The sequence below is a fragment of the Rutidosis leptorrhynchoides genome, chromosome 7, assembly GCF_046630445.1.
Source record: "Rutidosis leptorrhynchoides isolate AG116_Rl617_1_P2 chromosome 7, CSIRO_AGI_Rlap_v1, whole genome shotgun sequence".
NCBI lineage: Eukaryota > Viridiplantae > Streptophyta > Magnoliopsida > Asterales > Asteraceae > Rutidosis > Rutidosis leptorrhynchoides.
The window spans coordinates 7,726,692-7,798,780 of NC_092339.1; the positions used below are offsets into that span (position 1 = coordinate 7,726,692).

The 72,089-nt window shown below is 34.4% G+C and overlaps 1 protein-coding gene across 2 annotated transcripts; it reads right to left on the bottom strand.

Moving 5' to 3' along the window:
* Window positions 1-22,336: 22,336 nt before the first annotated feature.
* Window positions 22,337-28,251, bottom strand: LOC139857144 (uncharacterized). Of its 2 annotated transcripts, none has more exons than XM_071845872.1 (11): window positions 28,130-28,251; window positions 27,863-27,976; window positions 27,246-27,357; window positions 27,021-27,102; window positions 26,683-26,904; window positions 26,138-26,573; window positions 25,874-25,987; window positions 24,126-24,237; window positions 23,901-24,015; window positions 23,563-23,784; window positions 22,337-23,403 (listed from the first exon to the last, which is right to left on the bottom strand). In XM_071845872.1, exons 1-11 carry the CDS (start codon window positions 28,142-28,144, stop codon window positions 22,671-22,673), a joined length of 2,277 nt encoding a protein of 758 aa, XP_071701973.1. In that variant the 5' UTR covers window positions 28,145-28,251; the 3' UTR covers window positions 22,337-22,670. The 2 variants fall into 2 exon arrangements, with proteins under 2 accessions (XP_071701973.1, XP_071701972.1); XM_071845871.1 differs by having other exon boundaries at window positions 27,021-27,135.
* Window positions 28,252-72,089: the final 43,838 nt, after the last annotated feature.

The window sequence follows — 72,089 nt, forward strand, 5'->3', positions numbered from 1 at the left end:
GTTCATTACCTTCTCCTAAAGAACATTCTCCTGTTCCTTGTAATTCTGGAAATTCTTCTAATAATTCTGCATGTGCATCTATAGTTTGAATATAATAACATGTATCATCTGCAGATTGTGGTTGTTGCATTGCTCTATCAACTGAAAAGGTAACACTCTCATCCTCTATACTTAGGGTCAGTTTCTTACCGAACACGACTATCATTGCTTTAGCCGTGTTTAAGAATGGTCTTCCTAATATGAGAGGAACTTGAGAATCTTCTTCCATGTCCAAAATAACAAAATCTACTGGAAATACTAAAGTACTAACTTTAACTAGCATGTTCTCCATTATCCCTCTAGGATATTTTATTGATCTATCGGCTAGTTGTATGCTTATTCTTGTTGGTTTCAATTCTCCAAGGTCTAGTTTAGCGTATAGTGAATACGGCATTAAATTTATACTAGCACCTAAGTCTGCCAATGCTTCTATTGAACTAAGACTACCCAGAAAACATGGAATTGTGAAACTTCCTGGATCAGATAATTTTTCTGGTATCTTATTCAACAGCACTGCTGAACAATTAGCATTCATAGTAACAGCCGAGAGTTCTTCCATTTTCTTTCTATTTGAGATTAGATCTTTCAAGAATTTAGCATATCTAGGCATTCCTGAAATCACATCAATGAAAGGAAGATTTACATTTATCTGTTTAAACATATCCAAAAATTTGGATTGCTCGGCTTCAAGTTTCTCTTTCTTCATTTTACTCGGGTAAGGAAGTGGTGGTTGGTATGGTTTAACATAAGGTTTATCCTTAACTGTGTTATCTTCATTAACCTTTTCAACTACCGGTTCTTTTTCCTTATCTTGATCAGGTTGTGGTTCTTGTGGAGTAGGAATAGCTTCATCAGAAGTTACAGGTATTTCAGGTGGTTTAAGTGTTGTACCACTTCTTGTGGTAATGGCTTTAGCTGTTTCATTCCGGGGGTTAGCATTTGTATCACTAGGTAGACTTCCCGGTTTTCTTTCACCTATTAACCTTGCTAGGTTACTTACTTCTTGTTCCAGATTTTGAATAGAAGCTTGTTGATTTCTAAATGCTTGAGCATTTTGTTCATTAGTTTGTTTTTGAGATGTGAAAAACTGCGTTTGAGTTTCAACTAGCTTCGTCATCATATCTTCTAAATTCGGCTTTTTATCATCGGTTTGTTATGGTGGTTTGTTTTGAAAATTCGGTCTTTGCTGATTGTAATTATTATTAGATACTTGTTGATTGCTAGGACCTTGTTGGTTGTTGTATGGAATATTTCGGTTATAATTCTGGTTTTGATTGTAAATCGGTCTTGGCGGTTGATAATTATTCTGATAATTATTTCCAAGCCTTTGGTTTATGTATGAAATATTCTCTCTTTGTTCCATTGTTAATTCAATACTGAGACAATCTTTTGTCAAATGTGGTCCTCCACACTGCTCACAACTAATTCGTATTGAGTGAATATCCTTAGTCATCTTTTCCATTCGTCTTTCCACAGCATCTATCTTTGCGGAAACGGAATCTAAGTCATGGCTAGAATCGGCTCTAGCTGCTTTAGATGATCTAACGATGTCTTTTTCTTGGTGCCACTCATGTGAGTGGGAAGCAGTGTTATCAATAATTTTGTAAGCATCAGTTTCGGTTTTCTTCATAATAGAACCACCAGCTGCTATATCTATGTCTTTTCTTGTAGTGATGTCGCATCCTTGGTAGAATATTTGTACTATTTGACAGGTGTCTAAACCATGTTGCGGACATCCTCTTAATAATTTTCCATATCTTGTCCACGCCTCATATAGAGTTTCATTTGGTTTCTGTGTGAACGTAACAATTTCTGCTTGAAGTCTTACGGCTTTAGATGCAGGAAAGAATTGTTTAAGAAATTTGTCAACTAAAACATCCCATGTATCAATCGCCCCTTCAGGTAACGATTTCAACCAATCTTTGGCTTCTCCCTTTAAAGTCCAGGGAAATAACATGAGATATATCTGTTCATCCTCCACTTCTCGGATTTTAAATAGTGTGCAGATCCTATTAAAGGTACGTAGATGTTCATCTGGATCTTCCTTCGGCGCACCACTAAATTGGCATTGATTAGTCACCATGTGTAGAATTTGTCCTTTGATTTCATAATCTGGCGCATTAATGTCTGGATGAGTAATTGCGTGACCTTGGCCAGTGCGTTTGGCTTTCATTCGGTCTTCCATACTTAAAGGTTCCAGATTCTCCATAATTGAATTTGTTGAATCGGAATCACTAGAGGATTCTGATTTAATGGTTCGTTCCTCAACAATCTCTGTTTGAATGATTGGTGGTACCGGGGGAAAGTTTAGTGGTTCAGGATCTACGAACCGTTCCTGAATATTCTCCGGATTCTCAATTGTGAGGTCGGGTTCAAAAAATGGATTATCGGAAATTTGAACTGAAGTACTTGGTCGACTGGATGACGATTCTAAAGAAAAATCAACGGCGGTTATATTTGCTAAATGTCTTGATCTAGTTACAGGTGGTGAACGTACAAAAGGTGATGAACGTCTTGCTCGGTGCATTCACTGAATATCCTATTAGTTTTTAAAAGGAAAGAAAAATTATAATAAGTTATCCAATCAATAGACTTTTCTGATTTTGCCCACGTTTCGAATAGCCAAAAGATGCAGCAGAGGGGCAGGATTCGTTTGGTCTCAATATAATTGAGGACTGTTTGGCTCCAATAACCCGGTCCACGTACAAATCCAACTATTACTACGAACCAGAAAATTTTGATGTCTATCAATTTAACCACTTAAAATAAATTTTCGTAATTTTAAGAAATTTAGATAAGAAGTAGAATAAAAATCTATGTCCTAAAAACTAGAATAGCGAGAAATAAGAAAGAAAAAGAGTTCGTCGAAAAAGGTCGAAAAAGAAAAATGGTTGAAAAATAAAAGGTGACGGAAAAATAAAAGAAACTTATAAAAATTAAAAATACTTGACTAACCTAACCTTATTACTACAACTAACTTAAAATTATAATCGCATATTGAGATTACTAATTGGAATGATAATTGATACATAGGTAAAAGGTGTCTAAAAATATTAAAGTTTACAGGAAAAACTATATCCCAAATGGAAATATCTTAAAAAGAAACTAAAACTTAAAAAGGCGTCGCAAAATTCTAAAGCACTTAAATCTTAGTTTAAAGAAAAAGCACTTAAGGAATTCTACGGCAAAGCATAAAAATCTAGAAGTAAAAATAATTATGGCAAAAACTATGAATTAAAACTAAATATGAGCGAAAAATACAAATATTACGCTAAAACGATTAAAAAGGGACAAAATATAAAAATATATAAAAAGTTGTAAAAAGTACAATTTTTATAAAAATATTATTTTTATATTATTTATTTTATAAAACTATTAATTTTACAATTTAAATAAACTAATTAAACTAAAACTACAAATTAAACTTAAACTAATAACTAATTAAATAATAAAACTTAATTAGGGTTAATAATAAAATTAATAATTAATTAAAACCCTAATCGTATTAATTGATGTACGATGATGGCTTGTCAGATACGCTCATGCGATCGCATGAGTTCTAAGTTACCCAGCCATGCGATCGCATGGGCTAGGGTTTCGGGCCAGAGTTGGGCTGCTACAGTACAGGCCGATTAAAATTTTATTATTATTTTTTTTTTTCTGTTTTAATATTTATAAAAAGTACTTATATAAATTAAATAAAACTTATCTAAAAAAAACTAAGATAAAAATAAAATACTTTATGATTTTATAAATAACAATCTAAAAAAATAGATTTATATATAATTAATTTTTTTTTTCGGTTTTAAAATATATTTATAAAATAAATTAAATAAAACTTATATTTTTACAAACTAAAGAAACTTTATAAAACTTAAATATTTATCAAACTCCTAAAAATATTTATATTTTTGTTTTTCTTTTTATATTTTCGAATATTTAAAACGTATTTTTTTTTTAAAAAATGAATTTTAATAAAAGTAAACTAAATTTTTTTTTTCTTTATATATATTAGCGTTGCGCTTCCGGCTTTTAAGCGAGTCCCCGGCAGCGGCGCCAAAAATACTTGATGTTTTAGCAGAGTGGTATAAAATAGTTATTAATTTTAGCAGGAAATACTATTAAATACGATACAATTTTACACAAGATATTTATTTATTTAGAGAATGGATATACTTAAACCTTGCTAAAACACTTATAGGCAGTGTACCTAATCGTAAAGTAGTGTAGTTTTTAGTAAGTCCGGTTCGTTCCACAGGGAATCTTTTTAAACAAAGCTTAACGATATATTAGTTTACTTTTATAAAAATACAAATATATATATATAAGTAAAATTATTATTATAAAGGGGGGTTTTTACCGTTTAATGACCGGTTTGTCGATTTTAAAACTTTAGTCGCAGTTAAAACCAAATGTAAAATATTAAATATAAATACAAGACTTAAATTAAAGCGTAAAGTAAATAACGATAATGAAATTGCGAATAATAAAAGTGCGATAAAATAAACTTGCGATAATTAAAAAGTACGATAATTAAAAGTGCAATTAAATAAAATAACAATAAAAATACGATAATTAGAAGTGCAATTAAATATAAAATAAAGGAAATTAAATATGAAATAAAAGAATTATGCTTATTTAAACTTCCGTAATCATGATGTTTGACGTGTTGATTTTAGTTTTATGCCCATGGGTTAATTGTCCTTTGTCCTGGATTATTTAATATGTCCGTCTGGTTTTTGTCCATAACAGTCCATCAGTCATAAATATAAAGTGCGAGTGTCCTCGTCAAATTATCCTTATACCCGAAGTTAAATATTCCAACTAATTGGGGACTTAAACTGTAACAAGATTTTAATACTTTGTTTAATAATTACACCAGGAGGTCGACTGAGTGTAACCCAAGGTTTTAATATTTTGTTATCAATTATACCAAGTGTCCTTGTACATAATTTCACCCCTGTTTTAATTATTCTAGTGGCTATTAATCCATTCCTGTGTCCGGTTAAATGAACGATTATTCGTTGGTATAAATACCCCGCCCATCGTGTCCGATCGAGTGTATATGGTAATTTATAGGGATGCCCAATTGTAAATCTTTATATTAACATTAACAAACTATCATTTAGTTAAACAAATATAAAGCCCATTAATAGCCCATAGTCTAATTTCCACAAGTGTCGTTCTTTTGTCCAAACCCCAATTATGGTACAAAGCCCAATTACCCAATTTTAGTAATTAGCCCAACATCATGATTACTTCGTTTTAAATAAGCATAATAATAACTTAGCTACGAGACATTAATGTAAAAAGGTTGAACATAACTTACAATGATTAAAAATAGCGTAGCGTTACACGGACAGAATTTCGACTTACACCCTTACAATATTCGCTAACATACCCTTATTATTAGAATTATAATTAAAATTAAAATTAAAATATAAATTATAAATATAAATATATCGTATGAATGAGAAAAGAGAAAGATAGATGGTTTATTTTGGTTCACCAAAGCTCGATTTTTATAGGCATGTGGGCTGGAACTGGGGCTCATGCGATCGCATGAATTTATGCCTTCCAGGCCATGCGATCGCATGGCCAGCTGGGGAGGCTCATTTTTGGTTGTTTTCTTCTGCCGACGGTTTTATAAATAATATAATATATTAAATAATTATAAGAATTATTTAAATATTATATTATATTTATGTGCATAGTTGACTTGTAATTTTTAGTCCGTTGCGTCGAGCGTTGAGAGTTGACTCTGGTCCCGGTTCCGGATTTTCGAACGTCCTTGCGTATAATTTAATATCTTGTACTTTGCGTTTTGAATCTTGTACTCTTGTAATTTCGAGACGTTTCTTATCAATAATTGGAACCTCTTTGATTGTATTTTGTACTTTTGAGCTTTTTGGTCGTTTGCGTCTTCAATTCGTCGAATCTGTCTTTTGTCTTCACCTTTTATTATTTAAACGAATATCACTTGTAAATAGAACAATTGCAACTAAAAGCTTGTCTTTCTTGAGGAATAATGCTATGAAATATATGTTCGTTTTTAGCATTATCAATAGGCGGGCCACCTGACTGGCATCGTAAGTTTTCACACACGGAACAAAATGTGCCATATTAGAGAAATGGTCGACAACCACCATTATTGAAATGTCCCGTTCATATTGATTATAAACGTTCCATATTAATTGATTTCGTTGCGAGGTTTTGACCTCTATATGAGACGTTTTTCAAAGACTGCATTCATTTTTAAAACAACCATAACCTTTATTTTATCAATAAAGGTTTTAAAAGCATTACGTAGATTATCAAATAATGATAATCTAAAATATACTGTTTACACACGATCATTACATAATGGTTTACAATAGAAATATATTACATTGACATATGTTTCTTGAATGCAGTTTTTACACAATATCATACAAACATGGACTCCAGATCTTGTCCTTTTAGTATGCAACAGCGGAAGCTCTTAGTATTCACCTGAGAATAAACATGCTTTAAACGTCAACAAAAATGTTGGTGAGTGATAGGTTTAACCTATATATATATATATATCAAATCGTAACAATAGACCACAAGATTTCATATTTCAATACACATCCCATACATAGAGATAAAAATCATTCATATGGTGAACACTTGGTAACCGACATTAACAAGATGCATATATAAGAATATCCCCATCATTCCGGGACACCCTTCGGATATGATATAAATTTCGAAGTACTAAAGCATCCTGTACTTTGGATAGGGTTTGTTAGGCCCAATAGATCTATCTTTAGGATTCGCGTCAATTAGGGTGTGTGTTCCCTAATTCTTAGATTACCAGACTTAATAAAAATGGGCATATTCGATTTCGATAATTCAACCATAGAATGTAGTTTCACGTACTTGTGTCTATTTTGTAAATCATTTATAAAACCTGCATGTATTCTCATCCCAAAAATATTAGATTTTAAAAGTGAGACTATAACTCACTTTCACAGATATTTCCTTCCTCGAAAATAAGACTTGGCCACGGATCGATTCACGAACCTATACAAATATGTACATATATATCAAAGTATGATCAAAATATAATTACAACCATTTTTATTATGTTTTAAAGATTTGAGTGTATTAAGTCAGCTGTCCTCGTTAGTAACCTACAACTAGTTGTCCACAGTTAGATGTACAGAAATAAATCGATATATATTATCTTGAATCAATCCACGACCCAGTGTATACACGTCTCAGGCTAGATCACAACTCAAAGTTTATATATTTTTGGAATCAAACTCAACCCTGTATAGCTAAATCCAACATTACTGCATATAGAGTGTCTATGGTTGTTCCAAATAATATATATACATGGGTCGATATGATATGTCAAAACATTTGCATACGTGTCTATGGTATCCCAAGATTACATAATATATTAGAATACATGTATAATACAATATAAGTTAGCTAGGATAGGATTTGTATAGATTTGTTAAACATTTCCCCTAGCTAAAAAGATCAAAAATATCCAATCTTGTTTTACCCATAACTTCTTCATTTTAAATCCCTTTTGAGTGAATCAAATTGATATGGTTTCATATTGAACTCTAATTTAAGAATCCAAACAGAAAAAGTATAGGTTTATAGTCGGAAATTTAAGTTACATGTCAATTACTAAAGAGGTAGTCATTTCCGTCGAAAGAACGACATCTTGATGACCATTTTGAAAAACATACTTTCACTTTGAGTTTAACTAAGATTTTTGGATATAGTTTCATGTTCATATGAAAAATCATTTTCCCAGAAGAAAAACTTTTAAATCAAAGTTTATCATAGTTTTTAATTATCCAAACCAAAACAGCCCCCGGTTTCACTACGACGGCGTATATCCGATTTTATGGTGTTCATCGTGTTTCCAGGTTTTAAATCATTAAGTTAGCATATCATATAGATATAAAACATGTGTTTAGTTGATTTTAAAAGTCAAGTTAGAAGGATTAACTTTTGTTTGCGAACAAGTTTAGAATTAACTAAACTATGTTCTAGTGATTACAAGTTTAAACCTTCGAATAAGATAGCTTTATATGTATGAATCGAATGATGTTATGAACATTATTACTACCTCAAGTTTTCTGGATAAAACTACTAAAAATGAGAAAAATGAATCTAGCTGCAAAGGATCCTTGGATGGCTTGAAAGTTCTTGAAGCAGAATCATGACACAAAAACAGTTCAAGTAAGATTTTTCACTCGAAATAAGATTGTTATAGTTGTAGAAATTGAATCAAAGTTTGAATATGAATATTACCTTGACTTAGAAAGATAACCTACTGTAAATAACAAAGGTTCCTTGATCTTAGATGATTACTTGGAATGGATTAGAAAGCTTGGAAGTAGACTTGCAAACTTGGAAGTATTCTTGATCTTTCTGAAACTATACTTATGGAATTTATGAAGAACACTTAGAACTTGAAGATGGAACTTGAGAGAGATCAATTAGATGAAGAAAATTGAAAAATGAAAGTATTTGTAGGTGTTTTTGGTCGTTGGTATATGGATTAGATATAAAGGATAGGTAATTTTGTTTTCATGTAAATAAGTCATGAATGATTACTAATATTTTTGTAATTTTATGAGATATTTCATGCTAGTTGCCAAATGATGGTTCCCACATGTGTTAGGTGACTCACATGGGCTACTAAGAGCTGATCATTGGAGTGTATATACCAATAGTACATACATCTAAAAGCTGTGTATTGTACGAGTACGAATACTGGTGCATACGAGTAGAATTGTTGATGAAACTGAACGAGGATGTAATTGTAAGCATTTTTGTTAAGTAGAAGTACTTTGATATGTGTCTTGAAGTCTTTCAAAAGTGTAAGAATACATATCAAAACACAACATGTATATACATTCTAATGGAGTCGTTAAGTCTTCGTTAGTCGTTAAATGTAAGTGTTGTTTTGAAACCTTTAAGTTAACGATCTCAATTAATGTGGTTAACCCAATGTTTATTATATCAAATGAGATGTTAAATTATTATATTATCATGATATTATGATGTATGAATATCTCTTAATATGATAATATACATTAAAATATCGTTACAACGATAATCGTTACATATAAGTCTCGTTTCGTAATTCTTGAGTTAGTAGTCTTGTTTTTACATATGTAGTTCATTGTTAACACACTTAATGATATATTTAAATATCATTTTATCATGTTAAATATAGTGTATCAATATCTTAATGTGATACATATGTAATTAGTAGACGTTATCATAACGATAATCGTTATATATATCATTTCGAGTTTCTTAACTTAGTAATCTCATTTCTTATGTATATCACACATTGTTAATATACTTAGTGAGATACTTACTCATCATAATCTCATGTCAACCATATATATATGTCTATATATACCACAACATGTAGTTTTTACAAATTTGTAACGTTCGTGAATCGCCGGTCAACTTGGGTGATCAATTGTCTATATGAAACTTATTTCATTTAATCAAGTCTTAACAAGTTTTATTGCTTAACACATTGAAAACATTTAGTCATGTAAATATCAATCTCAATTAATATATATAAACATGGAAAAGTTCGGGTCACTACAGTACCTACCCGTTAAATAAATTTCGTCCCGAAATTTTAAGCTGTTGAAGGTGTTGACGAATCTTCTAGAAATAGATGCGGGTATTTATTCTTCATCTAATCTTCATGCTCCCAGGTGAACTCGAGTCCTCTACGAGCATTTCATCGAACCTTAAATAATCGGTATCTTGTTTTGCTTAAGTCTCTTAACCTCACGATCCATTATTTCGACGGGTTCTTCAATGAATTGAAGTTTTTCATTGATTTGGATTTCGTCCAACAGAATAGTGAGATCTTCTTTAGCAAAATATTTCTTCAAATTCGAGATGTGGAAAGTGTTATGTACAGCCGCGAGTTGTTGAGGTAGCTCCAGTTGGTAAGCTACTGGTCCGACACGATCTATAATCTTGAATGGTCCAATGTACCTTGGATTTAGTTTCCCCGGTTTACCAAATCGAACAACGCCTTTCCAATGTGAAACCTTAAGCATGACCATTTCTCCAATTTCAAACTCTATATCTTTTCTTTTACTATCCGCGTAGCTCTTTTGTCGACTCTGGGCGGTTTTCAATCGTTGTTGAATTTGGATGATTTTCTCGGTAGTTTCTTGTATTATCTCCGGACCCGTAATCTGTCTATTCCCCACTTCATTCCCACAAATCGAAGACCTGCACTTTCTACCATTAAGTGCCTCAAACGGCGTCATCTCAATACTAGAATGATAACTGTTGTTGTAGGAAAATTCTGCTAACGGTAGGTGTCGATCCCAACTGTTTCCGAAATCAATAACACATGCTCGTAGCATGTCTTCAAGCATTTGTATCGTCCTTTCGCTCTGCCCATCAGTTTGTAGATGATAGGCAGTACTCATGTCTAGACGAGTCCCCAATGCTTGTTGCAACGTCTGCCAGAACCTTGAAACAAATCTATCATCCCTATCAGAGATAATGGTCATGCTTAAGGTTTCGAGTTTCTTAACTTAGTAATCTCATTTCTTATGTATATCACACATTGTTAATATACTTAGTGAGATACTTACTCATCATAATCTCATGTCAACCATATATATATGTCTATATATACCACAACATGTAGTTTTTACAAATTTGTAACGTTCGTGAATCGCCGGTCAACTTGGGTGATCAATTGTCTATATGAAACTTATTTCATTTAATCAAGTCTTAACAAGTTTTATTGCTTAACACATTGAAAACATTTAGTCATGTAAATATCAATCTCAATTAATATATATAAACATGGAAAAGTTCGGGTCACTACAGTACCTACCCGTTAAATAAATTTCGTCCCGAAATTTTAAGCTGTTGAAGGTGTTGACGAATCTTCTGGAAATAGATGCGGGTATTTATTCTTCATCTAATCTTCATGCTCCCAGGTGAACTCGAGTCCTCTACGAGCATTTCATCGAACCTTAAATAATCGGTATCTTGTTTTGCTTAAGTCTCTTAACCTCACGATCCATTATTTCGACGGGTTCTTCAATGAATTGAAGTTTTTCATTGATTTGGATTTCGTCCAACAGAATAGTGAGATCTTCTTTAGCAAAATATTTCTTCAAATTCGAGATGTGGAAAGTGTTATGTACAGCCGCGAGTTGTTGAGGTAGCTCCAGTTGGTAAGCTACTGGTCCGACACGATCTATAATCTTGAATGGTCCAATGTACCTTGGATTTAGTTTCCCCGGTTTACCAAATCGAACAACGCCTTTCCAATGTGAAACCTTAAGCATGACCATTTCTCCAATTTCAAACTCTATATCTTTTCTTTTACTATCCGCGTAGCTCTTTTGTCGACTCTGGGCGGTTTTCAATCGTTGTTGAATTTGGATGATTTTCTCGGTAGTTTCTTGTATTATCTCCGGACCCGTAATCTGTCTATTCCCCACTTCATTCCCACAAATCGGAGACCTGCACTTTCTACCATTAAGTGCCTCAAACGGCGTCATCTCAATACTAGAATGATAACTGTTGTTGTAGGAAAATTCTGCTAACGGTAGGTGTCGATCCCAACTGTTTCCGAAATCAATAACACATGCTCGTAGCATGTCTTCAAGCATTTGTATCGTCCTTTCACTCTGCCCATCAGTTTGTAGATGATAGGCAGTACTCATGTCTAGACGAGTCCCCAATGCTTGTTGCAACGTCTGCCAGAACCTTGAAACAAATCTATCATCCCTATCAGAGATAATAGAGACGGGTATTCCATGTCTGGAGACAACCTCCTTCAAATACAATCGCGCCAACTTCTCCATTTTGTCATCTTCTCTCATTGGCAGGAAGTGTGCTGACTTGGTGAGACGATCAACTATTACCCAAATAGTATCATAACCACTTGCAGTCCTTGGCAATTTAGTAATGAAATCCATGGTAATATTTTCCCATTTCCATTCCGGGATTTCAGGTTGTTGTAATAGACCTGATGGTTTCTGATGTTCAGTTTTGACCTTAGAACACGTTAAACATTCTCCTACATATTTAGCAATATCGGCTTTCATACCCGGCCACCAAAAGTGTTTCTTGAGATCTTTATACATCTTCCCCGCTCCGGGATGTATTGAATATCTGGTTTTATGTGCTTCCTTAAGTACCATTTCTCTCACATCTCCAAACCTTGGTACCCAAATTCTATCAGTCCTATGTCAGGTTCCGTCTTCCCGAATATTAAGATGTTTCTCTGATCCTTTGGGTATCTCATTCTTCAACTTTTCTTCTTTTACAACCCCCTGTTGCGCCTCCTTTATTTGAGTAGTAAGGTTAGTACGAATAATTATATTCATAGCTTTTACCCGTATAGGTTCTCTATCCTTTCTACTCAAAGCGTCAGCTACCACATTCGCTTTCCCCGGGTGGTATCGAATCTCAAAATCATAATCATTCAACAGTTCAATCCACCTGCGTTGTCTCATATTCATTTGCTTCTGATTAAATATATGTTGGAGACTTTTGTGGTCGGTATATATAATACTTTTGACCCCATATAAATAATGCCTCCAAGTCTTTAATGCAAAAACAACAGCACCCAATTCCAAATCGTGAGTCGTATAATTTTGCTCGTGAATCTTCAATTGTCTAGACGCATAAGCAATCACCTTCGTTCGTTGAATTAATACACAATCGAGACCTTGCTTTGATGCATCACAATAAATCACAAAATAATCATTCCCTTCAGGCAATGTCAATATAGGTGCCGTAGTTAGCTTTTTCTTCAATAACTGAAACGCCTTCTCTTGTTCATCCTTCCATTCAAATTTCTTCCCTTTATGCGTTAATGCAGTCAAGGGTTTTGCTATTTTGGAGAAATCTTGGATGAATCTTCTGTAGTAACCAGCCAATCCTAAAAATTGACGTATATGCTTCGGATTTTTTGGGGTTTCCCACTTTTCAACGGTTTCGATCTTTGCCGGGTCCACCTGGATACCTTCTTTGTTCACTATGTGACCGAGGAATTGAACTTCTTCCAACCAAAATGCACACTTTGAAAACTTAGCGTACAGTTTTTCTTTCCTCAATACTTCTAGCACTTTTCTCAAATGTTCTTCGTGCTCTTGATCATTTTTTGAGTAAATAAGTATGTCATCGATGAAAACAATGACAAACTTGTCAAGATATGGCCCACACATTCGGTTCATAAGGTCTATGAACACAGCTGTTGCGTTAGTCAATCCAAACGGCATAACCATAAACTCACCATAACGCGTCCTAAAAGCAGTTTTTGGAATATCATCCTCCTTTACTCGCATTTGATGATATCCAGAACGTAAATCGATTTTCGAATAAACCGACGAGGCTTGTAGTTGATCAAATAAGTCGTCAATTCTCGGCAGTAGATAACGGTTTTTGATGGTAAGTTTATTCAACTCTCTGTAGTCAATACACAACCTAAATGTACCATCCTTCTTCTTGACAAACAAAACAGGAGCTCCCCATGGTGATGTGCTTGGTCGAATGAAACCACGTTCTAATAGTTCTTGCAGTTGGCTTTGCAGTTCTTTCATCTCACTGGGTGCGAGTCTGTAAGGAGCACGAGCTATTGGTACAGCTCCTGGTACAAGATCTATTTGAAATTCAATAGATCGATGTGGAGGTAGTCCCGGTAATTCTTTCAGAAATACATCGGGAAATTCTTTTGCGACGGGAACATCATCGATGCTCTTTTCTTCAGTTTGTACTTTCTCGACGTGTGCTAGAACAGCATAGCAACCTTTTCTTATTAGTTTTTGTGCCTTCAAATTACTAATAAGATGTAGCTTCGTGTTGTCCTTTTCTCCGTACACCATTAAGGGTTCTCCCTCTTCTCGTACAATGCGAATTGCATTTTTGTAACATATGATCTCTTCTTTCATCTCCTTCAGCCAGTCCATGCCAACTATTACATCAAAACTCCCTAACTCTACTGGTATCAAATCAATCTTAAATATTTCTCTACCCAGTTTAATTTCTCGATTCCGGCATATATAATCTGCTGAAATTAATTTACCGTTTGCTAATTCGAGTAAAAATTTACTATCCAACGGTGTCAATGGACAACTTAATTTAGCACAAAAATCTCTACTCATATAGCTTCTATCCGCAACCGAATCAAATAAAACGTAAGCAGATTTATTGTCAATAAGAAACATACCCGTAACAAGCTCCGGGTCTTCCTGTGCCTCTGTCGCATTAATATTGAAAACTCTTTCGCGGCCTTGTCCATTCGTGTTCTCCTGGTTCGGGAAATTTCTAATAATGTGGCCCGGTTTTCCACATTTATAACAAACTACATTGGCATAACTTGCTCCGACACTACTTGCTCCGCCATTACTAGTTCCGACACCATTTGTTCCTTTCGTTCTGTTAACCCCTGGTCCGTAGACCTCACACTTCGCCGCGCTATGACCATTTCTTTTACACTTGTTGCAAAATTTGGTGCAGAACCCCGAGTGATACTTTTCACACCTTTGGCATAGCTGCTTCTGATTGTTGTTGTTGTTGCGGTTGTTATTGTTATTGGGATGATTGTTGTAGTTGTTGTTGTTGTGCCGTTTGTTGTTGTTGCGATTGTTGGGATAGTTGTTGTTGTATTGGTGACTCTTATCACCGTTTTCCTCCCACTTTCTTTTGACTAGCTTCACGTTGGTCTCTTCGGCCACCTGTTCTTTAATTCTTCCCTCAATCTGGTTCACTAGTTTGTGAGCCATTCTACATGCCTTTTGTATGGAGGCAGGCTCGTGTGAACTTATATCTTCTTGGATTCTCTCCGGTAACCCTTTCACAAACGCGTCGATCTTCTCTTCCTCATCTTCGAACGCTCTCGGACACAATAGGCACAATTATGTGAATCGTCTTTCGTACGAAGTAATATCGAATCCCTGTGTTCGTAACCCTCTAAGTTCTGACTTGAGCTTATTGACCTCGGTTCTGGGACGGTACTTCTCGTTCATCAAGTGCTTGAATGCTGACCACGGTAGCGCGTAAGCAGCATCTTGTCCCACTTGCTCTAGATATGTATTCCACCATGTTAACGCAATACCTGTGAAGGTATGCGTAGCGTACTTCACTTTGTCTCCTTCAGCACACTTACTTATGGCAAACACTGATTCAACTTTCTCGGTCCACCGTTTCAATCCGATTGGTCCTTCGGTCCCATCAAATTCTGAAGGTTTGCAGGCAGTGAATTCCTTGTAGGAGCATCCTACATGATTTCTTGAGCCGTTAGCGGTATTGCTAGATTCAGAGTTATTGTTGGTATGTAGCGCGGCCTGTACTGCGGCTATGTTTGAAGCAAGAAAGGCAAGAAATTCCTCTTCGCTCATATTCAAGGTGTGTCGAGTAGTCGGTGCCATTTCCTTCAAAATAGTCAAATGAAACAAGTTAATCATACAGAATATTAAGAGTAGTCAATAGTATCTCGTAGCATAATATGAACTCATTTATAAAAGTTTTTTCTTCATATTAGCGTTTTATAAGTTTAAATTCGGGTACTACCTACCCGTTAAGTTCATTCTTAGTAGCTAATATACAATTCAACTACTACAATTCCATATGAAAAACTGATTATAATAATATATCACATAATATTTACATGTTAATAATATATAGTTTTCAACAAAAATGTTAAGCAATCATTTTTAAAGAAAACACGGTCGAAGTCCAGACTCACTAATGTATCCTAACAAACTCGATAAGACACACTAATGCTAATTTTCTGGTTCTCTAAGACCGACGCTCTGATACCAACTGAAATGTCCCGTTCATATTGATTATAAACGTTCCATATTAATTGATTTCGTTGCGAGGTTTTGACCTCTATATGAGACGTTTTTCAAAGACTGCATTCATTTTTAAAACAACCATAACCTTTATTTTATCAATAAAGGTTTTAAAAGCATTACGTAGATTATTAAATAATGATAATCTAAAATATACTGTTTACACACGATCATTACATAATGGTTTACAATAGAAATATATTACATTGACATATGTTTCTTGAATGCATTTTTTACACAATATCATACAAACATGGACTCCAAATCTTATCCTTATTTTAGTTTGCAACAGCGGAAGCTCTTAGTATTCACCTGAGAATAAACATGCTTTAAACGTCAATAAAAATATTGGTGAGTTATAGGTTTAACCTATATATATCAAATCGTAACAATAGACCACAAGATTTCATATTTCAATACACATCTCATACATAGAGATAAAAACCATTCATATGGTGAACACCTGGTAACCGACATTAACAAGATGCATATATAAGAATATCCCCATCATTCCGGGACACCCTTCGGATATGATATAAATTTTGAAGTACTAAAGCATCCTGTACTTTGGATGGGGTTTGTTAGGCCCAATAGATCTATCTTTAGGATTCGCGTCAATTAGGGTGTGTGTTTCCTAATTCTTAGATTACCAGACTTAATAAAAAGGGGCATATTTGATTTCGATAATTCAACCATAGAATGTAGTTTCACGTACTTGTGTCTATTTTTTGAATCATTTATAAAACCTGCATGTATTCTCATCCCAAAAATATTAGATTTTAAAAGTGGGACTATAACTCACTTTCACAGATATTTCCTTCCTCGGAAATAAGACTTGGCCATGGATCGATTCACGAACCTATACAAATATGTACATGTATATCAAAGTATGATCAAAATATAATTACAACCATTTTTATTATGTTTTAAAGATTTGAGTGTATTAAGTCAGCTGTCCTCGTTAGTAACCTACAACTAGTTGTCCACAGTTAGATGTACAGAAATAAATCGATATATATATTATCTTGAATCAATCAACGACCCAATGTATACACGTCTTAGGCTAGATCACAACTTAAAGTATATATATTTTTGGAATCAACCTCAACCCTGTATAGTTAACTCCAACATTACTGCATATAGAGTGTCTATGGTTGTTCCAAATAATATATATACATGGGTCGATATGATATGTCAAAACATTTTAATACGTGTCTATGGTATCCCAAGATTACATAATATATTAGAATACATGTATAATACAATATAAGTTAGCTAGGATATGATTTGTATAGATTTGTTAAACATTTCTCGTAGCTAAAAAGATCAAAAATATCCAATCTTGTTTTACCCATAACTTCTTCATTTTAAATCCGTTTTGAGTGAATCAAATTGCTATGGTTTCATATTGAACTCTAATTTAAGAATCCAAACAGAAAAGTATAGGTTTATAGTCGGAAATTTAAGTTACATGTCAATTACTAAAGAGGTAGTCATTTCCGTCGAAAGAACGACATCTTGATGACCATTTTGAAAAACATACTTTCACTTTGAGTTTAACCAAGATTTTTGGATATAGTTTTATGTTCATATGAAAAATCATTTTCCCAGAAGAACAACTTTTAAATCAAAGTTTATCATAGTTTTTAATTATCCAAACCAAAACAGCCCCCCGGTTTCACTACGACGGCGTATATCCGATTTTATGGTGTTCATCGTGTTTCCAGATTTTAAATCATTAAGTTAGCATATAATATAGATATAAAACATGTGTTTAGTTGATTTTAAAAGTTAAGTTAGAAGGATTAACTTTTGTTTGCGAACAAGTTTAGAATTAACTAAACTATGTTCTAGTGATTACAAGTTTAAACCTTCGAATAAGATAGCTTTATATGTATGAATCGAATGATGTTATGAACATCATTACTACCTCAAGTTTTCTGGATAAAACTACTGGAAATGAGAAAAATGGATCTAGCTTCAAAGGATCCTTGGATGGCTTGAAAGTTCTTGAAGCAGAATCATGACACAAAAACAGTTCAAGTAAGATTTTTCACTCGAAATAAGATTGTTATAGTTGTAGAAATTGAATCAAAGTTTGAATATGAATATTACCTTGACTTAGAAAGATAACCTACTATAAATAACAAAGGTTCCTTGATCTTAGATGATTAATTAGAATGGATTAGAAAGCTTGGAAGTAGGCTTGCAAACTTGGAAGTATTCTTGATCTTTATGAAACTATACTTATGGAATTTATGAAGAACACTTAGAACTTGAAGATGGAACTTGAGAGAGATCAATTAGATGAAGAAAATTGAAGAAAGAAAGTATTTGTAGGTGTTTTTGGTCGTTGGTATATGGATTAGATATAAAGGATATGTAATTTTATTTTCATGTAAATAAGTCATGAATGATTACTAATATTTTTGTAATTTTATGAGATATTTCATGCTAGTTGCCAAATGATGGTTCTCACATGTGTTAGGTGACTCACATGGGCTGCTAAGAGCTGATCATTGGAGTGTATATACCAATAGTGCATACATCTAAAAGCTGTGTATTGTACGAGTACGAATACGGGTGCATACGAGTAGAATTGTTGATGAAACTGAACGAGGATGTAATTGTAAGCATTTTTGTTAAGTAGAAGTACTTTGATATGTGTCTTGAAGTCTTTCAAAAGTGTAAGAATACATATCAAAATACAACATGTATATACATTCTAATGGAGTCGTTAAGTCTTCGTTAGTCGTTACATGTAAGTGTTGTTTTGAAACTTTTAAGTTAACGATCTCAATTAATGTGGTTAACCCAATGTTTATTATATAAAATTAGATGTTAAATTATTATATTATCATGATATTATGATGTATGAATATCTCTTAATATGATAATATACATTAAAATATCATTACAACGATAATCGTTACATATAAGTCTCGTTTCATAATTCTTGAGTTAGTAGTCTTGTTTTTACATATGTAGTTCATTGTTAACACACTTAATGATATATTTAAATATCATTTTATCTTGTTAAATATAGTGTATCAATATCTTAATGTGATACATATGTATTTAGTAGACGTTATCATAACGATAATCGTTATATATATCATTTCGAGTTTCTTAACTTAGTAATCTCATTTCTTATGTATATCACACATTGTTAATATACTTAGTGAGATACTTACTCATCATAATCTTATGTCAACCATATATATATGTCTATATATACCACAACATGTAGTTTTTACAAATTTGTAACGTTCGTGAATCGCCGGTCAACTTGGGTGATCAATTGTCTATATGAAACTTATTTCATTTAATCAAGTCTTAACAAGTTTGATTGCTTAACACGTTGGAAACATTTAGTCATGTAAATATCAATCTCAATTAATATATATAAACATGGAAAAGTTCGGGTCACTACAATTATGGAGTCTTTCTGCCTTTGTGTCTTAGGCAGACCCAAAACAAAATCTAGTGAAACATCTTCCCATGGCCCTGCTGGTACTGGCAATGGAGTATATAACCCTGTATTGGAATCGTGAGTTTTTGCTAAGTGACAGATGCGACAACGGTTAATGACTCGGTTTACATCTCGGACCATATGCGGCCAATAGAACTTGTCGTGAAGTAAAGCAAGTGTTTTGTTCATACCAAAATGTCCACCAAGACCCCCACCGTGACTTTCTAAGATGATAGCGTCTCGTAACGAGCCTTTAGGGATACACATACGACTTCTCTTAAATAAATAACCAGCGTGGATGAAATAGGACTTAAATGTCCCATGTAAACATTTAGCCCAAATATCACTAAAATCATAGGATCAGCGTGGATGAAATAGGACTTAAATGTCCCATGTAAACATTTAGCCCAAATATCACTAATATCACTAAATAACCGAGAAGGTTAGCACCATTCTTGTTTAACCGAGAAGGTTGAACTATCTATCCTTTCTTTATTTTAGCCATCGATCCTTTCATTCCGCATTATGTGGTATCAGATTTCAGGCATGGCTAAACAAGCTGAGTTCGAGAGATTGAATTGCAAGATTCAAGATTTGGAAGACATGCAACATCTCTTGCGTAATATAGAGATGAAGCTTGAAAATCTTGAATTTTCAAGAAAGCCTCAACCAGATGACTTTGTTGCTTTGGTTGATCAAATTTTTAACATGGAGTACATTTATGATTTTTGTGTGGTTGATGATACCGTCCCTATTTATGATACCGACGGTGAGGAAGAGGAAGACGAGTAACAAGAGGACGGGTTGAAAATGTCAATCGGACATGAGAGTGAAGATGAGACAGTTGATCTTCTTTGTGTGTTGAAAAAAATTAACACATACAAAATTGAAGTCCTAGATCATTACAATATTTCGGCCAATTTTAATGTTGCGGAATTGTTCCCGTATGTTGGTGCAGGTGACGATGATCTAGTCTCTTCGAAGAAGGAGAGAATGATGCATGTACTGATATGGATCAGGGCCCAAATCAAGCAAGAACAAGCTCAAGTTCAACAACCCTTTTAGCTGACTATTTGATGGGCTTTGGGCCAAATAGCATAAGAATTGGAATCGGTTAATTAAGTGTGAGGCATGCACGTGAGATTGAAAGTCAAGGGTTAGGATCAATTCAATTTCTAGTTGTTCTTATCTTATTTTTAAACTTTATCTTTTGTTTCCGTATGCTTATGTCAAGTTAGTTTGGGATTTAATATTAATGTTTATCTATCATGTTAGGTATTAGTTTGAATATATAGTATTTAAAGGACGTATCTTATGTTTTTAGGGAGTTGAGTTTTATATTGAATATTATTATTGTTTTACGTGAGTAAACAAAAACAAACCGTGAAGGTTTTTGTCTTTCAACCGAGAAGGTTGTTTTTCTGCTAAACCGAGAAGGTTAGCACCATTCTTGTTTAACCGAGAAGGTTGAACTATCTATCCTTTCTTTATTTTAGCCATCGATCCTTTCATTCCGCATTAGAAGGTTTAAAAGTGTGATATATATTGGAGTGGGATGAGGGTAAAAGTGTGATGTATGTAATATGGGGCTAGTAGTGTATATATATAGTGGAGGTATTGAAAAAATAAAATATTATATATTTCAACGGCTATATAGCCGTTAAAATGAGAACATATATAAAATACATGCTCTCTCCGTCCTCAACTATGCTTATTCATGAAAAATCTCATGGAGACAAGATCGAGGGCGGTGGTGGGCGGCCGAGGGCGGCACCAATGCCATCGGCGCCCTCCAATGAAGTTCATGATGACATGGTGGAGAACGTATGTTGGGAATGGTCTAACATCATAATTTTAAAGATTTATATGATACTGTAGATTTAGGAGTAAGATAAGCTAGCTACTAGTTGGTTGGAGAGTTGAAAGTATACATAGTAAGATGGTCAATGGATATGTAGAGAAGATAAAATAATGAGATACCGAAACACATAAATATACACTCCCTTCGGACATAAAGGAGGACCCCAAAAAGCTAGCATATATATTAGTAGGTTAAAATTGTACCACACATATCTTTGCCTATAAATAACTCACGAAAGAGAAGCAGAAAAACAACAAAAAATCTACACACACTTATATGTTATCATTCATAGCAATATAACCACAAACTTATATCATTCCTACATATGAACATACAACTATAAATAATCTATATATATATATATATATATATATATATATATATATATATATATATATATATATATATATATATATATATATATATATATATATATATATATATATATATATAAAGCCCTAAAATGATGATGTTATAATTAACCTAGTTATCATTAACCTAATTAACTTTTACTTTTCATAATTATGATGTCATAATTATATATTAATTTAATTAAAAAAATAATACGAAATCTTTATAATAGGAAACATTAATCTATCCTAAATTGTAATTTTATTTTTCTAAAAAAATCTAAAAGACATTTATTATTATAAATAATTATTATTACTATTAAAAATATAAATACTCAACTTTTAGCGAACTTTATGCTTGTAAAATCATTAGTTTCTTAGTCGAAATCCGTAGTTTCGCGGGGCAATAAACTAAATGAGTTTAACATTTATGTTTGTAAAATCAACGACAAAGTTCTTAGTCGAAATCCGTAGTTCCACGGGGCAATAAACTAAATGATTTTAACATTTACATTCACTTAATACCTAAAACAATCATTAAACCGTTTCATTTAAACGAACCCGTGTTTCCACAGGTCATTTCACTAGTAAACAAATAAACATTAAACTCAATATCGAGTCTTTATTACTTCCATATATATTAGAAGTCAATAAAGCTATGACTTCCATTCACATCCGTTCGGTTTAAAGTGTAATACGAGTTACCAAATAGGGTTTCGCTACCCGATAAATATACCATAAACCTTCATACTAACCAAAACAACATAAAAAAAGACTACACATACATTCAAGAACACTAGTCACTCAAATACTTGCAACAAAAGAAACACATGGCTCAGTTTAACACACTTACCAATAGATAGCTAGCTACCTAGCTAGCTTTCAAACAGCCACATACGCTTTACTTATATATAGGTTCATATTACGATCTGTTGTTTTTCAGATGACTTGAAGTACAACTGAGTACACACACATACACAGCAACAATACAATTCATCAGAAGTAGCAGCAGCGATCATGGATCAAACAGCAACCATATTCACCTTGGCTAACAACTTCATCACATTTTGCCACCTCCTTGAGTGTTAACCAAGGCTATACATAAATGAGTAACAAACAGCAGCCATCATTAACAACACTCCCTTGCCCACCCTCTTCACCTTTACATTATCTGGTGACAAAATATAGATCATCATCATCGTCATCATCTTCATCATCGAATAAATATAACGCAGAATTTCAATAATTGCTTTTAATGCTTCCACATATTCATCATTAACATCGTCGCCATCATCATCATCATCATCATCATCATATGTAGCATCAGCTTGATCCTTCTTCCCATTAACATCTTCAACTTGTCTTTCACTTGCTATCTTCCCTTTTTTCTTGGAAGATATAGAGATGATGATTGTGGAATTGCTGACAGAAGATGTGTTGTCAAGTTCCATGTGTTTACCAGGTTGTTCCACTCCAACTGTTTTACATGTGTTGTCAAGTTCCATATGTTTACCAGGTTGTTCCACTCCAACTGTTTTACATGTGTTGTCAAGTTCCTTATGTTTACCAGGTTGTTCCACTCCAACAGTTTTACATTTGTTGTCAAGTTCCTTATGTTTACCAAGTTTTTCCAGATCTAGTTCCAGTTCCAAATCCCGTTTCTGTTGCTGTTTCACGAACTCTGCTAAAAAATTGTTATTAAATTCCCGGTTGGCCGCCAAAACATGTTCATCAAAACGTGTTGTAGGTGGAGTTTTCGTCTCAAGGCACCGGATCTCCTCTTCTTCCAGCGAAGCACCAGATACAATTTCTGGATTTCTGGCAGTATCACAAAATTAGTAATCACCACACACACAATGTACGTACGATACTCTAGTAATAGTAAAATCAAATACACATCTATATATATATATATATATATATATATATATATATATATATATATATATATATATATATATATAATAAAAACCCAACCTGGATAGGACGTCTGTACTAAGTGTCCAAGCATGAGGTCGAACATGTTTAATGTGGCTGTTGTTATTATTATTAGCAGCAGCAACAAATGCATCAAACACCCTCACCCAATAACCGTTGTTCCATTCCTTTGGACAAAAGTTGACAACATCAACAGCAACACCGTCTTTTTTTAAACCCTTTCCAAACGCCACCGTTTGTTCAATACCGAGATTAATAGGACTGAGAGGTATTAAAAAAAATCAAACAAAACATACTATCATTAGTCTACGAGTAGATATATACTGTAATTAGTAGTAGTCAGCTGAATCAATTAAGCATAATCAACAAACACATACCCTCCAACAAAAATAATAATCCTTTTTAGGTATTTATCATCTGAATAATCGGAAAGTATCAACTCAGATTCAATCACCGATCCTGTAAAATCCAACTTACCACCCTCAGATCCAGCTGACAAACAAACAAGGTGAAACTGAATTAAATAAAATGATCCTAGCCTCCAATAGCAATTAAAATCAGCGATATATAATATAAAAAACATAACTACGTAAAAAGCTAACCTCCGAGGGAATGTTTAATCTGATGGAGAATTTTATCAAGATCACAAGTAGGTTCAAACGGGTACATTTCACGACCCATTGCCACTAAGCCTATAGCATTCTTCGGATTGGACTGTAAAAAGACAATTGCGGTAATAAGTCAAATGCACAATGAGCTGTTACCCTCCTAAGGAATAGATATTTAAACAACGAGTGTTTTGGGTTTAGTCCCTAAACCCAAAACCCTAAACTCTAAACCCTTCGTGTTAAAAACTCAATCTAAATCCTAAATCTAGACCCTAAATCTAAACCCTAATATCTAAACCCTGATATCTAAATCCTACTATCTAAAACCTCAACATACGCTCGAAAAACACGATAATTGTTATATATTAATTCTTCGAGCGTTTTCCCGCCAAAATAAAAACATTTAATAAAGTGTCTTTATTAAATGTTCATATTTTCATCCAATCTATAATGTTCGTGAACAAAGTTTTTTCAAAAAAAAAGGTAGAAGGTTTTCCCTGTTCGGGTTACCCGGGAGGGCGAGTAATCCGACCCCATACTATGATGTACGCAGCCCAACAGGATTACTCCCTGGCTGTTTCCAACCCTTCCCTGGCCACCACAAGATATTCGTCCTAGACATGATTCGAACCTGAGACCTCTTGCAAGGAACCCAACCACCCAACCACACTATATATATATATATATATATATATATATATATATATATGGGTAGGATCAATGGGGAAGTAACCAATTGGGGGGGAAGCGGGTGAAGTAATTTTTTTTTAAAAAAAAATTGGTTTTTTCGAATTTTTTTTTTCCAGGCATCTAAGATCACACGAAAATAAGAACATTTAAAAAGACACTTCGTGATGAATGTTATTGTTTAGGCGGGAAAACGATCGACAAAAATAACATTCAAGATAATATTGATCGTGAAGAATGTTAATCTTCGAACGTTTTTTTTCTTCATGTTTTGTGAAGTACTTTTTGTCAAAATTTAGCCCGATTTAGAGTTTAGGGTTTGGGGGTTAATGTGTTTTGGGTTTAGTCCCTAAACCCTAAACTCTAAACCGTTCGTGTTAAAAACTCAATCTAAACCCTAAATTTCTAAACCCTAATATCTAAACTCTAATATCTAAACCCTAATTTCTAAACCCTCAAAATACGCTCGAAAAACACAATAATTGTTATATATTATCTTCGAGCGTTTTCCCGCCAAAATAAAAACATTTATCACAAAGTGTCTTTTTTAAATGTTCATATATATATATATATATATATATATATATATATATATATGAAATATATCCAGAGGAAGCTGATTTTTGAGGGCAAGGCAGAAGTAAAACATCCTTTATAAGTAAATAAGGTTATTATATCACCATTCATTCATTTATATTTATAGAATCAACCCATTCATTTCATTTAAATATTCAACCAGTGTTGTAAAACTCGGTCAACTCGGCCGAGTTCTCGTGGAGTTCTCGGTTTTGATCACCAGCCGAGTTCTCGTGGCCAATTACTCGGTCAACGACCGAGTTACTCTGTCAGCGACCCATTTTCTCGGCCAACTCGGGATGTTCTTGGCCAACTCGGTAACTCGGTCAAAAGCTCGGAAACTCAGTCAAAAACTCGGAAAAATTTGTCAAAGTCTATCAAAATTTATAGTAGAACATATATATATATATATATATATATATATATATATATATATCAACAAAATTAGTTGTTAACCTAAACTAACGAAAAAAAGAGACCTTGAATTTAGCACGGCAATACGATCGAACACAATTAAGTTGAAGATTGTAGCTATAACGATTGTCCAAATGCTTCATGTATTCAGAATTGTCGATACAGATCACAATAGCCTCCTAGAATATCAACCAACCAAGTTTTATTAAATAAATCTATCTATAGATAGGTAGATAGATGGATGGATGGATAGATAGCATAAACATAAAAATAATAGAATAAGAAAGAAAAGTACAGCAACCGTCTTCCACTTGTCCAACTTAACTCACCTTTTCAAGTTTCTTATGTTTACCAGGTTGTTCCACTCCAAGTGTTTTACATGTGTTGTCAAGTGCATTACGTTTACCAGGTTGTTCCACTCCAACTGTTTTACATGTGTTGTCAAGTTCATTATGTTTACCAGGTTGTTCCACTCCAACTGTTTTACATGTGTTGTCAAGTTCCTTATGTTTACCAGGTTGTTCCACTCCAACAGTTTTACATTTGTTGTCAAGTTCCTTATGTTTACCAAGTTTTTCCAGATCTAGTTCCAGTTCCAAATCCCGTTTCTGTTGCTGTTTCACGAACTCTGCTAAAAAATTGTTATTAAATTCCCGGTTGGCCGCCAAAACATGTTCATCAAAACGTGTTGTAGGTGGAGTTTTCGTCTCAAGGCACCGGATCTCCTCTTCTTCCAGCGAAGCACCAGATACAATTTCTGGATTTCTGGCAGTATCACAAAATTAGTAATCACCACACACACAATGTACGTACGATACTCTAGTAATAGTAAAATCAAATACACATCTATATATATATATAATAAAAACCCAACCTGGATAGGACGTCTGTACTAAGTGTCCAAGCATGAGGTCGAACATGTTTAATGTGGCTGTTGTTATTATTATTAGCAGCAGCAACAAATGCATCAAACACCCTCACCCAATAACCGTTGTTCCATTCCTTTGGACAAAAGTTGACAACATCAACAGCAACACCGTCTTTTTTTAAACCCTTTCCAAACGCCACCGTTTGTTCAATACCGAGATTAATAGGACTGAGAGGTATTAAAAAAAATCAAACAAAACATACTATCATTAGTCTACGAGTAGATATATACTGTAATTAGTAGTAGTCAGCTGAATCAATTAAGCATAATCAACAAACACATACCCTCCAACAAAAATAATAATCCTTTTTAGGTATTTATCATCTGAATAATCGGAAAGTATCAACTCAGATTCAATCACCGATCCTGTAAAATCCAACTTACCACCCTCAGATCCAGCTGACAAACAAACAAGGTGAAACTGAATTAAATAAAATGATCCTAGCCTCCAATTGCAATTAAAAACAGCGATATATAATATAAAAAACATAACTACGTAAAAAGCTAACCTCCGAGGGAATGTTTAATCTGATGGAGAATTTTATCAAGATCACAAGTAGGTTCAAACGGGTACATTTCACGACCCATTGCCACTAAGCCTATAGCATTCTTCGGATTGGACTGTAAAAAGACAATTGCGGTAATAAGTCAAATGCACAATGAGCTGTTACCCTCCTAAGGAAATAATATTCAAATAAAATTAAATAAAATATTGAAACCATAGATGTACAGTATGTTTTATGCATGAAAAAAGAGCACCTTTATTAGTATTTAGTATAAGTTATATAATACAATGGCTAACCTGATAAAGGGATGGATCCCGATAAAATTAATTAGGGCTCTCATTTATTTAGATTTAACACAAGTCAGATACAGACCAATATATGATTCAGATTGAATGATTCAATGTTGAGAGTATAGTTGAGCATAATCAAAAAAATTACAAGGTCATTCATTTAATCGAACCAGCGTCTTCATAGATTTAGGTATGAAGATCTTTAGTCTCTCTCTCTCTCTCTCTCTCTCTCTCTCTCTCTCTCTCTCTCTCTCTCTCTCTCTCTCTCACACACACACACACACACACACACACACACACACACACACACACACATACGAAAGAAGATACCTTGAGTTTAGCACGGCAATACGATCGAACACAGTTAAGTTGAAGATTATAGCTATAACGATTGTCGAAACACCGCATCCATTCAGAATTGTCGATACAGATCACAATAGCCTCCTAGAATATCAACCAATCAAGTTTTATTAGATAAATCTATCTATAGATAGGTAGATAGATGAATGGATGGATAGATAGCATAAAAATAAAAATAATAGAGAAATAAAGACGAAAACAGAAACCGTCTTCCCCTTGTCCAAGTTAATAATTCACCTTCACAGCCACCATGGTCTTGAATTTAGATTTGGGGATGAAATTGACGAAACTGTTACAGATTATAAACCCTAATCGATTAATTGGGCGTCGCCTTCTTACCTATCTGCAAGCAGTTCTAGTTTACCCCCTTAAGAAATTCAAAAGTTTACAAAACAACCCCTGATCTTTTTAAATTTTTGATTATGTACAAGTATGGCTAGATAAATGAATCTCATTTCATCATCGCATCTCACTATCACAGAGTTACAAAACAACCCCTAAGCCTTTTAATTTCTTTATTTTATGTTCTAAATATGGCTAGAAAAATAAATCTCATTTATCTCACCATGTTACAGCAAAATATGTATTAATCGATTCAATGGTGTAACAAATTGCTAGAGACATATATTCCGGTTTTTAATTCCAACTTTCTATAGAAATTCTGGTTTTATAATTTAGATTGAGTTGAATAGTATTTTGAGGAATGAAGTCTAATCAATAATTTTTTAATATACGCAACCTAATGTTGGAACGGGTTTTCTCCCATCCTTGCCTTTAGACTAGTGAACAACGACTAAATCTTTGAAATATGTGATCGAGGCAATAACTACACTACACAAACGTAAAAATGCATGAAACAGTCAAGAACACAAATACATGAATGTCAATAAAATTATAGAGTAGTGTTATGATATCCTCTATCTAAACTACGATTCATCTTAAGGTTCAATGGTGTGAATATTTAATACCACAAAGAGCAACATAATAATCAATCAAACAAACAATAACACAACTTAGTGTAGTTGATCTTCACCATTTTCACTCTAGAAGTTTGTTTTCTTTGATTCTTTTTGCATCGTCTTCATAATCTTATAATTAACCAAATAAAGCAAATAAAGGCTTATTTAGCTACAAAAGTAAATAGATTGTTTAATTTTAAGCTAGATACATGAGGTAAGAACGTGACTATCTAGCCTATATAAACTATACTATTATCCTATTCAAGAAAATGGTATTTTACTTTTAGTAAGTTTGGTAGGATTCGAGATTGATAACGTGCTTTTTATACATATTTTTATACACATTATTGGTTCCTACTTTGGTTCATTTGACGAGGTTTTGAAGAACATATTATTGGTAATTGATCAAGAAGATGTTTTCGATAGTATAATGATATAAGGGAGTGTAATGGTTGATATAGTCAAAGAGTTCAGCTCCAAAGTGTTAAAACTAGAGAAAATCAAGCTCAACTCATAATGTGGCGCATATTTCATAGATGCGGTGCATTCCTTTTAAACCAGCAATCAAATGCAGCGCATGCATATTAAATTCGTGATTTATCAACAAAACCGCAAACGGTCAAAATAACGATTAAAATCACGTGTACACACAAAGACTCAAACACTAGACTTGATTACACTATATAATACATATAAAAATCAGAAATGAAAGATTAGGGTTCTTAGAGTTTTTGCCCAAATAGAGAAATTGCACGGTTAAATGGTAGCTCTTCGCGCATAGATTGCAAATACGTAATTTATTTGGTGATCGGACAAGAAACAAAGAGGTAGATGATGATGATTGGTGTCGATGACGAAGATGATAATGGTGGTGGCATGAGACCAGCAGAGAAAGGAGGAGGGGAAAGAAAACTTGGAGAAAAATAAATGGGGTTGTAGTGTTTTCGATTTAGGATAAAACCTAATTGCTGGTTAATAACAAATGTTACACAAAACCCACCTCCATGAAGGATCACGAATTTTGGGCTCCAGAAGGGGGTTCCCTATAGCGACCCTCACTTTTCTATGTCTATTTTTACTAAATTGACCTTAGGGTTGTGTGCTCGTAAACTTTATTTGACAAAACGCCGACCGAATAGTAAATTTTTAATCGACACTCTCTGTTAATTAAAGTTTATGCATTTTGTGGTATTATAAATATTAAACTTTAGGTAATTAATAAAATGTGACATTTCCCTAAACTAATAAACCTTTGGAGAACAATTTAAATTAAATTATGTTGTAGGTCTAATTAAATAAAATTAATAATACTAATCATATAAAAAATATATATAAAAATATATAAATAAAATGGGAGCCGAGTTTTAAAAAAAAAAAAAAAAATAGTAATTTTGTGCATAAAAGGGTCGGCCAACAGAGAAGGAAAAAAAAAAAGATAAATTCCAAGTTTTCTAATCCTAAACTAATCACAACTATTAAACTAATCATAATCTCTGTAGTGACCCGAACTTTTCCATGTTTATATATATTAATTGAGATTGATGTTTACATGATTAAATGTTTCCAACATGTTAAGCAATCAAACTTGTTAAGACTTGATTAATTGAAATAGGTTTCATATAGACAATTGACCACCCAAGTTGACCGGTGATTCACGAACGTTAAAACTTGTAAAAAAAACTATATGATGACATATATATGGTTATATATATAGTTAACATGATATTATGATAAGTAAACATATCATTAATTATATTAACAATGAACTACATATGTAAAAACAAGACTACTAACTTAATGATTTTGAAACGAGACATATATGTAACGTTTATCGTTGTAACGACATTTAATGTATATATATCATATTAAGAGATATTCGTACATCATAATATCATGATAATATAATAATTTAAAATCTCTTTTGATATTATAAACATTGGGTTAACAACATTTAACAAGATCGTTAACCTAAAGGTTTCAAAACAACACTTACATGTAACGACTAACGATGACTTAACGACTCAGTTAAAATGTATATACATGTAGTGTTTTAATATGTATTTATACACTTTTGAAAGACTTCAATACACTTATCAAAATACTTCTACTTAACAAAAATGCTTACAATTACATTCTCGTTCAGTTTCATCAACAATTCTACTCGTATGCACCCGTATTCGTACTCGTACAATACACAGCTTTTAGATGTATGTACTATTGGTATATACACTCCAATGATCAGCTCTTAGCAGCCCATGTGAGTCACCTAACACATGTGGGAACCATCATTTGGCAACTAGCATGAAATATCTCATAAGATTACAAAAATATGAGTAATCATTCATGACTTATTTACATGAAAACAAAATTACATATCCTTTATATCTAATCCATACACCAACGACCAAAAACACCTACAAACACTTTCATTCTTCAATTTTCTTCATCTAATTGAACTCTCTCAAGTTCTATCTTCAAGTTCTAAGTGTTCTTCATAAATTCCAAAAGTTCTAGTTTCATAAAATCAAGAATACTTTCAAGTTTGCTAGCTCACTTCCAATCTTGTAAGGTGATCATCCAACCTCAAGAAATCTTTGTTTCTTACAGCAGGTTATCATTCTAATACAAGGTAATAATCATATTCAAACTTTGGTTCAATTTCTATAACTATAACAATCTTATTTCAAGTGATGATCTTACTTGAACTTGTTTTCGTGTCATGATTTTGCTTCAAGAACTTTGAGCCATCCAAGGATCCATTGAAGCTAGATCCATTTTTCTCTTTTCCAGTAGGTTCATCCAAGGAACTTAAGGTAGTAATGATGTTCATAACATCATTCGATTCATACATATAAAGCTATCTTATTCGAAGGTTTAAACTTGTAATCACTAGAACATAGTTTAGTTAATTCTAAACTTGTTCGCAAACAAATGTTAATCCTTCTAACTTGACTTTTAAAATCAACTAAACACATGTTCTATATCTATATGATATGCTAACTTAATGATTTAAAACCTGGAAACACGAAAAACACCGTAAAACCGGATTTACGCCGTCGTAGTAACACCGCGGGCTGTTTTGGGTTAGTTAATTAAAAACTATGATAAACTTTGATTTAGAAGTTGTTATTCTGAGAAAATGATTTTTATTATGAACATGAAACTATATCCAAAAATTATGGTTAAACTCAAAGTGGAAGTATGTTTTCTAAAATGGTCATCTAGACGTCGTTCTTTCGACTGAAATGACTACCTTTAAAAAAACGACTTGTAACTTATTTTTCCGACTAGAAACCTATACTTTTTTTGTTTAGATTCATAAAATAGAGTTCAATATGAAACCATAGCAATTTGATTCACTCAAAACGGATTTAAAATGAAGAAGTTATGGGTAAAACAAGATTGGATAATTTTTCTCATTTTAGCTACGTGAAAATTGGTAACAAATCTATTCCAACCATAACTTAATCAACTTGTATTATATATTATGTAATCTTGAGATACCATAGACACGTATACAATGTTTCGACCTATCATGTCGACACATCTATATATATTTCGGAACAACCATAGACACTCTATATGTGAATGTTGGAGTTAGCTATACAGGGTTAAGGTTGATTCCAAAATATATATAGTTTGAGTTGTGATCAATACTGAGATACGTATACACTGGGTCGTGGATTGATTCAAGATAATATTTATCGATTTATTTCTGTACATCTAACTGTGGACAACTAGTTGTAGGTTACTAACGAGGACAGCTGACTTAATAAACTTAAAACATCAAAATATATTAAAAGTGTTGTAAATATATTTTGAACATACTTTGATATATATGTATATATTGTTATAGGTTCGTGAATCAACCAGTGGCCAAGTCTTACTTCCCGACGAAGTAAAAATCTGTGAAAGTGAGTTATAGTCCCACTTTTAAAATCTAATATTTTTGGGATGAGAATACATGCAGGTTTTATAAATGATTTACAAAATAGACACAAGTACGTGAAACTACATTCTATGGTTGAATTATCGAAATCGAATATGCCCCTTTTTATTAAGTCTGGTAATCTAAGAATTAGGGAACAGACACCCTAATTGACGCGAATCCTAAAGATAGATCTATTGGGCCTAACAAACCCCATCCAAAGTACCGGATGCTTTAGTACTTCGAAATTTATATCATATCCGAAGGGTGTCCCGGAATGATGGGGATATTCTTATATATGCATCTTGTTATTGTCGGTTACCAGGTGTTCACCATATGAATGATTTTTATCTCTATGTATGGGATGTGTATTGAAATATGAAATCTTGTGGTCTATTGTTACGATTTGATATATATAGGTTAAACCTATAACTCACCAACATTTTTGTTGACGTTTTAAGCATGTTTATTCTCAGGTGATTATTAAGAGCTTCCGCTGTCGCATACTTAAATAAGGACAAGATTTGGAGTCCATGCTTGTATGATATTGTGTAAAAACTGCATTCAAGAAACTTATTTTGTTGTAACATATTTGTATTGTAAACCATTATGTAATGGTCGTGTGTAAACAGGATATTTTAGATTATCATTATTTGATAATCTACGTAAAGCTTTTTAAACCTTTATTGATGAAATAAAGGTTATGGTTTGTTTAAAATGAATGCAGTCTTTGAAAAACGTCTCATATAGAGGTCAAAACCTCGCAACGAAATCAATTAATATGGAACGTTTTTAATCAATAAGAACGGGACATTTCAATCTCAAGTCTTGAGCAATTTGTGTTGGGTTAAAACTCTAACTAAGTTCCCTATAAAAAAAACACCCATAAGTATTACCAATTCTTCATGCACAAATCTCACAAATTCACACTCCAATTTCCTCTCTTCTTCTTTTTGTTCGGCAACTACAACATCACCACCACCACAGCCTTTTGGCTGTCTTTTGCAGCCAACACCATCACCTGCGATCTGCTGTAATTTGCAGCCCACATCTGCCATCGATCAGCAGCTTTTTGCTGCTACAAATCGCCATTGCGGTTCTTTTGTTGCTGTCCTGCGTCCCAAAACCAACCCGAAACCCACTCGGTTTGCCACCTTTTTGTTGAAGGTTTCTTGATATTATTATGTAGTTGTTCGCCACCCAAAAACAGCCCCATAACAGCCCTCCATAGCCTGCAAATTGATCACCCATTCAGCCCTCCAAATCGCCACTTATTGCTGCCGTAGCAGCCTAAACAGCCTAAACAACCTTTTTTCGCCAACTTATTGCTGTTGTAGCAGCCCTCCATTCGACCACCACAACAGCCCTTTAACCAGCTATTATTCTGCTGCAATTCGCCATCAAAACAGCCCACAAAGTGCTCATTGTTGCTGCGTTTTCTGTTGGTTTTCTTGTTGTGTCTGTTTGTGACCCAACACCCACCAAAACCGACCCATATTGCCACCATTTGGTTCGATTAGCTACTGTTGCTGTTCTGTTCGATCTCCACCATCAACCTACTCCAAATCTTGATCTTAACAACCCTAAGGTGTCCCTAGATCCCTATACGTTCATACTTTTGTTTCGTTTCGAATTATATATATATATATATATATATATATATATATATATATATATATATATATATATATATATATATATATATATATGTGTGTGTGTGTGTGTGTGTGTGTGTGTGTTTACGTGTGCATGTATGCATGCATAAATTATATAAGTATATAAACATGATAAATATGTATATGAGTATGTATGATGAATTATTATACGTAAGTGTCGTTAAAAAACAAAGAAACGAATTTTATACAATTATTAACATTATCGAGATAGATATATATGGTTAAATCGTTTTAAATTGTTCTAATTACTTAAAATTGGTTATGACAATTTTTACAGAGGTTGTTATACTTATAAAAATTATTGGATGAGAAAAATTAGTTATTATAACATTAAATATAATTATTCTATAATTAATGGTATTATTATATGGTTTTAATGTATAAAACGAATTTAAATTGTATCAAATATTAATATCAGTAATATTTTCATGGAAATTATTTAGATCAGTAATATATCATATAAGAATAATTATAATGATTTTTGGAATATTATTTACAATTAAATACGAATTATTTATTAATTAATCGTGAAATAAGGGTATAATTCGTAATAAAAATATATATATAATTTTTCTGAGTTTTAAAACTTAAAGAAGTCTGTAAAAAATAAAAATATATTTATTTGAGTTGAATTGGTAATTATGTAGAATTAAACTTGTTTTGTGAATAAATTGAGGGTAAAAACGAAAATAAATACAAAAATATAACAAAAACATTTTCTTAAATTTTTCTACCGATCTATATGATTTACTAAGTCTACAAAATTTATGTATGTGATTTTTAGATATTTAATTAATTAATTAGACATTTATGGATAATGTTGATTAATAAAAACACTATTATTTTTTGAAGTAATTTAGGTATTTATCTAAAGGATTATTAAAGTAATAATATTACACTAGAACTTATAAACCTATTTATATGGTAACACCTTAATTACACTAATTTATATTATCACTTATATATATATATATATATATATATATATATAACTATTAAGTACATTAATAATTTGTTGTGTTTATACACCTATAACGTGAAAGTTATAATCTAAAGACAACGTGCACGATATATGAACCTCACCGCTACTTACGGCCTAGGGTGGTCCTTGTTGCTTTATGGGAATCGCTTGTGGATCTCGAATGTCAAGACTTAGATTCTGGTCAAGAGTCCTGGGCGCCGGGTAACAACAGATCATCAGAGTGACTTATCTGATAGCAACGAGATTTGGGCAAAGTTGTACAACGTCTTTGTGAAGGATTATAACCCGAACATACTAAAACTATAAATTTACTATAAGTGGAAGCTTTCCATAAATAGTAGGTTTCCAAAAATAGAAACTTTTGAGAAATATGAACTTTTCTCAAAAACCGTCACTGTTAATATAGTTGCTATATTAATAAACAAACCTTATGTCTGTTAGACATTAACTAATCAAACGTTATATCTCTAGGTTGAGATCTCCGATTACATACTAAGTTCATACTTCTTGCGTGGAAATACTTACTTGCTACTAAGGTGAACTTCATAGCCCCACTTTTTAACTTTCTCTATTTACTTATTTTAAACTTTTGGGGTGAGACACATGCTTGCTTTTAAACTGTTTTATGCATAGACACAAGTACTCGAAAACTGTTTAACTGTGCTGCTATGCTTTATTTCATGCTAAATCCCTGCCATGATATCGTTAATTGCTACTTTGAAACGCAAACTTAGTTATTGTGAGTAGGCCTACTGAGAGCGACGTCTCTATCCAGGTGACCTTTGATCAATGGATACATGATAATGATTTAACGACACTGACAGTACAAGGTGTCATGGGGTAAATTTGTTTAGTTTCGATATCATACACCTCAACACTACTTACGAACTGATTAAAACTTTATAACTAAATCTTGTGGTCTAAAACACTTTACTGGTTATTATTGATAAACCTATGTTGTTCACTCTACCATTTTTGGTTGACACTTTAAGCATGTTTTGTCTCAGGTGATGACCGCTAAAAGATTACTTGCTACTTGGACTATGCTGCTATGGAGTCCGCATTTTATATTTATGTTATTGCATTAGAACAATTACATTTACATTTTGGCTTCCATTTGTATGACAATTTAGTTCCGCTGCTATAATACTTTGAATTATAATAAAATGTCTCATGTAAAGTAGTTCTCGCTTTACACTTATGTTTTGGTATTTGTTAGTCACAGATTACCCTCGGTCCCATTTAGGGGGTGTGACATTCAGGGAAGTTTAATTTCTCCTATTTTGGCCACTAAAAGATTACACGCAACCCTGCGAGTTTCGGTGATTTTTACGGTACGCGATAACGATTAAATTCTTAAACGGTGTACTAAGAATAACACAAAGATAAATAAATTGTTACAAATAATAATTATGATTGAGGATGGCATAAGAATGTACTTAAAATATTGAGAATCTTTATAAGTCAAAAATGACGTGTAACAACCCTCTCTTTTTCATTATTATTTAACGTTAGTTCGTTAACGACGTTAATCGACATCTATGTCATTGTGTTTTATTAATATATATTAATAAATGTGTCCCGCCATAATAAATAATATTTTAATGTTATTTAATAATCATAAATATATATTTATGTATTATTAGGTGCTTATGCGCTTCAGTATAGATCTTTGTAGAGACTGTCTCGGTTTCCAAACCGGCATCGTCAATTAAGATTTATCGTAATTCCCATCACTAGTAAGGCACTCTTATGTCAAGTGATTCTAATAAAAAAAATATTTTTAATAATTATGAATTTCTATAATTATTTTTATATGCAATTTATTATTTTTCGCGCAATCGAAAATGTACGTCTTTAGTTCTCGGAAATGTTGGGCTAGTAATTAGTCAATTAATTTGAAGACGCCCAAAGGCCCATCCCTTACTCCTAGTCCGATGACCCATATCCCAAGACAATTGGGCTTCGACCCAATATATTTAAATGAAATTAATTTAGTGCTTATCACATTTCAACCAAAAATAAACCCTAACCCCTTTCTTTTTCTCTTAAAAATTGGCACATCCCTCCCCTCCTTTGGCCGTCGACCACCATCACCACCATTCACCATCATTCAAGCTCTTCCCGATTTAATTGCTTGCATATTCGTGATCGTCTCGCTCTCCTCTAAGTGTCTATATAATTTTCTCTAGTTAAAAAGTAATTTTTTTAAAACCCTAATTGTCAATTGTCAATTCCTCTTTTTTTATTATATATGTATGATGTATGATGTTAGGATTTGCTTGTGGATGATTGTGGATTGTTTGGACATAATAAAATGCGTTAAAATACATTTATCCATATATAATCCATATATATATATATATATAGCAGCTTGACCTCGGGAAACATGTTGTTTTCTAGGTTGTTTTGACGGGACCAATGTGTCGGGATCATCATAGGCGACGATATATATATATATATATATATATATATATATATATATATATATATATATATATATATATATATATATATATATATATATATATATATATATATATATATATATATATGATTCGTTAAAAACCGATAACTGAGTCAAAAGTTTTGCCCCGTCAAAACTTATAACAAAAATTTATAGTTGTTATAATAAAACTATTAATATAATAATATTTCATAATATTATTAAATACTTATGATATCTAATTAATAAAAATTATTAATTAACTTATGTTATACATTTAATTATTCTAATAGTTAAACTTATGTTATTTATTTTAATTATTTCATAATAATACTTACGATAACTATAAAATTAATTATTGTTAATAATACTTATGATTATAATATTTGATAATAAAACTTATGATATTAATTATTATTAAATATTTATGATTATAATCATTTAATTAAATACTTATGATGACTAATAAGTAATTAAATTTTTATATAATTTAACTATTAAATACTTATACAATTTAATTATTAAATACTTATGCTTATACATTTTAATTAAATTAACCTTATGGTTATTAAATAATTTATATTATATCAATATAATTCAATTATATTATACAACTTATAATATAACGATTTAACTTATATTATATTAAATAATAATATAACATATGATATAACAATTAATCTTATAATATAACATTCGTTTAATTTAATAAACGTCAATTAAATATCTCTCTGCTTTCTTACACCAATAAGAAAGTGATTAATGAGCGATATCTCCACTCAAAAACAAATCCTGGTCATCCATCAATACATGATCATTTAATCTCATTCATCCATCACCCTTAATCTGTAAAATCGCGAGATAAGTCTTCCTTACTTAGTTAAAATCTCCTGTATACCCCCCTCTATACAAAACAATATGTAACGATTAGGGATAATAGGGGTCGAAGAAAAAACCATCTGGTGTTCATCATATACTCAGAGATCTGATTCATCAATTCCTCTCTCCCTTCTTCATCATCACCCGAAAAATCAAACAAAATTCTCTCCATATCCATACATATGAATGCACCATCGCAAAACCTCGCTACAATCGTTTGCTACTCCAGGCCGAAGCTTCACAAATCAATCGCTTCCTTATCCAGTCGGAAGCTTCACAAATCAATCGCCAAATCATGATCTAAGATCGTTTACTGGTGGGTTTGGTGGATCAATATTTGATGTTGAATAATCGTCATTTAAAAATCACGGGTTAGTATTTCTTATTTTTTTTCTTTTGATTTTCAGGTTTTACAATTCTGATGAACGATTACCCTTCTTCTAGGTCTTAAAAATCAATTGTTCGATTTGGGGTAAAGATTAGGGTTTGAGCGATATACCTCCAACTGTCGCCATCACTATTGTGGCTTATCATTTTATTTTCATCATCAAGTAACTTCATATTTGTTTTGATTTTTTGCTGTGATATGGTGGGTTTTTGATGTGAAAATGGTGAATTTTTATAGGTATGTGGTTTACTGTTACTGTATTGTTTACCAAATCTTCTTCACTGCTATATACTCTTTGATTATGCTAAGTATGTAAACCCTAGATTTAATTGGTTTTTGATAGTTCATTCATATAGTATGTTACAAATAGATATACAAATATTCTTTGCTGTTAGAGTCTGATAATAACTTTTTATCTTGGTTATCTTATCAGGGCTTAAATATTGAACCACGAGGATAAAAAAATTAACTTCAACGAGAGAATTGAAGAAAGCACTATTGATATATCTTTGAAATTGAAGTGGGTCGATTATCGTTTTTTTTTTGTTATAGAATTTTATTTTTACCATGTGATGATGGTGAACACTAGAGGTGGCAATTTATACCAGGTGATGATGATGAACACCGGAGGTGGCAGTTTATTCCGTTTTACAAATAAACTCCTTCAATAATTACTCTTGGTAGATCAATAGTGAGTTGAATTCCCATCTAAAAGATTATTGCACTCTATTTATTGGAGGTGGTAATATATGACCATTTGCATTTGAATGGGTCTGATCTCCGATCGATCATCTGCAGGTTTTTACCAACTTTTTATCCTCAGTTGTTATTCCTCATTTATCTCCTCTTATTGTTTTGTGCATTTATTTAAATACTCTATACTCTATAATTCATCTTTGTAAGTAATATTTTTTTTTCTACCAACACCTACTTGACTCCATTGTGCTTTTATCTTCATCTTTTTATGTATATATAATATACAATATAATAGTATAATTAGACTTTGTTGATGTTTCCATTTGCTTCTATGTTAGAGTTGCCATTATTTTACAATTTTTTGAACACATTGTAACGATGCTTAATTGCTTATGGATGATTTGTTAACTTATTTGCATCGTTGTTTGCTGTTGTAGGATGATTAGATTATAAGTTATAAGATTTTTGTTTAGTAAGTTGTTATAACTTTTTCTTAGCTTTGTTTGATGCATCTTTAAGATGTTCTTTGATTGTTTAAGAGGGGGGGGGGGGGGGGGGGGGGGGGGGGGGGTTATGTCTTTTGGTTGTGTTTGATTTTGTTAATATGTTATAAGTTAAATTTAGTTAGGTACATTCTATTAGGCTATAATAGTCTAATGGCAAGTAGAAAACGTCAAAAGAGTAGTGTTATACATAAAAATGTTAATGAGTGGGTTGTTGGAGACGATCATCCTGATGTCGATTCGTCTATTATGTCTTCCAGACAAACAACAATTAGAAACATGCCACGATATTGTAATAGTATGGGAACAGCAGGTGCTCATCAATCATCCGTTACTACTATTGTACCTGTTTCTCCCTTGGAAATAGCGACTCCTGCTTATTCAGAAATTGAATCTGCTTAAGCTTTACATACACGATATCTACTACTGGTAATTCTATATTTGTTCCATTGTAGTATTTATGTTTTTCATAGTTTGTTGTTTGAAGATATTACTCCTAATCTGGACCGCGTTTACTATTTGCAGGTCCAATTACTCATTCTCCGATGCAATCAAAAAAAATATATTGGGTTCTCACTTGTCTTCTATTTATGTTGATGTACATGTTAATCCTGTTGATTTAACAACTTTAGTGTCTCCATAATTTGGTAGTATTTAAGATGTAAAGATATCGTCACCTGTAAATAGAAATGATGCCTTAACTTTACTGTGATATTTAAAAAAAAAAAAAAAACTATAGCTTCGTTAAGAATTATCTAATGTATGCTTTGTTTATTATTTTTGCAGATGTTATTAGTCATTTCAGAGAAACATCGTTCGCTGCAAACTGGTTTTTGAAAACATCATTCTCATTTCACTCAAGAAGAGATAGTAAGGAAAGTGCACACATTCAGCCATCTAATATCACAAAGACTACATGTGTACCAAGGTCAGACCTTGGTACAAAAGAGGCCACAAAAGTCGGTGCTCTACCAAGGTCAAACCTTTTTTTACCCTTACAATCGATATTAATTGTTATTGGTTTTATTTGTCATGAATTGATGAAAATATTATATAGCAGGTTAGAATATGGGAACATATTAAAGTACATATGTGCATCAATTTCGCTTAAGTTAATCTTCAATTGGTAAATGATTTAAAGTACATACAATAAGTGAATTACCATTCGGTTTTTGCATGGATTCCGATAAAAAAAACCTAACTATAGAGTCTCTAGGAAAGTATGTACTTTAAAGAACACTTTTGATATCGTTACTGGAGTTTCGGTAACATAATATCAATGACTTCCCTAAAGATTTATGTTTATAGCTACATTATTAGTGACAAAGCCTGTATCATGATACTTCTAGGTAAGTCTTTGTGATGTAATATTACTTTGGCTTCAAAGTGGTTTTTAGATTTGAGTTAACGCTAATTTAACTTTTAGATGGTATGTTTAGGTTGCAATCAAGTTCCATGGAACTGATGCCATAATCAATTTGATGGATTGTAGGTCACTTGTGCAGTTTCTAAGTATCAAGACATAAAGAATTAAAAATGATAATTATCAACAATAACCGTTTCCAACAACTATCAGTTACATCGCATGATCGTAATGAGGTATTGATGTGCTCTATCAGGTTGTAATTTTTAACCAAGAAATAGTTATTCTACTAGAACATATTTATAGGCAAGTGTACCTAATCATGCAATAGTATAGAAATGATAAATTCAGATTTCGTTCCTAGGGACGGTAATTATAAACTAAAACGTATGGGTTTACACTAAACATATTAACTAAACAGGGATGTTTTACTTTTAATGACTGGAATGTCAGAGTGGTGTTTTAAAATTAACTTGAAATTATAAAGAAAATTATGAAGTACCAACAGGTTAAGAATGATATGTCTACCAGGCTTTGTTCACTTTGACACATGGAGTATTTATGATTAAGTCCTGATAAATTCCATCTACGCGTGAAGTCTCCTTAATAGGTCTAGCTGTACGGTCGCGGTCCAGGAATCTAGATACTTAACCTTCAACAAACTCAATGATTTGAACTGGTGATGTCGTACGATCGCGGTCACCACTAACTGCGCTAACTGGTCGTTGCTTATAATTCACCTTGTCTATATTTCTTAATTAAGTTTAATCTGTTTCCTTGGTCAAGATAACGTATGATTTCTAAGTCACTAAATCATAAAGTAAAATCTCTAATTAATGAGTTGTCAATTCAAAAGCTTCAAACATTAAATCTTGTAAAAGGGAATAAATCAATACAAAAGAACTCCCATGTCAAAGTATTTAGCCTAAATAGACACATAATATTTAGCCAACAATCATATCAAGATAACAAACCATAACTAAATAAAAACAGAAATTGATGATTATAAAATCGAAAGATAAACCGAATTAAATGAGTTTATGGATTGAGATTTAAGTTCTGGATGATTGATATACCGTAGATCTGATGTTGCTTGCTCCGTTTGGTACTTGGAATGATGGAAGGATGGTCTCTTGGGAGGAAAAATGTGGCTGCTGCTCCCAATAATAGATGATAGGGTTAAAATCTGCAAATTAGCTTTTATACCCGATCTGGCCAACCCGACCATGCGGCGCATCAAGGGTTTCATGCGGCGCATACTGTTGCAAAAATATGGCGCCTGGCGTTTCATGAGGTGCATACCTTCAAAGAATCCGGAACTGTTTCATGAACAATGCGGCGCATCATTATCTCGTGTGGCGCCTTCTACCTGACTCTCAAACTTTCTGACTCTCCTATCCAGATTTCCATGCGACTCTTTTAGCTCATGCAGGGCCTGCATATGTTAACAGTGTTCCTGATCAACTGACCAGGCGGCACATCACATCCCATGTGGAGCCTGGTTCTGATTCCAGCAGCTCTTTAAGCATGATTCTACTCACTTCCTCAAAACTTCATGTTTCTCCATATTTCCTGGAATCAATTCACAAAGTACTAAGTATCCAAATTCCAATATCTTGCAATTCAACCAAAAAAAACTATCATAGACCCCAAATATTGCCTGAAAATTAGATATAAAACATATATAAATCAGGCAATATCAAATACCCCACGCTTGAACTTTGCTTGTCATCAAGCAAATAAGGACTAAACAAAAACGTACTTTTAGGTAATCTAGAAAATCAAACTCTCTTTAAATAAACAATATAGAAATAACATTCACCTAAATATGTATCAAAGGAAAAATATATTGGGATCGACTCTACTCGGAAAAATTATTTGGGTGGTTGACTGTCAAACCCCGTCCTTATCCCCCTGGACGGAATCATCAATCTGGTCTCATTGCGATGATCGACTCCAGATAATATCTTTAATTTGAGCAAATGCACAGCGGAAGACTTAATTCGTACCTGAGAATAACATGATTTAAAACGTCAACATAAAGTTGGTGAGATATATAGGTTTGATGCTAGCAGCGTTATAACAATGGAACACAAGATTTCATATTTCATAAGCGCTTTATTAAAAATATTCTTAGTGATTGTGTCCTTGGTAACCATACTTAACATTTAATTATCGTCGCATATTCCCTTTCATATAACATCGCTACACCATACCAGGTGTAGTATAAAAACGAAGTACTGTGCAACCGTTTAGAACTCGTCGTCCAGCCCGGTTGGGGTTGTCAGGCCCGATAGATCTATCAACAGGATTCGCGTTTACGCTCCTCACGTAAATAGTAGTTACCTAAGCTACAGGGAAGTATGCCAATAACACAACCCATCCTCGAATATATATTTTTGATCACTCGTGTCCATAACATAAAACATTTATAAAACAGCGCATGTATTCTCAGCCCAAAATATTTAGAGTTTAAAAAAGGAACTATATACTCACCTAATGTATTTTGTAGTAAAAATACATATGATGACATTGAACAAGTATAGGGTTGGCCTCGGATTCACGAACCTATATCAGTAATATGTATTAAATATATAATCACATAATTTCATTTATTAATTATGTGCTATTATATAATATTCATACTCAATTCTATTTAAGACATATTTATTATATCTTGTGTTACATATATTTATTTTGTAAAATAATTAATATTTATACATATATTTATATTAACATGTGTATTCAAATAGTTAGTATTATATCAAAAACCAGTAATTTGTTATAGGTAATATTTATATAATTAATGTCATTATTTTCATTCTAATACCTTATATCATACTAATATAATTATATTATGTATATTTTTATATATCTAATTTTTTTTTTTTGATAATAATAATAATAATAATAATAATAATAATAATAAATAAGAAAATTACTACCTTACATAAAATAGGCTTAAAAAAATAGAATGCCATTGCCTGGACTCGAACTCAAGACCTCCCACTTAACACCCACACCCTAACTAATGCTCTGCTTGTACCTTTCCGTTTTAAATCTCGGTCTAATCTTTATAACTCGTTTACTTCGGCCCAATAGGAGATAAAAGATCTCGGCCCAACAGAAAAATATATCTCGGCCCAACAGGAAATCAGCTCTCGGCCCAACAGGAATATAGGTTAGAACAGACCCAATTAGAAACATGTAGTCCAAGATGCAATTACAACACGGAACAATTTAAAGAACTTTATGGAACCTTAGCCGTCGAATTATTAAATCACATGAAGAGTTTTCCTGTCGGCCACAAAGGAAGAGGAGAAACAAAACACCAAACACGTCGACCTCACCTCATCTCGTAATCATCTCATCTTTATAGAATAGTATATCATCATCATTACCCTAATTGTCTAACACCTTTTTCGTAAAAAAAAAAAAAAAAAATAGATATAGGAACCGTAATAGCAGCAGCAATATGGTGGTTCTATTTGACATAACCGAAACTAGCTGGAACAGCTGGATAGCTGCAGTGAAACGAGAAAAAGAGATGGAGTAGTTGGTGGTTTCTAATGGTAGTGATGGGGTTCGATGGTGGTGGTTTACTATAGTGGTGTCATTCGGTTTTAAAATAGAAGTATATATATAGAGGCTGTAACATCATAAGTGATTTCATGGTGGTGATTCTATTTCATCTAGAGGTGGTTTATGGTGGTTGTTGTGTCGATATAAAAGTGGTGGCGTTTGTGATGATTTCTAAATGGAACCGAAAGAAAGATGTTAACAATACTTCAAGCGAAACAAAAACATGAAATAAAAAAAATAGAACAGTAATGGGTTAAAAGGTTGGTGATCTGGTGATGGTTGGTTTCAGTTAATGATGATGTACTGTTTAGAATGATGAAGGTTGATGGTGGTGTTGGAAGTGGCGTTTGGTTATCGATGGCTAAAGAGATGAAGGTGATGTTATTATTCGATTAGAAACAGGAAACAAACTGTAGCAGTGATGATTAACAAGGGTGGTGGATGTGGTTCTTGAGGTGGCAGGTGGTGATTGTTTTATAAAGGTGGTGAGGGTTCCACGATGGAGATGGAGGTGATTCGGTTTAGGATGGGTTCTACAACCACTAAAATAGTAGAACAAGATAGCAGTAGCAACCAACAATATTGACGAGATCTATGTTGATCAAGGGGTGTTGCAAAAGGGTGAAGATGGTGTTCCATTGAAACAGCAAAACAGAAAGTTTATAGTGGTGATTGACGGTTGATGAAGGTCCATAGGTGGAGTTTTAATGATGGTGGTTGATGGGATGATCATTTGAGCAGGACAAGAAAAATGGTTTTGTGTATCCTCCTTAATCACACACACATATATATATACACACATATATATATATATATATATATATATATATATATATATATATATATATATATATATATATATATATATATATATATATATATATATATAACTTGGAGAGTTTAGTTGTGAGTAAAAACATAAACAACACAGTAAAGATAGTGATTGTATGTTGTGAGGCTTGTATTAAACACAGAAGGAATCAAGTTCATTATTTGCAAGTGGGTTTAAATTACATAAATCATCTTTAACTATTTAGTTTAATATTTTACCTAAAGAAAATTGGGAAGTGTGAAAGACAGTGATCGGTTAACAAACATTGTGACTTTTTGACAACTCAAGTTGCATTTTAAATTTATGGATGATTCTTACTTATCTTCAAATCAATTAAATTTGAACTAGAAAATAAAATACAACGCTAAAGATCAAGAACTACGTAACAAAAAATTAATAAAATATAGTTTGTTAAAAGTGACCAATTATTTGATTCCCATCACATCGTTATTGACTAAAGTTTGGAGATCTTAAAAGGCACGCTAATTTCCCATAATTATTACTAGGTATTCCCATTTCATTTAATTTATATTATATTTATATAACTAACAGATTGCCGACAGTTTTGGCGGAAATGCTAAATCGTGATCCATTGCTAAACAGTTAGCGTAAAAATGTGTTTCATAAAAATTTCAAAATTTTAAATTAAATATATTTAATTTTTTATATATTTATTTACAAATAGTTGTTCGTGAATCGTCAGGTATGGTCAAAGGGTAACTGATTATCCGAATATAGATTTCAAACTTTCTAGACTCAAATTTACAGATTTTGCTTATCGTGTCGGAAACATATAAAGATTGAAGTTTAAATTTGATCAGAAATTTCCGGGTCATTACAGTACCTACCCGTTAAAAAAATTTCGTCCCCGAAATTTGATAGAGATTGTCATAAATATCAATAGGAATGTTTTCATGACGAGTCTGTGGTAATAACGGTGTTTTATCATTATGGAGAGATATAGATAAAATGATTCGATCATGTGAAGCGTACAAGTGAAGTTATCACAAAAGAGCGAAATGAGTAATATGGAATTTTTTTAACCGATGACATGATTAAGATTGATTTCTGGAATTTATGGGATTTAAAGAAAATCTTACATAATAAGATTTGGTTCTTAGGCGATCAGGATCTTCTTTGATTTAATGCGGCAATCTGTTTCGATTTTTCTGCCGGATATTTCACTATAAATCTACTCCTTTGTTTCCTTATTTTTCACAACTCACATCTTCTACTCTTTCTCCTTAATTCCTACTTCAAAACATTCGTCGATATGCTCCATCCAGTTCTGATTCTTGATATACTCCTAATTTTCACATCCGTCATTCTTCTCTTCCATCTACCACCGGAAGATTTTATTTACTTCTACTATTATCTTGGGGTTATAGTGTTTTTAATCTTCCCATGCCTTTACGTGGCAATACGTATTGATATGCACGGTTTGTAGTTTCAGGGTTGTTATTGGGTTTTATATTTTTCCTTATATCCCGATGTCCCTACTTCTGTCTTCTATAGTTATTGTCATCTATAGTTTATGCTTTCTTCGATTTGCTGCGATTTATACTCCAATTTCTGGTTTGGAGTCTTCACTCTTTCGTTTCCTCTTCCCGTCCTCGAGTCAAGCGAACAATGCTCCGAAATTCGTAGGTATGTAATTCAGAATGAACATAGCTAATGCTCTTAGAAGGAAATGGTAATGACACGATTTTTATTTGTCAAATTACCAGAATATCTTGGAAAAGACCGAATCATCAAGAGAATATTTTCTTGATATGTTTAGAGATTGGATAGAATGTAAGAGCCGTGTAACATGGCATATGATGATGGTACTGTAAATCATCACATTCCATTAGAAATTTAACATGACTTACTGTAATATAATGAAGTTGATCAAGTTTCATTATATTATACTAATTCATGCATCAGTTCCCAACACTACTTCAAAACATTCATATTTTAAACTTGAAGGTTTTAGAATTTATAATCTAACACAGTTTCTTTCATATTGTAACGCAAATATTACGGAGAGATACATGATCTCAGATAAGAATCGTTGTGGAAATTTCTTCAGAAATATTGAGGATATTTATAATGAAAGGCACGATGATATCGTAAATCTTCTATCATTGATGAATAACAAGGAAGGTTTTAACTATAACTTCGGTTTCGAAAGTTTTTCAGGTGCATAACTGTATGCATGAATCTTTCTTCCATAGGTGAGGTGCGGCTGGTTCAAATTCTCGATCGAGGTGTTTTCAAGAATCATGAAAGATTTGGACGCGAATTGTAATTGTCGAGGTACAAATGAGGTTTAGGATAAATTCAAGTGGCAAACTTGAAGAGTTGTTTAGTTTCATATATTATAATCAACATTTTAATTCATTTTAATTGTCCAAAGTTAGCAGTCCAATAGTCCGATTGTCCAATGGTCCAATAATTTTATATATAAATTAAATATATAATATTCGAATTAATTAATACGTATCGTTACCCGTGTACCAGTCTCAGTGTCGATCACAACTCAAAGTATATATATATTTTGGAATCAACTCCGACCCTGTATAGCCAACTCCCACCTTCACATATAGAGTGTCTATGGTTGTTCCGAAATATATATATAGATGGATCAATATGATAAGTCGAAACCTTGCATACGTGTCCCGTTATTTAAAGTGTGTAAAATAAATAAATATATATCATGACCCATTATACAACGTGTTGTCTCAGAATTAATCCGACGTATTGTTGTACATGTGTCCCGACGGTATGCAGAAATTAAATAACAATAAATAAAATTGCGAGAATGTAAATTGCGATAAATTAAATGTTAATCAGTTAGCTGGGAACAGTTAGCTAGGAACAGTTAGCGTGGAATCTTAACAATATTTCAATTAATTAGTTTGTTTGTTTCTAACAAATTTTAATTTGTCCAATGTTCCTTCATTATGCCACTTGTTGGATCCTGATAGGTCAAAATCCAAATATGAAATTTGAACAGAAATGGTTATTCTGTGGTGAACGGATACGTTTATCGGTGGTTGTAAATAGGATAGCAAATGAACGTTGAATCAGATTCGGAGAATGTATAGTGTAACTTATTAATGAGAAGTCTAAATATTCCTCGGGTATTACCTACCCGTTAAAATATTTTCATCATTAACAGTTTGTACGAAAGAATTTTTAATCACAATCTTTATGAAAATATACTTGCATATATATTTTCTTCAGATGTAATCATGGATTTAATGAGTCATTAAGATATTAAACTCATTTGATTTATCGTTAATACTAGATTACATAATCTCTAAAACTTTAGAAATTACATATTCGCAATGTCGAGCGAAGATAAATGAGGTAGAACGATACGTAAAGCGAAGATAATCGATGTAGAACGGTATGTAGAACGAAGATCATACTCAAAGTACAGATGGTGATATTTAGGCGTGTGATGTTGATATCCGAGGTACAGATTATGATGTTGAGGTTTATGACGTGGTTGTGGTTTGGGGGTGATAAGGATACCGTTGACGTTGATGATGGTGGTACAGATTATGCGGCTTGTGCCGTTGCTGGTGTTTGCAACCTTCGCACTATGTTCTCCAACGTCGTCACACGAGCGCGAAGTTCGTTAATTTCTGCTAGTACACCGGGATGATTGACGGTTGGAGCGAGCGAATGAACAAGATTCAAAATATGGGAAAGTATATAGGCGTGACGAGACACTCTGGAAATGAGAGAGAAAATGGTTTCTCGAACAGGTTCGCAGGTAAGTGCTTCAGGTTCATCGCCAAGAGGGCAATTTGGTGTATGGAAAGGATCTTCAATGTAAATTGATTTTCGGATATCGGGTGATATTCTAGCTATATAGAATATCTATATATAATCCTAAAGATTTCGTAGACTACAGAGGAACCTACGGCATATGTCAGGCAAGTCTACAGATGCGCTAAGATATGAATTTTGTCTATACACTATCGATGCACTAAATGCAGTAAGACGTGTCTAGACTTATGAATGATAAGCATGCAATTTCCTAATGATGATAAGTAGATGATTTCCGACTTGATGTGATAAGCAAAACTTTTGACATGTAGACACGGTTAAAGTCCAGACTTACTAATGTATCCTAACGACTTATCAGTCAGACACACTAATGCAGGCCTGGTTCGCTAAGACCACCGCTCTGATACCATTCTGTCATAAACAGATAGAGACAACGTCCCACCCAGTGCCTTCTGCAGCTGCTGATACCCATTTAACCGCCTGGTGACCACTGAGCGTACCTCAGACACTGATTTTACGGCCCGCATCTCTGCCAAGCCAGCCAACCCTAATAGGGACCGCGAGGAGTAAGAGCCAATGTTTCGTCACAGGTAACACTGTGAGAACCTCCTCTACGACTAACCCGCCACACATGGACGGCGTTATACCAGCTCTGATACCATTCTGTCAAACCCCGTCCTTATCCCCCTGGACGGAATAATCAATCTGGTCTCATTGCGATGATCGACTCCAGATAATATCTTTAATTTGAGCAAATGCACAGCGGAAGACTTAATTCGTACCTGAGAATAACATGCTTTAAAACGTCAACATAAAGTTGGTGAGATATATAGGTTTGATGCTAGCAGCGTTATAACAATGGAACACAAGATTTCATATTTCATAAGCGCTTTATTAAAAATATTCTTAGTGATTGTGTCCTTGGTAACCATACTTAACATTTAATTATCGTCGCATATTCCCTTTCATATAACATCGCTACACCATACCAGGTGTAGTATAAAAACGAAGTACTGTGCAACCGTTTAGAACTGGTCGTCCAGCCCGGTTGGGGTTGTCAGGCCCGATAGATCTATCAACAGGATTCGCGTTTACGCTCCTCACGTAAATAGTAGTTACCTAAGCTACAGGGAAGTATGCCAATAACACAACCCATCCTCGAATATATATTTTTGATCACTCGTGTCCATAACATAAAACATTTATAAAACAGCGCATGTATTCTCAGCCCAAAATATTTAGAGTTTAAAAAAGGAACTATATACTCACCTAATGTATTTTGTAGTAAAAATACATATGACGACATTGAACAAGTATAGGGTTGGCCTTGGATTCACGAACCTATATCAGTAATATGTATTAAATATATAATCACATAATTTCATTTATTAATTATGTGCTATTATATAATATTCATACTCAATTCTATTTAAGACATATTTATTATATCTTGTGTTACATATATTTATTTTGTAAAATAATTAATATTTATACATATATTTATATTAACATGTGTATTCAAATAGTTAGTATTATATCAAAGAGATGAAGGTGATGTTATTATTCGATTAGAAACAGGAAACAAACTGTAGCAGTGATGATTAACAAGGGTGGTGGATGTGGTTCTTGAGGTGGCATGTGGTGATTGTTTTATAAAGGTGGTGAGGGTTCCACAATGGAGATGGAGGTGATTCGGTTTAGGGTGGGTTCTACAACCACTAAAATAGTAGAACAAGATAGCAGTAGCAACCAACAATATTGACGGGATCTATGTTGATCAAGGGGTGTTGCAAAAGGGTGAAGATGGTGTTCCATTGAAACAGCAAAACAGAAAGTTTATAGTGGTGATTGACGGTTGATGAAGGTCCATAGGTGGAGTTTTAATGGTGGTGGTTGATGGGATGATCATTTGAGCAGGACAAGAAAAATGGTTTTGTGTATCCTCCTTAATCACATCTATATATATATATATATATATATATATATATATATATATATATATATATATATATATAACTTGGAGAGTTTAGTTGTGAGTAAAAACATAAACAACACAGTAAAGATAGTGGTTGTATGTTGTGAGGCTTGTATTAAACACAGAAGGAATCAAGTTCATTATTTGCAAGTGGGTTTAAATTACATAAATCATCTTTAACTATTTAGTTTAATATTTTACCTAAAGAAAATTGGGAAGTGTGAAAGACAGTGATCGGTTAACAAACATTGTGACTTTTTGACAACTCAAGTTGCATTTTAAATTTATGGATGATTCTTATTATCTTCAAATCAATTAAATTTGAACTAAAAAATAAAATACAATGCTAAAGATCAAGAACTACCTAACAAAAGATTAATAAAATATAGTTTGTTAAAAGTGACCAATTATTTGATCACATCGTTATTGACTAAAGTTTGGAGATCTTGAAAGGCACGCTAATTTCCCATAATTATTACTAGGTATTCCCATTTCATTTAATTTATATTATATTTATATAACTAACAGACTGCCGACAGTTTTGGCGGAAATGCTAAATCGTGGTCCATTGCTAAACAGTTAGCGTAAAAATGTGTTTCATAAAAATCCCAAACTTTTAAATTAAATATATTTAATTTTTTATATATTTATTTACAAATAGTTGTTCGTGAATCGTCAGGTATGGTCAATGGGTAACTGATTATCCGAATATAGATTTCAAACTTTCTAGACTCAAATTTACAGATTTTGCTTATCGTGTCGGAAACATATAAAGATTGAAGTTTAAATTTGATCGGAAATTTCCGGGTCATTACAGTACCTACCCGTTAAAATAATTTCGTCCCCGAAATTTGATAGAGATTGTCATAAATATCAATAGGAATGTTTTCATGACGAGTCTGTGGTAATAACGGTGTTTTATCATTATGGAGAGATATAGATAAAATGATGCGATCATGTGAAGCGTACAAGTGAATGGAGAGCAAACATCAAACTCTTTGACTTATATTTAACAATTAAAGTGCAATGAGAACAAGTTATATGCCTTCAATGATCCATGCTTTATTATGCACTCGTTTCACAATTTTTGTGTAACAACCCAACCCTTAATCCACACGACAATTTTTTTTTTTTTTGTACAACACAAATTTCGCGCCAAATAAAATCGGTAACTCATTCATGAGTTCCATTTCAACATACAATAGTTAAGTGTTTACAAAAGGCACAAAGGCCACGAATAAAGTTTAATACAAGTTTGACCCATACAATTGATAGTTTATAAACCAAACGACATCCCGAGCATGGTTTGGGACTAAACTACCCAAAACTAGGCCAACTTCCAAAAAGCTCCAAACTATCGTCATCAAGGACAATCAATGCCCAACGACCCCCTTGCCTCGGTCCAAACCTGCATCTAAAAAGATAAACAACGAGAGGGGTAAGCTAATGCTTAGTGAGTGCAATAATTACACATACATATATATAACCCATCTATTTGCAATCACAACCTCAATATACCTCGCACGAACTTGTAACTCAAATAGCATGTCAACATAAACATAATACTAACAAGTCATACCATAATCACAAACCGCATTAGCATATACCCAACACAATATATATATAATATGCTATACCATCAACAAATCTCAAAATGGTTAACCATAACTCCATGGTGCTACCGGCTCGTGGTTCACACCATACGCAATTGAGTCATACTCGTTTATAGTGCTACCGGCTCGTGGTTCACACTTTGTTTATAGTGCTACCGGCTCGTGGTTCACACTCGATGCTACCGGCTCGTGGTTCACATCTATTTTTATAGTGCTACCGGCTCATGGTTCACACTCGATGCTACCGGCTCGTGGTTCACATCTATTCACACACATGTTATGGCACTACCGGCTCGATGGTTCATACCATAACACCCACAAATAAACACATCATATACACATACGTATAATTACTCCACTCACCTTTTCGTCTCCGGTGAACTAGGAAGTAAGCTCGCAACTTCAATGTAATGTACCTAATACATTACACATTTATTAACATACAATCTATACGAATTGAATGCCAATCTCTAACCCTTGAGCATTAATGACCCAACTACACCAAAATCCGCCCATTAAAGGCCATGCCTCGTCATAAATCGCTAAATGCTAGAGGTTAGGGTCTATAAACATCAACTAACATAAATTAGGGTCTTTTAAACCCATCATGCCCAAACTAGGTCAACATTACCCATTTTGACCCATTTTAACACTTTGACTCAAAATCGAGTCAAGCTTAACTCATCAAAACTCTTTCAACCAATTAAATGAGCATTGATGACCAACAACCTCATTTAATACATACAACCTCAAATCACAAGGCCAAACTCCTTATAATAGCTATCTAGAGTTTCCTTTCAACAATCCAACCCAAATCCACCCATTTAACCCTCAAATGGGTCATACAAACCCTATATGAACCAAACCCAAGCTCAAACAACATAAAACTCAAAACTTAGAGTTGAGACTTACCGAAACTATGAGTGTGTAGCTAGAGACAAGATGAACAACTTTAATTCTTGCTATTATGGATGATTCACAAAACCTCCTCTCCAAATCTTGAGATTAAACTATGTGGGTTTTAAGTTTTGGGAGTAATTGAAGAAAGAAATTAGAAAAGAAAATGAGAAAAGGGATAAGTGGCTGATATTAAAGCTCTCCAATCAGATTTACACGTAAAAAGACCAAAATACCCCTAAACTTTATTTAATTTAATCAAAATTCCGAGTCAAAGCTGCAGGTCTGCCGCGGCGCGGCCCATTTGTCGCGGCGCGACCCAACGAAGGAAAAACAACACCTGTTAAATCAAGTTTTGACCCTGATTTGCTTTCTATGTCGCGTCGCGGCGCCATTTCTCGCGACGCGACATTAGGCTGTTCCTGGTCACTTCGGCACTTAAACATAAATCAAGGTTCAAACAACAAATACACCCCATCAACCTTCGTATTTCACGACTAAATCTCACCCTTAAGTCTCACACGACTAAACACCCACGTGACACAACACATAACACGTTCGCGCACGCATTCATACATGTACATATATATATATATATATATATATATATATATATATATATATATATATATATATATATATATACATATACATATTCACGTACACGTAACTAACACTTTAGCTTATTTAACCACATACAAACAAGTTATTAACGTACAATTGATTGAGAGTGTACCTTTAAACGTGCACGAGAAAACGGGATGTTACAACTCTCCCCCACTTAAATCGGAGCGCGTCCTCGCGATCCAAGCCGCATGACACGAGGGAAGATAAACCAACACGAATTCTTCGGGTCCCAAGTAAACTCGGAACCTTTACTACGACGCCATTGGACCTTGAAGGTTCTCACCTCCTTGTTACGCAACATTTTTACCTTCTCATCGAGTATGGGAATCGGCTCTTCAACATATTCCAACTTATTGTTTAGCTCAATTTCATCTAATGGCATCCATGAAGAATCATCCGCAAGACACTTACGGAGGTGGGAAACATGAAATGTGTTATGTATCCCCGCAAGTTCTTCGGGCAATTCCAATCGATATGCAACTTCACCAACGCGAGCTAAAACTTTGAATGGCCCAATAAACTGAGGAGCTAACTTTCCTCGTTTCCGAAACCGAATGATACCCTTCCATGGCAAAACCTTGAGCATCACCATATCGCCTTCTTGGAATTCGATCAAACGTCTACGCTTATCGGCGTACGACTTTTGTCTATCTTGAGCCTTTTTCAAATGTTCCCGAATCACATCGATCTTGCTATTAGTCTCTAAAACCAAATAGGTACTCCCGATTTCTCTTTGTCCCACTTCTCCCCAGCAAATGGGAGTTCGACACCTTCGCCCATAAAGCATCTCGTATGGTGGCATCCCGATACTAGTATGATAACTATTGTTGTACGAGAATTCCACCAAAGGCAAATGCTCATCCCAACTGCCACCGAAGTCAATAATACACGCCCGTAACATATCTTCCAAAATTTGGTTCGTACGTTCGGTTTGACCGTCCGTTTGAGGATGGTACGCCGTGCTCAACTTCAATTGTGTACCCATATCTTCGTGAAACTTTTCCCAAAATCGAGATATAAAACGGGTATCTCAATCCGAGATAATAGATATAGGAACCCCATGTCGAGAAATCACCTCCTTGATAAACAACTTAGCCAAGGCCTCCGACGATATTGCTTCTTTAATGGGAAGAAACAAAGCACTTTTCGTCAAACGATCAACTATCACCCAAATCGTATTATATTGGGTTCTTGCCGTCTTAGGTAGCTTTGTAATGAAATCCATGGTAATATGCTCCCATTTCCATTTCGGGATTTCTAACGGTTGCAACTTACCATACGGCTTTTGGTGCTCGGCCTTTACTTGCAAACAAGTAACACATTGTTCAACGTATTTCACAACATCACGCTTCATGCCCGGCCACCAATAATCTTTCTTCAAGTCAAGATACATTTTCGTCGCACCCGGATGAATGGAATACTTTGACTTATGTGCTTCATCAAGTAGCACCCGTCGATAATCACCCATCTTGAGCACCCACACCCTTCCTTGAAAAGACAATAAACCCCGCGGGCCCATTGTAATGAACTCCGATTGGCCCACGATTCGTTCCGTATGCTTATTGTGAACGTAAGCCTCTATTTGAATCTCACCAAGCTTCTCAAGAAAGTCATTGGTAATAATCAAACGTAACGATCCTACCTTTATATCCGGATGTTGACTCTTTCGACTCAAGGCGTCCGCAACAACGTTCGCCTTGCCCGGATGATAAAGTATCTCACAATCGTAGTCTTTCACCACATCCATCCATCTACGTTGACGATAATTCAAATCTCTTTGAGTGAAAAGATGTTTCAAATTCTTATGATCCGAATAAATCGTACTCTTGACACCATACAAGTAATGGCGCCAAATTTTCAACGCATGCACAACCGCTGCCATTTCGAGATCATGAGTCGGATACCTCGTTTCGTGTTCCTTCAATTGTCGAGAGGCATAAGCGATGACTTTACCCCTTTGCATAAGAACACACCCAAGCCCATTTAAGGAAGCATCACAATAAACCACCATGTCTTCAACACCTTCCGGCAATACTAACACCGGAGCTTGACACAACTTCTCTTTTAACAATTGGAAAGCAATTTCTTGCTCGTTCTCCCAATTAAACTTAGCATTCTTCCTTGTCAATTTCGTTAATGGAGAAGCAATCTTAGAAAAGTCTTGGATAAACCGACGATAATAACCGGCCAATTCGAGAAAACTCCGGATTTCCGTAGGCGGAGTCGGTCGTCCCCAACTCTTCACCGTCTCGATCTTCCCCGGATCTACTTGTATACCGTCTTTATTCACGATATGACCAAGGAATTGGACTTCCCTTAGCCAAAAGTCACATTTGGAGAACTTTGCATACAACTTCTCCTTCCGTAACGTCTTCAAAACTTCACGCAAATGACGTTCATGTTCGTTCATACTTTTCGAGTAGACTAGTATGTCGTCAATGAACACTATTACCGACTTGTCCAACATAGGTTGGCACACCCGGTTCATAAGATCCATGAATGCCGCCGGTGCATTCGTAAGACCAAAAGGCATCACCACGAACTCAAAATGCCCATAACGCGTTCGAAAAGCCGTTTTCTCAATATCTTCCTCACGGACCCGCATTTGGTGATAGCCGGACCGTAGGTCGATTTTAGAGAAATACGTTGCACCTTGAAGTTGATCAAACAAATCCTCGATCCTAGGTAACGGATAACCGTTCTTGATCGTCACTTTATTCAACTCACGGTAGTCAATGCACATACGCATACTACCATCTTTCTTCTTCACAAATAACACCGGTGCGCCCCACGGCGAAGCACTCGGTCGAATGAAACCCTTCTCGAGTAACTCTTGAATTTGATTTAACAACTCTTCATTTCCGTCGGCGCTAAACGATAAGGAGTTTTAGCAATGGGGGTAGCCCCCGGAACCAACTCAATGCGAAATTCAACTTGTCTTTCCGCCGGAACACCCGGTAACTCATCCGGAAAAACATCTTCAAATTCATTAACCACCGGAATTTCACGAATAGGTGGTGGCTCATTACGAGTATCAACGACATGAGCAAGAAAAGCCATGCCACCGGTAACGACGGAACGACGCGCCAGTGCAAAAGTGCATATCGGCACCGGTCTTCTTCGCTTATCACCATGAATAATCATCTCCCCCCCACTTGGGGTTTTCACATGAATAAACTTATCATGGCATGCAATATCGGCTCTATAACGGTCGAGCTAATCCATACCGACAACAACATCAAAATCACCCAAAGTCATCGGGATAAGATCAATTTCAAAACTTTCGGCACCAAACACAACATTACAATTTTTACACACATCAACCACTAGCGCCGTCTTGCCATCCGCTATTTCAACCTCTACCGGACGACTCAACTTTACTAGCGGTTTATTTAACTTAGGCACAAATCTTGGAGACACGAAAGATAAATTAGCACCACTATCAAAAAGTATCCGTGCCGGATTAGAGTTAACCATGAAAGTACCTGAAACGACTTCGTTGGATTGTTTGGCTTCTTCATTAGTCATCAAATAATTACGTCCCCTAGCTGTGCCCGCCGCTCTCTCCAACTTCTTCACATGATCATTATTCAAATCGGGACATTCAGGCCTCTTGTGCCCCTCTTTACCGCAATTAAAACAAGTGATTTTGGTCGACGCCTTAGGACAATCACGAGCCATGTGCCCCTTTTGATTACAATTATAGCAAGTGGGTCCAAAACCCCCGGAAGCACCTTTCTTCACACTATTAACGCTCTCGGAGCCTTTCTTGGACTTCTTGTTCGAAAAATTCGAATGGCTCCAACCTTCAAACTTCCTCTTTGAAAAAGTAAAATCACTCTTTCTAGGCACCTCCGGCTCAAAACCCCGAGCCAACTCAAATAACTCATCAAAAGTCTTGGCCATACCCCGACTAATCTTTCCCTTGTACTCATCATTCAAAGTACGGTAGAAATCCTTCATGAGCTTATGATCATCACCAACATATTCCGGGCAAAAACGAGTCTTTGCCAAGAATGTAGACTTGAGGGTAACCAAATCCATGGAACCTTGTTGCAAATGGTGCAACTCGTCCCGGATTCTATCGAGATCGGAAGAAGTTCGGTATTCTTTGAAAAACTCTTTCTTAAACTCTTCCCACGTCAAGTCCATACATTGTTCTTCCCCATACAAGTTGATTTTATCGTCCCACCACAACTTAGCTTCTTCGTGTAACATGCTAGAGCCGTACCTCGTCTTCTTTTCGGGAGGACATTCCGCGATACGGAAAGCTCCCTCAATATCGGAGATCCAACATGTACTTTTCAAGGGATCCCGCACCCCATTAAACATCGGGGGTTGAGCATCCTTGAAATTCTTGTAGTGGAAGTCTCGCCTTCCCTCACCTCCTTCACCACGATGATAGATATTTCTAGCATCAAGGGCCTCTTCGATAGTGGCCTTCATTCGTTCATTTATCAAATCGGTCACTTGACCATCGACCGAATCTTGGAAGACCTTTCGGACGTCCGTAAGAAAATCCGCTTTTAACTTCTTAAAGACGGCCTCAACTTTTGCCGAAAACTCGGCGTCCTCGCTTGTACTTCCGTTATCATTATCGGGACCGTTTCTCGTCTTCATTCTATAAAACGAAATAGATTAAATGACGAAACGAAAGACACGACACATATATACACATATACTCCATACCACCCCATCTTGCTCAACAATCGTCGTACATCGCTTGTTTGACACGATTTGCACTCGTAGCAATGGTAGCTAGTCATTGCTACGCGAGCACGTCGCATTAACTCGTTAGTACAACGTCTATCTCGCTTGATGAATTCTAACTACAACACAAAACAAGTAGCGCAAGGTTAAATCACATAAACCTAGCACTAACAACACCCGATCCGACCCGAAGTCCTACAAGTCCCGCATAAAAGCGCATACACACAAAAGTCTAAGTCAAGGCACCTATCTCAAGTCGCCTAAATCCCTTAGACCATGCTATGATACCACTTGTAACAACCCAACCCTTAATCCACACGACAAATTTTTTTTTTTTTGTACAACACAAATTTCGCGCCAAATAAAATCGGTAACTCATTCATGAGTTCCATTTTAACATACAATAGTTAAGTGTTTACAAAAGGCACAAAGGCCACGAATAAAGTTTAATACAAGTTTGACCCATACAATTGATAGTTTATAAACCAAACGACATCCCGAGCATGGTTTGGGACTAAACTACCCAAAACTAGGCCAACTTCCAAAAAGCTCCAAACTATCGTCATCAAGGACACTCAATGCCCAACGACCCCCTTGCCTCGGTCCAAACCTGCATCTAAAAAGATAAACAACGAGAGGGGTAAGCTAATGCTTAGTGAGTGCAATAATTACACATACATATATATAACCCATCTATTTGCAATCACAACCTCAATATACCTCGCACGAACTTGTAACTCAAATAGCATGTCAACATAAACATAATACTAACAAGTCATACCATAATCACAAACCGCATTAGCATATACCCAACACAATATATATATAATATGCTATACCATCAACAAATCTCAAAATGGTTAACCATAACGCCATGTTGTTACCGGATCGTGGTTCACACCATACGCAATTGAGTCATACTCGTTTATAGTGCTACCGGCTCGTGGTTCACACTTTGTTTATAGTGCTACCGGCTCGTGGTTCACACTCGATGCTACCGGCTCGTGGTTCACATCTATTTTTATAGTGCTACCGGCTCATGGTTCACACTCGATGCTACCGGATCGTGGTTCACATCTATTCACACACATGTTATGGCACTACCGGCTCGATGGTTCATACCATAACACCCACAAATAAACACATCATATACACATACGTATAATTACTCCACTCACCTTTTCGTCTCCGTTGAACTAGGAAGTAAGCTCGCAACTTCAATGTAATGTACCTAATACATTACACATTTATTAACATACAATCTATACGAACTGAATGCCAATCTCTAACCCTTGAGCATTAATGACCCAACTACACCAAAATCCGCCCATTAAAGGCCATGCCTCGTCATAAATCGCTAAATGCTAGAGGTTAGGGTCTATAAACATCAACTAACATAAATTAGGGTCTTTTAAACCCATCATGCCCAAACTAGGACAACATTACCCATTTTGACCCATTTTAACACTTTGACTCAAAATCGAGTCAAGCTTAACTCATCAAAACTCTTTCAACCAATTAAATGAGCATTGATGACCAACAACCTCATTTAATACATACAACCTCAAATCACAAGGCCAAACTCCTTATAATAGCTATCTAGAGTTTCCTTTCAACAATCCAACCCAAATCCACCCATTTAACCCTCAAATGGGTCATACAAACCCTATATGAACCAAACCCTAGCTCAAACAACATAAAACTCAAAACTTAGAGTTGAGACTTACCGAAACTATGAGTGTGTAGCTAGAGACAAGATGAACAACTTTAATTCTTGCTATTAGGGATAATTCACAAAACCTCCTCTCCAAATCTTGAGATTAAACTATGTGGGTTTTAAGTTTTGGGAGTAATTGAAGAAAGAAATTAGAAAAGAAAATGAGAAAAGGGATAAGTGGCTGATATTAAAGCTCTCCAATCAGATTTACACGTAAAAAGACCAAAATACCCCTAAACTTTATTTAATTTAATCAAAATTCCGAGTCAAAGCTGCAGGTCTGCCGCAGCGCGGCCCATTTGTCGCGGCGCGACCCAACGAAGGAAAAACAACACCTGTTAAATCAAGTTCTGACCCTGATTTGCTTTCTATGTCGCGTCGCGGCGCCATTTCTCGCGGCGCGACAATAGGTTGTTCCTGGTCACTTCGGCACTTAAACATGAATCAAGGTTCAAACAACAAATACACCCCATCAACCTTCGTATTTCACGACTAAACCTCACCCTTAAGTCTCACACGACTAAACACCCACGTGACACAACACATAACACGTTCGCGCACGCATTCATACATGTACATATATATATATATATATATATATATATATATATATATATATATATATATATATATATATATATATATATATATATATGTATGTATGTATATGTACATATTCACGTACACGTAACTAACACTTTAGCTTATTTACCCACATACGAACAAGTTATTAACGTACAATTGATTGAGAGTGTACCTTTAAACGTGCACGAGAAAACGGGATGTTACATTTTGGCATCTATTTCTATTTCCCTTGCGTTAAAACAATAACTTCATCGATCCATGTAGCGAACATTCGACCAACCAATCCCAAACTGGAAAAAGGTTTTAGGTGGCTAGGTGATCTAGCACCCCAAAGGATCTAATAGCCCAAATCTCAGAGACTACTTCTTTAAACTTTTTTTTAACTTGCTCTCGGATGTTTCTCATAATAATGAAATGGATGAATTTGTGACATAAAAGTAATTCTTTTAGACCTTTGCAAAGGAAAGAATAACTTCTACACGTGTTGTATTAGTTACAGTTATAATTGCATCTTAATACTAATGAGTAATTCGTGGAATCCAATGTGAAACCTAGGAAAACACTATGAGTTAAACTAAGTGAAAAGCCACAAACACTAAAAATATGATAGCCAATTATATTTGAAATTCTAATTCAAACCAATTATTCTATGTATAGATGAGTTGCATTGTCACCTAACATTACTAAATCTAAACAAGATAAGGTACAATTAAAATTCGATATCAATAACCAAAAATAAAGGTAGGAATGAGAATTAGGTTTCATATGGTTTAATCTAAAGGCTAAGGCTTCTAAGGGTAACTAAATGGAATGCTAATACTCTATTCCGAGTACTAACGACCTGGTAGACTGTCTTAAAATGGTGTAAAAATAAAAAGATTAACTCACACACGCATTTTCCCTTATCCTTTACATACCTTCCTACTAGGCAAAAAGTAAAGCAAAATTTAAAAATTTACCTCAAAAATACATCTTTTCCTGTTAAAATGACCAACAAACCTCAAGTGTACACGTTTTTTCGTACCCACATCTGGGGTGACGAATGGAATTTTGGTGCTGAATTTACTCCCAGAGTCAACATATCGTCTATATACAGACTCAACTTAAAAATAAAAAGAAAAACGAAAGAAAAATAGCATAATAATAAAATCCTAAATTACGAATGTAGCCACAAGATGGCAGTGCAACAAACTGTGCTCCCTCCGTCATCTCACACAAACCAAAAAGTATTAAAATTATTACAAACCGTGTTCAAGCATACGATAAAAGATAAAATTGTTTAAGAAACAACCACTGAATAACCATTAACACAAATAAATGGCCTACTAAAACGGCCCCCACATGTACTCGTGATGATACTCATAAGGCTCCTGAGGATGAGGACGAATGAGAAACTGCTCAGGCCTCAGCTGGCCTCTACCTGTAACCACTCGTTCCATGTTTCCCATTCTCCTATCCAACGACGTCAACCGAACACATCCACATGACATAAACTCACCAACTTCTGTCTAGAACCTGTCCTCCCGAATGTCCATCCTCGACATCATCGATCGTAAATCCTCATAAACGGTGGCACTGCTCGAACTCTGACCAACCTCGGGCTGGTGCCTAGGAACACGCCCACCACTAACACTCTGATCTGCCCAGTACCCTCATCACCAACATCTGTAGCATTCTCATTCAGAGCATTCACATTCGGAGCATCGTCCTCCACTACATCCTCAAATGGAGTCTGGCCGAACCTACGAAAACAACCCTCAACATCATACAAAAATACTTGAGCATTGCCATAGAAGGCGCGGTTCAAAGACTTCATTTTCTCAACCGTTTGAGGCAAACTAACCAAACTGATATTAAAAAAACTTTGCAATTTTGGTCACGTGTTGACCAACTACCAACCGATTACTTTCTTTCATGGCCCTTCCTGCAGTAACAAAATATTGACCCATTCTAAGCAGAATGTTGACCCCCATCTGATTTCGAATCATGTAAATAAACCAGGTGTTGGAGATAATTCTTTGCAGAGTACGATCACAACCCTGTCTTAACAACCTGTATGTGTTCACGCTTGGGTTGTACGCACCCAAACCAATTTGATTCCAAATACCTGGATAATCCATTCCCTCCATTTGTGGAGTGTTCCCACGGATAGAAGTAAGGTACTCTTTCAACACACCAGTCGACAAGTTCGAATACAACTCCAAAGCTTGAGCTAAATCAATAATGCTCATATTACGCTAAACCGCATCTATACTAAATGTAAGAAACTCATTAGATGAAACTGAACACACATTCTGATTTAAACGTACCGAAGCAAAGAATTCCACGCACAATTGATGATATAACATGTCTTGTATACCAAATAACACTTCCCAATCGCTCAAAGTGTAGGTTGTAGTAGTAGTTGCCGAAGTAAAATCATGGCTCAGAAATACCTTAAAGTTTTCAAGTTCACCCGCTTCATTAAAAATTTCCAATCCACGAATCTTGGAGGTGCCATCGGCTTACCCAATAACCTTGCAATGTTGGAACTTAACCTATTATAATCCGGATGTGTGGGTTTAATGGTAAGCCATTCGCTTGGATGCGGTAGTGTGTGGTCCATGTTAATTGGTACAACCTCTTTGCTGGTTGAACCGTCACCACCTCTCGAACGTCTTCACTACAAAACCAAAAGCAAAAACCATCCAGCCAAACCATTAACAACGTTAAGGCATAGCAAAATCAAATGACCATCATCAAATACCTAGCTATGTTCTTGAACAATTAACAAATGAATAAATAAATCATTCAAACATGTTTATAACAATGAATCTCTTATTCAAACATGTTATAACAAAGGCTAATGACAAAATAAATCGCTTAAAAGCATAGCTAGATCAAGCACTTAACCAGTACATACATTTTGACCCAGCAGGTCATGCGCCGCATTGGGCTAACCAATCGGCGCTTCTGTTCAAAGCACAGGATGCGACTCCTGCCTACAAGGCATGCAGCGCATCGGTCATTTGATAGCAACCTTCATGACGAGTTTCAAACCCCAAATCACTATCTTAGCAACACAATAAGCACAAATTTAACACAATTAACCATAGATCGATGCTTAACCCTAACATACACAAAACAACTCCACACTTGTTCCAGTTCACATCATCAAACAACAATTTATGAAAACAAGTTCTAAAGAAAAATAGATGAAAAATACACAAATCTTTGAAATTAGAAAGAACAAATTGCATACCCCTCTTCTATTTCATGACATCCTTGTAAAAGACTTGTAGATTAGTGAATTGAATGAAGAAATTTTTTTTATTTTAGGGTTTTTGGAAGTGATACGGCGCTTGGATGAGAGTTGTGCGGTTTTGGGTAAAATTTTGGGTTTAAATACCCCTAGCAACCCGGACGCGCATGCGGCGCATGGAAAATTCCATGCGGTCCATGGGATATTGGTCATGCGAGATCTAAATAAAAACATCAGATACTAGGCGGTAAAAACATCAGATACTAGGCGGCGCATGGGGTCTCATGCTGCGCATGGACCGCTTCAATAACTTTCTGTTACCATAACTACGCGGCGCTTGGTTACCAAGCGACGTCTATTTCACAAAAATACGACGCAAGCGGCGTTTCCCAGCAGGGTTGCGCCGCATGAATACTGATTCAGCCAACCTGTTTCAAAATACCCCACACAAATGACAAAACAAAATAGAAAATAAACTAAACTAACATTTTACAAAAGTATACAACATGATGAGAAAAGATTACCGAGTCGCTCACCCGACTGCATAACTTCAACTTACCTTTGGGCCAAAATTGAGGGCAACATCCTCCTCAACCGGTTGTGGCCCCGCGAAGTACCTCTTCACACAATGTCCATTCAATTTAAACTTTACCTCGTCACCTCCAAAAAATTTAATCGTACCTTTAGGAAAAACTTGACTAATTGTGTACGATCCCGTCCATTTATGTAACATCCCGTTCTAATTTTTTTTGTTTTGGGCAGTTTTTGACAAGTTTGCAAATAGGAGGACTAAAGGTGTAAGTATGTATATAAAAAAAGGGGAACGGGTTTTAAGCAGGTAAACAACCTGGAAACTCCATTTTGTTATCTTCAAGCTTCTAGACATTTCTCTCAAGTCTAGTTTGAAACCCTAGTGTGAAGCAAGTGTGATTAAGTGAAGGAAGTGTCTAATTCAACCCATTTAATGTTGGTGATTTTAGTGTTATCAACAATCATTTTAGTTAATTGGGATTTACTTGAAAGCAAAGGTATTCAAGTTATACTTATAACGGGTTTGGAGAGTGTGGAGTACACGCCCGTAAGAGTTAACTTGATACTGTTATGGAAATTGTGGTATTGAAAATGTTTAAAATTCCACCATTTTCCATTAGGTGTGAACGAAAAGTTGCGTCTTTTCGTTGAAGGGTTACATCCTTTGGTTGAAAGGTTGCGTACTTTCACTCGCACCTTTTCGCTTCCTATAAATATAGGAATATGTTTTTGCTTTCATTTGAAAAAAAAAACAGGAAACACACACATACTCTCTAACAATTTGATCAGTGATTTCATTGCCAAAAACACTGATTGCGTTCTTGTCTTATCCCTGTAAAGATTTCGTGCAACCGAGGCAATCGTAGGGTCGAAATACTTTATAGAGAAAGTGAACACACGATTCAAGAACGAATCCGGCAGTCAATTCACACCAAAATTTAACAAATCTATAAAGTATTTACGGATGGATAATCCTTGGATGAACCGTGGAAAAGTCAGAATATGTTGGTGAAAATAATCACGGAATATTTTATGAAAATGATATGGGATTTTGGTTCAAGATTGGATATCGATCAAGTACATGCAAAGGTTTAACGATCGCAAATCAAATATAATGATTCGTGGTTCTGGATGTGCATGTGTGGGATCACATATACTTTATTGATGATCAGCCAAATTGATATTGGTGGTTATATTTGAAAATTTCCTTCACACATCAATGGTGTACGGTACATATTTCTGATTTAACTTTAAACAAGTTTTTTTTTTCTTTTTTACTTTGATTGTGTGCTTTCATTGGTTCACTGGTTCCATGAATATTAGTATGACTAATGTAACTGATTCATGTTCCGATTTAATTATATACTGTACTAAATAATTATTTGTTGGAATGGATATTAAATAAAAATATTGTGTGTTTGGTGTACACGTGTACTAATGCATGTATGCTTACAAGGAGGTTGTGGCCTTTTGTAAAATCACAATGGATCAATCAGTGAAAGTTGTTATGCTACTATAATAATTCAAAGAAAGTTATAAGTAATGCAAGGTTAGGCCGATTGATCGTATGTATATATGCTATAGATGTATATATCGTGTAACATATGAAAGGAAGAATTCCTTTTGAAACGTTACTTAAACGTTTTATCGAATTGGCAGCATTACTTGAATGGAATTTTTTGTTGCAATAACAAACGTTTGCAAACATGGATTTTCAGTGAATTAAATGATTTGAAGCACGATATAAATTATTTTGACCATCATGAATGAATCCTTTATATCATCCGGTTGGTATTTGAATAACTGAAAGTCGTAGCGTCCATGATTAATTTATCAAAGATCTCATGATTATTTGTCAAAACAAATTCACCAATTTTTATTATCATATGTTGTAACCGTTATTCAAAATCGGTGGCTAATTGTTGATATTGGCGGGTAATAACGGTTGATTTCTGGAAAAGAAATACGCGATTTTGATTTGGTGGCTGTTTTGTGTATACGGCAAAACAAATAAGAGGTTCATTTTGTTCTTGGTGTTAATAATTTAATTTGGATAATACACGACGGTTAAGTTGTACAGTATCATATAGATAAAGAATATGCATGCGCATGTATTGTATGTGTATGGTGGTAAAGTGGCTATGCTGATTGTTTGTTGAAAAACTTACATTGTTGCATGTATGCCATCTGACTGTGAAAGAGCATGGAATATCTGATGTATTATTCAATTGATGGTTTTACACCATTAACTAACAACTCATTGGTGGTTATCCTTGAGTTATGTCCACAAACCACTTGATGAACTATCAAAATAGTACAAATTAGTAAAACAAATATAGTTTAATATGGAAGGAGGAATAGATGTTGCTTAATTGTTTCAAATACCGATATGCTTTGACAATCGGTGGTAGGATGTATCTGACTACATCAAGTGACCAATATAGCATGACGTTTGAAAGATCAAGCAATGTCTAGGATAATTTATTGTGATGTGATTTAAGTATTTTTATACTTGTAAAAGTAGGCCATTGTTTATGGTTTATTTCACAATGTGAATCCTTAAAGCATATTAAGAATGTATTGAGATTACTTTTGATCAAGAAGGTGATACATCTACTAGTTGTTGGATTTTACAATTGGTATAGATGAGGTATCTTGGATCAAAAGGTTGAAGTTGAGATTATTTATATTATAAACTTGTTGTCATTACTTCTTGATTTTAGAAGTGGATTGACTAAGATTTGTTTATAATTTTAATTTTAATCTTTACATCCAATGTAATGGTAATAATTGTGTGCATAAGGATAATGAGGATACATTATCAAGGGTGTACATATTATAGGTTTACATTGGTGAGTTATGGAAAGTGGGCATGTGAATGACTGATCAATCAATTAACTTTGAGTACACTCGTGTTTCTGATGGTAAAATAAGAATTTGATAATTGCTTGGATAAAAGGGTTGGAAAAGGAAATTGATTGAAGTCAAAATGAATAAGACTAAAGTTCATAGTGATCCCTAGTTATGGGGTGTCATTTGACTAAGGCATGTATTTGAACAAGTGAAAGTCTAGACAACTATGCCTTAGACAAATTGTGTTTCGTGAGGTGATCACGAATGAAGTGATGTATGCGGATTTTGTTGGGCCACAACAAAAATTTGGCAAAAACACTTGACAAAACAATTAGCCGAAGACTTAAGTGCGCACAAGTCGGCTAATGATGTGGGATTGAAGTCCAACCAGATCTTCCAAAGTGAGACGCCCAATTCCCTTCTAGTACAACGCTAGGAGCTGAATTCAATGAGGTAAGCTTTCTTTCTGAAGATTGAAACACATAAATATTCTGATCCCAAAGTATGTGTTTAGACCCGTAAGTGGAGTTAGGTTGAAGTTTAACTTCTTAATAGTTCTTTTGAAAAATTGCAAATGCGGGTGCAAGACTAAAAGAGCTACCTATGTGAACATGAAGTTTTGCCGCTTCAATGGAGCTTTGGACTTAGCTGCCAATATGTTCACTGAAGGATTGGGACACATGGCTTATAATAGTGTCAAGATTGTCTTAGAGATATGTAAGAAACTAATGTGTATAGTATTTTATAGTTTTCATATGAATTGAAGGGTTCAATTCTTCGTGAACACCCTGATTTTCGAATTCTCGTAAATACTATACTAAGTGGAAATTCAATTCTTCATGAACATTTCCATTTATGCATTGGTTTGTTCTGTTTGTTTGTATTATTTTAGTAAATCAAGGATTACACTAAAATGGGGGGGATTTGTTGGTGATTTTAGTGTTATCAACAATCATTTTAGTTAATTGGGATTTACTTGAAAGCAAAGGTATTCAAGTTATACTTATAACGGGTTTGGAGAGTGTGGAGTACACGCCCGTAAGAGTTAACTTGATACTGTTATGGAAATTGTGGTATTGAAAATGTTTAAAATTCCACCATTTTCCATTAGGTGTGAACGAAAAGTTGCGTCTTTTCGTTGAAGGGTTACATCCTTTGGTTGAAAGGTTGCGTACTTTCACTCGCACCTTTTCGCTTCCTATAAATATAGGAATATGTTTTTGCTTTCATTTGAAAAAAAAAACAGGAAACACACACATACTCTCTAACAATTTGATCAGTGATTTCATTGCCAAAAACACTGATTGCGTTCTTGTCTTATCCCTGTAAAGATTTCGTGCAACCGAGGCAATCGTAGGGTCGAAATACTTTATAGAGAAAGTGAACACACGATTCAAGAACGAATCCGGCAGTCAATTCACACCAAAATTTAACATTTAAGAGTCCATCTTGGTGTCTCAACCCGTTTACGTTCAATTGGTGTTTGAAGTAAAACCCTAAACCGAATTTTATATATTAATTCTTGAAATTATGTTAGGGTTTGAGATGGTTAGTGTCAATAAACCCTTTTTCTTTGAATTTGGGGTTATTAAACCTAGTAATTTGGGTGTTAAACCTTTGAAGGTGGGTTTTGGGTTAGGTGAGGTATTTTAGTCATGTAGTAATCAAATTATTGTCAATATCTTATGTACTTGTATGTTTGGTGTTTGAAAGGTTCATAAAATATGAGTTTTGACCTTGTAAGTGTCAAATTAGGGTTTTGGTCAAAATTGTTGAGTTAGTACATAAATAAGATGTACTGATGGTGTTAAGTATTATTTTTGAACATGGTCACATTCTAAAATGTGGTTATGAGTCAAACCTAAATTGGTCATGTTGGTGCCAAGTGAAATTGAATTAAATTGCACTTGTAGTAGACTTGTAAAGGTGATTTTATAGGAGTAAGTATCTTGTTATGTGTATTAGCTTATCGGAAGTCATTTCCTATAGGTTAATCGTTTGGGTGCATGGAACTTGCGATAAAGTTTGTTGGCGATTGCTTGTTAAGGTGAGTTTAGTATTATTACATATGAATACGTATGTGATATATATGTATGTAAAAGCCTTAAGATCAAGTTCGGAGGTGGTTCTTGATCTTAAGGTGATTGTGTGGCCTTAAGTCAAGTTCGGAGGTGGTTCTTGACTTAAAGGTGAGGTGATAGTCAAATCCGGAGGTGGGGTTTGATTGTGAGATTTGGACAAGTTTCAAAAATGAAATTTGTTCAAATGGTGTTGTGGTCAATTCCGGAGGTGGGAAATTGTCCTCGAGGCGATGATAAGCATGCTTAAGTGTGTAGGTGTTTGTATGTTTAATTGTATGCATTGACTTGTTGTGCACTTGGTTAGTGTTGGTACGCGTTTATGTATATACTACTTATGTATGCATATGTATTATTACTAATCTCACTAAGCGTAAGCTTATCCGTTTGTTGTTTACATTTTATAGATACCGGTGTTAGTAAAGAAAAGGGTAAGTTCGGTGACTAGCTTGTGCGTTGCGCTTGTGAGACGTAGAAGACGTTGCTTTTGGGAAGGTGATCTTTTGGGTAGTTATCCCGTTGTCAAGCTCGTACCATAATACTCTTTTGTTTTTGTATTAACGGGTTAAAATTGTAAGGTGTTAAACGGGTCGTTAACACTCAAGAAGTTGTTGTCACTTATGGAAGTCTTGTAAATGTATGTATATATGTTGAATTATGTTAAAACATGTTTGGTGTGGAAACAAGTCTTGAATCATGAAATTGGTTTAAAAAAAAGTTGTTTTTCAAGTAATGAGTCAAGGTTGTTTCAAGTGGTATCAGAGCTTGGTCTAAGGGATTTAGGTGACCGTGAGATAGGTGCCTAGACTTAGACTATTGTGTGTTACGTGTTATGTTGGGACTCGTAGGAAAGGCGGGCTGGACCGAGATTTGGTTAGTGCCTCGATTGTAGGTAGACTAACTAGGTTGTTATGTATTATATTATTGTGTGTTGTTTGGGGTGTCAACAAGTATAATGAGGTATACAGGAATAATAGTGCTTGGCCACCACTATTATTGTTATGTACCAAGTTATAAAAGTGAAGCACCCTGGGAATTTTGTGGGGTGAGTTGTATGTGTTTAAAGCGTTAAATTATTATGTATTATATATGTTGTGAGTATCTAATAGATTGTGAACTTTCAGTATGTCGATTGAAGAAAATCAAGGTGACACCTCACATAGGCGTCAAGTTGATGCTGGTGATGATTTAGCCACCAAGATTGGCATTGCATTGGAGAATTTTTCTCCTTACATTTCTCGCAAGGTGAAAGAAGGCTTCCAAGAGGCGATTAATGATGAGGTCACGGAGATAATAAAAGAACAAGTTTCTGTTGCCGTGCAAGAGGAATTTGAAAAGCGATTTCCGAGGCCT

Excerpts from the sequence above, each read along its gene's own strand:
- LOC139857144 (XM_071845871.1), bottom strand. Across the intron at positions 25,988-26,137 it reads AACATAAGAAACTTGAAAAG|GAGGCTATTGTGATCTGTAT; the intron begins GTGAGTTAAGTT and ends TTGATATTCTAG. Across the intron at positions 23,404-23,562 it reads AGTACAGACGTCCTATCCAG|AAATCCAGAAATTGTATCTG; the intron begins GTTGGGTTTTTA and ends TGATACTGCCAG.